General features: G+C 29.2%; 6 protein-coding genes across 6 annotated transcripts; all 6 read right to left on the bottom strand.

Annotated features, from left to right (window-relative positions):
• Positions 1-2010: 2010 nt before the first annotated feature.
• LOC127245307 (pyruvate dehydrogenase E1 component subunit beta-1, mitochondrial-like) lies at positions 2011-5643 on the bottom strand. Its single transcript, XM_051266120.1, has 14 exons — positions 5529-5643; positions 5374-5433; positions 5235-5291; positions 5061-5141; positions 4871-4960; positions 4683-4769; positions 4480-4605; positions 3967-4100; positions 3776-3848; positions 3639-3704; positions 3397-3435; positions 3175-3299; positions 2469-2583; positions 2011-2350 (listed from the first exon to the last, which is right to left on the bottom strand). Exons 2-14 carry the CDS (start codon positions 5413-5415, stop codon positions 2300-2302), a joined length of 1086 nt encoding a protein of 361 aa, XP_051122077.1. The 5' UTR covers positions 5416-5433; positions 5529-5643; the 3' UTR covers positions 2011-2299.
• A 12737-nt stretch (positions 5644-18380) lies between these two features.
• On the bottom strand, positions 18381-24690 carry LOC127245580 (uncharacterized). Its single transcript, XM_051266560.1, has 2 exons — positions 24321-24690; positions 18381-19046 (listed from the first exon to the last, which is right to left on the bottom strand). Exon 2 carries the CDS (start codon positions 19004-19006, stop codon positions 18584-18586), a length of 423 nt encoding a protein of 140 aa, XP_051122517.1. The 5' UTR covers positions 19007-19046; positions 24321-24690; the 3' UTR covers positions 18381-18583.
• Positions 24691-35844: 11154 nt separating this feature from the next.
• On the bottom strand, positions 35845-36808 carry LOC127245358 (NAC domain-containing protein 83-like). The gene is made up of 3 exons (XM_051266191.1): positions 36601-36808; positions 36244-36500; positions 35845-36165 (listed from the first exon to the last, which is right to left on the bottom strand). The coding sequence occupies exons 1-3, from the start codon at positions 36806-36808 to the stop codon at positions 35845-35847; spliced, it is 786 nt and encodes a 261-aa protein (XP_051122148.1).
• A 9382-nt stretch (positions 36809-46190) lies between these two features.
• On the bottom strand, positions 46191-47603 carry LOC127245357 (NAC domain-containing protein 41-like). The gene is made up of 4 exons (XM_051266190.1): positions 47396-47603; positions 47040-47296; positions 46902-46961; positions 46191-46250 (listed from the first exon to the last, which is right to left on the bottom strand). The coding sequence occupies exons 1-4, from the start codon at positions 47601-47603 to the stop codon at positions 46191-46193; spliced, it is 585 nt and encodes a 194-aa protein (XP_051122147.1).
• A 9980-nt stretch (positions 47604-57583) lies between these two features.
• On the bottom strand, positions 57584-61422 carry LOC127245356 (NAC domain-containing protein 83-like). Its single transcript, XM_051266189.1, has 4 exons — positions 61389-61422; positions 58334-58480; positions 57979-58235; positions 57584-57904 (listed from the first exon to the last, which is right to left on the bottom strand). Exons 1-4 carry the CDS (start codon positions 61420-61422, stop codon positions 57584-57586), a joined length of 759 nt encoding a protein of 252 aa, XP_051122146.1.
• Positions 61423-68236: 6814 nt separating this feature from the next.
• LOC127245355 (NAC domain-containing protein 41-like) lies at positions 68237-69708 on the bottom strand. The gene is made up of 4 exons (XM_051266188.1): positions 69501-69708; positions 69144-69403; positions 68970-69029; positions 68237-68299 (listed from the first exon to the last, which is right to left on the bottom strand). Exons 1-4 carry the CDS (start codon positions 69706-69708, stop codon positions 68237-68239), a joined length of 591 nt encoding a protein of 196 aa, XP_051122145.1.
• Between the last annotated feature and the right edge of the window lie 2381 nt (positions 69709-72089).

Raw genomic sequence — 72089 nt, 5'->3', positions numbered from 1 at the left:
GAAAATAATGTATTTTTTCAAAAGTTATGCGTGCCGAATAGTAGTAGTAATTTTTTTTTATTTGAAATAAGAAACAAACACAATTAAACAATTATAAATATAATTGAAGTTTGACACGAGATTTTAATAATAACGATATTATATTGAAAGTGAACGTAAAATAGATAGTAAAAAGCTAAACTCTCTTTATGAGTATATTTGTGTAAAAAAATATGATATTTATATAATAATAATAATGAAAAAGTATGAATAATTTTAAGGCGATATAATTATTTTTAGAAACAAAACTATTATTTTAGGATAGAATAATGCAAATATATAAAATAATTTTTATATTTTTTATCATTACAAGTACAAAAGAAAATGAATTTTTTTGTAAAAATTAATACTAGTATTTTTATATTTATATAAAAATTATTTTTAATATAATAAAAAAAAATATTTATTGAGCTAGACATGCAAAATGATAACAAAAAAATATTAAATTGGAACAAAGAAGGTATTGATAGACATTTTTTTAAAAAAACATTATATTGGAATAAAGAAGTGTTTGTTTTGTGTAATAGTTTGAGTGATATAAAAATAGTAAATATGTGTAATATATTAATTTTTCAGAAAAAATATATGTATATATATATATATTTAAAAAAATAAAACATAATCAACACTTAATGGGAATCTTTCACAACATAATAGTTGATCAAATTTACAGTCAAATGCAATAATTTAATACTTTAATACTTTCATAATAATAATAATTGTTATACTATTTAATACTTTAATAACAATAATAATATATTATATACTTCATCGCACCACAGTATATATTCTTTTGCTATTTAAAAGATACGGTAAACTGTTTTTTAGTCCACCCCTTATCATTTTAGTTTCGTAAGTGGAGCTTGTTGCAAACTAGTTTTATAAGTGAAAATTTTTCGTTAATTTAGTCCACCTACTTATCATTTTAGTCCCATAAGTGAAGCCACGCGGGCGTCTCCGGCGCCGGAGAACTAAAACAATGAAATTTTTTTACTTATAGGACTAGTTTGCGATATACTCCATTTACGGAACTAAAATGATAAGAGGTCAAGTCACGGGACTAAAAAAAATAATTTACCCTTAGAAGATCTATAATCAATAAATTTATTTTATAATTTAGTAATAAATATATGTATAACTCATACAAATAATAAATTTCACCTACTATTAATCTACATATACAACTATTTGTTTGGTTTTGATATGATATGAAATTGATGTAATGATGTGAATTTTAGTTTAGTATTTTCGTGTTATGTTATATAAAATAATATTTTTTTTTTTCGTCCACAAAGTATGTAATAATTATGATATTTAAAAATTATTATTATCATTATTGTTATTATTTTTATCTTTATGATATATAAAATTAATATAAAAGTTGATATACATATATATATATTTATAAAAGTGTAATGTTAAGAATATTTGTAATGTATAATAACTTCGTATATACTATAAAAAACTGAATACTTTATATTTAAAAATGACAAAATATAAAATGAATATATAGATTTGATATAAAATAAGGAAATAAACCCCTTTATTTTACGGTTTGTAGATTTAATTTTTAAATTTGAATGTTTTTATTAAACTATTTAATACTATGATATAAATATATATTAATATAATATTTTAATGTAAAATTAATTTTATAAAGTAATATAAAAAAATAATTTAATATATTTTAAGAATAATTTACGTATATAGTAAAAGTTAGATAAGAAATCCAAGAGGCCTAAATTACCATTCTATTGTGTTTAAGAAATCCAAGAGGCCTAAAATACCACTCTATTGTGTTTGGATTGAATTTTGAGTTGAACAGTAAAAATTTTGAATTTGAATAGTTGTATAATGTGATATAAATAAATGTTGATGTTATGTTTTAAATATAAAATTGATTTTTAGTATAATATAAAAAATAAAAAATAAATATTTTGATTTAATGTTTTTGAAGAAAAAAAATAGGATGAATAATGTATTTAAAATTCAATCCCCAAACAAACACACCCAGTAGTTGACTATTAGCTTCAAAGTCAAACCCAATAATAATGCTACTACTGTCGGAACTCTCCCAGCAAAAAAGATACACACACAGAGACATACTGCATTTGAAATTTTGAACCTTAACCTCATCAATTATTCATCTGCTAAAAATGTCACAAATCCTTTAAACAATCCCAAGTGTCGATCAGTTGCCCAATTGGGCCTCCCCGGGATAGCCCGGCCCGGGCAAGCCGGCTCCGGAAAACATTAAACCTTAACCGGACATGTAGCATGCCCGCTTGGCGGCGCGGACAATGTCTTCAACCTACACCGAGTTTCATTGCAAGAAGATCGAATTATGCACCGAATCAATCAATTCACCGGAACGATAAGACGGATGACTTTATAGTTTGACTCTAGCTAATGCGAAATCGAAAATTAACCTGCGGGAGCGCCATTCGCTCGAGGTTGGCCGCGTAAGGCATTGGGACATCCGCCCCGGTTATTCGCTCAACCGGAGAATCGAGATAGTCGAAGCTATCCTCGGCGATGGATGCGCTGTAATGACACAACGAAAAAAACCACCAAAAGATGAGCACTTGTCGGATGTATATTAGAGGCGGCAAAAATAAGCATGCCTCGAAAGCCCAGTCTGAACACGACACATAAAAATCGTGCTTGGTCCTCCAAAAATAGGCCCGAAAATTTTGGGGCTGGCCGGCATGCTAATGAATCGGGCCCTCATGAAGGTCAGATTGTGCCTGGCCCGACCAATTTTAAAAATTATATATATATACATTAATTTTTAAAATAAAGACAAAAATTACATTATGACCGCTAATAAGGTTCAATTATCTATTTCCACTATTAAAATATATTTTATTTTAAATTAATTAAAAGCTAAAAAAATAGATAAAATATTTTTTTTAAAAAAAGAAAGCGGGCTGCCACGGCACAGCCCGGTTTCAAACCGGGTCGTGCTCGGGCCAGCCTTTCCATGCCCAATTTGCAATCGGGTTGGGCTGACCCAGAAAAAGAAAAAACCGGGCCAGCCCGAATTGCTATCCCTAACTAATATTTAAGGTAAGATTAGTGAATGCACATGTGTAAGAATCCTATATATGTTGTGTCCTGAAATTTAAGGCCAACCAGATCTCGGCGCCGACACCGTGTTGGGGATACCCTTCTTCGACCGTCACAAGCCTATTGGTTTTTCTCACCGAGGCGTTGATTGTGGATCTATCCATCGGCCTTATGGACCGTAAATTTACAACCTGCTCAAAGAGGAAGATAGATTTGAAAAATACGAAATTCCATTCCTTAATTTTTCGATGTGGTAGTAGTAGAAGTCCAGCGCTTTGTAATACATACCTCGGCATCTATTCCTTCCTTTGCAAGTATATCGGCGGCCTGGACAAGTTATTAGACTATTAAATAAACACAAATTGGACAATCCAATTTATCACTACAAAAAAATAACACATTTAATGAATTTCGTACATAAACCATAATGTCATTAATAACGAAAAAAAAATGGATTTAAGGATTTTGTTACAAAAATATTATTTTCTTGTAGTATATATACATAGCCAAACTAGGGTTCCGAGTCGAACCTGCAGAGAAAAGCCAACCATTTTCGAGAAGGCCACAATGGACACATCCTTTCCGTCTCTCTCAATCTGCCGATCATAAAAACTTGAATTATTACCTCGTATTGGCAAACTGTTGTATGAGTTTATCGCAACCTTACCTTAGCTTTCCCAATCGGGACAGAGAAGCTCGAATCGAGAACTTCCGCGGATACCGGGAAAGATTCACCATACCTGATCGATAGATACATACGCAACATTACATTGTAAAATAACCGATCGAATGACTAAAAACATAGATGAATAATGAAACGAAAAATGATTAATTATCTCTGTAAAGCTATGCACTCACAAGAGTTCGTTTTCAAGGAATACCACAGGGTCGGGGTCCCGGATGGCGGCCTTGAGAAGTCCGCGTGCATCCTCGGATGAGTACGGGGAAAGCACTTTTAATCCCGGGACTGCACCGTACCATGGAGCATAACACTACACAATACTTAAGATTATTCGAGTCCACAAATTTTCATTGAAAAAATATTCATGATGATTGAAATAATTACTGATAATAAATAATATCAAAACTTTCAAAATTACTTATGTAAGCTGGGCCTTCTATATTTATGTAAAAACACTTAAAAACTTTGATACTCTTCATGAAGGTTAATTTAAATAATATCACATCAAATAACTGTGTACGATTACATCAGTCACTTTTAATTTTTTTTTTTTTTTTTTTACTATTTTCATAAATTTCTAAAAGCTTGAATTTCTCCGGATTTCTACTATTTATAATTTTTTTTCTAAAAATATTAACATCAACACCTATTTATATCACATTATACAACTATTCAAATTCCAGTTGTACCTGCGAATGCTGGGCGGCTACACCGGCAGCCGCGCCATTCGGCCCTCGGAAAACAATAGGCACACTTATGTTGCCGGCGGACATGTAATTTGTCTTAGCCGACGAGTTAATAATTTGATCAATTGCCTGCATCCACAAAAAATGATAACATATATAGCTAATTCGAAATTTGTATGGCTGGTCGGCAACCGATGATATTTAACCTGCATTGCGAAGTTAAATGTCATAAATTCGACGACGGGTCTAAGTCCATAGTACGCGGCGCCGGCGCCGAGTCCAGTGAAGCCGGCCTACATAACAACAAGAAACAACTAATGATCAATACAATGCAAGATTTCCTTAGAAATTATGACAGCAGTCATCAGCAGGTAATGTAAGAACTAAATTAAACCTCTGTTATAGGGGTATCGACCACTCTGTCCGGACCGTACTTCTGTAAGAGTCCCTTGGTGACCTTATAAGCACCTTGATACTCACCGATCTGATAATCAGAATGTTTAAATTAAGAAGAACAATTCTATGACAGAAAGTAAAAGAACATCAATCAGATCCTGTCCTAATTTAGCCCTAATTTTTATCACCTCTTCCCCCAACAGGAAGACGCTACGATCGGCGGACATTTCCTCGTCCAACGCCGAATTCAACGCATCTCTTACCGTCATCTGTAATAATCGATTTCAGTTTCTACGACAATTCTAGGAATTCTAGGAAACGAGGTTACTGCTCATTCGAGGAAATTGAGATTTGAGCGTTACCTGGTTAACTGAAGCTGCAGAGTAATTTCTAGATGGTAATACAGTAGACCTCAAAAACTAGGAAAAATTAACGTCAATTCAATCGCTGGAACAATTACAACAGATCTAAATTTAACTTTGAAATGAAAATTAAAGCTACCTGTGCAAGAGCGGCATCTTGCCTCCTTAAAAACCTCAACATCTTCTTCTGCTGCTTAAACTGCACCGAAAACCGTGAGGCAATAATAGATTGAAAATCACTTGTTATAACGCTAAAGGATCAATCAATCAAGTTATTGCAGAGATTGTAATTACCTAGTAAATTGGTGAGAATTTCGAGTGAGATTAACGTTAATTTTCCGATGGCGGTGGTGGTGAGAGTATCTCTTTCTTGAGGTGAAAGAAAAGCGAGAATGTGGGTAAAAGGAAAACGTTTGTAAGGACGCCACGAGGACTAAAGTGGGGCCCATTTTAGTTCCACGTGTTGGAATAATGATCGATAATTTTTGGTTTGTACGAGTATTAGGTTTATTTATTTATTTAATCGGTGCATTAGGTTTATTTTTATAGGACGATGGATGTTTCATTGCTGTATTATTATTTTATTTTATTTTATTGTTGTTTCATCCAAAGGGTGCTTTTGTCAGTGGAATTGGATTTTAAATACAATATTTATTTTGGGTTTATTCGTTTGAAGAATTTTATCAAAATTTTATTATTCATCCAAAATTTTCTTTTAAAAAATATCAAATCAAATACCTATTTTTTATTTTTAATATTATACTAAAAATTAATTTTACATTCAAAACATCACATTAACACCTATTTATATCACATCGTACAACTATTCAAATTCAAAATTTTTACTATTCAAATCTCAACTCAAAATCCAAACCCCCAAACAAACACACCCTTCATTTTTTTTTTCCTTAAAAACATCAAATCAAATATTTATTTTTATTTTTTATATTATACTAAAAATTAATTTTACATTCAAAATATCACATCAACACCTATTTATATCACATCGTACAACTATTCAAATTTAAAATTTTTACTATTCAAATCCCTACTCCAAATCCAAATCTTCAAACAAACACATCCTAAATGTGTTGAAATCATTATATACGTGGCTTTCTGTCTTTATTTTGGATTAGTTTCATTTTAATTATAAATTAAAATTATTTATTGTTTTTGTTCGACTAATTATCCCGTAATATTTAGTATAAAAATAACAAAAATAATAATATTTTAATATAAAACTAAAGTAAATAAAAAATAAATAATTAAAATTTATTAAAATATATTAAAAATTAATTGTAGAATATTAATGTAAATAAAAAATAGAAAAAATTAATTATTATTTATTTAAATAAAATAGTAAAATTATAAATAAATAAAATTATTCAGCATATATAAATTATGTATTAATTTAACGAAAAATTAAAATAAAAAACTATATAATTATTTCGAATAAAACAAATATTATTTGATTATATATATTATAATAATAATACACTTTCCCTGTTCACTTGACAATGTAACAATTATTTTTAGTAGACGAAGCAAATATTATATTTTAATTTATAAATATTATATCAAACTCCAATTAAAGTAAAATAAAACCTTTTTACTTATTTTCTAAACTTTTTACCTTACATGTCCTGGGTTTTTATATAAAATATAGTAATTATTTTTCATTATAAAGTTTGATATTGATTCATCATTTTATTTTAGTTTGAATATTATTTTAATTTATTAGTTTAAAATAAAATTAATATCTTTTTATTATTTAAATATAAATTTAAATATTTGGACACATATTCATTAAAAATAAATAATTATTATATTTAATTTTATTTAATAAAAAATAGATTATCTTTTGCAAAGAGAACAAAGACATTTTTTTTTTTTTTTCTATATATAACAATCTGAAAAGAAAATTGTGTAAATCAAAATAATAAAAATAATATATTTTTATTTAAAAATGTATAGAAGAAATAATAAAAAATTTATTTAAAACTCAAACAAAACAAACTCTCGATTTACAGCAAAAAGTTATATATTAATGTTTTTAGTTACACCAAAAAAATAAGTTTGATTTCGTTCTTTTATTGTGTATTAATATCAGTCAGTGTTTAAGATGATATAATTCTCCAAATAAATTATATGAAAAATATAATATACAATATACAATATATTGTAATATATATATACAATAATAAAATTGAGGGTGCGGTTTCTTTTGGTTGAGTTTGATAAATTTTGATTTGAGATTGATATTAAAATTAATGTTTGATATAATACTTTGTGAGAGAAAAAAAAATTTTTTTTTTTTAAAAACTCAAAATTTCAAATAGTAAAATTTAAAAATTTTGATTAAAAAACAATACCTAACAAGATGAAATATTATTTTTATAATACTTTTATAATTATCAATATATTACAATCAAAATATATACAATTATATACAGTAAACAAATAAATTCATATGTAGAATTTTCCGGAATTGTTGTTGCTAGTTAATAATAACGGGAAAAATATTTTTAAAATATTTATTTATTTATTTTTAAATATTTTATAAATGAATATTATATGTTTCTATTAAAATTGATATGTATTAATATAATAATTAAAAATGAATACTATTTTACTTTAAAACCAACCATATAAAGTACAGAGGAACAATGAGGCGTCGTGGAAGAAGACCAAGTGCGGGCTTGCGTCAGATCTCAGGGGAGCAGGTGTGCCGGAGCAGTCCAGAGGAAATTAGGGCTTTTGCGGAGGTCTCTCTATTCTGTCTTCATAGGTAATATTGTGATAGATTCGGATTTCAAGATGCTAGTGTCGACGGTCAATATTGTAGCTCTAGTTATTGATTGGTTTTCTCCAAAACACATACCCGAGCGTGTGAGGCCGAAATTCAGTTTTATTCGCTTAAAATGTCGCGGGGATGCGGTCAAAATCGTGCAGAGGTTCGATGGTTGGAGGTGGCATGGTAGAAATTTGAGGGTTGCTCCGGAGAAGAAGACCAATTTCTCAAATCTGTCTGTAGGGGTAAAGAATATTAGATCCACCAATTTTAGGGCCGGACGTAGCTTTGTTGAAGTTGTCTATGGAAAGGGTTTTGATGATGCTGGTCTCCAAAAGCTGAACAATGTGAGTTCGGCAGAAGTCGAACATAAGTGCTTAGATCTGAATTTGAATAAGGAAATGCAGGAGACACTCGGTAACGCTGCGGTGGTGGCAATTAGAGATTTATTGAAGTTGGATGTTCTTGTGCATATAGTGTTTGATCAATTCCCATCTTGCAACAAGTTCTCATATATGGGTGGCCGTCTAATGATCGCAGAGTTTGACTCGATCGAAGAGCGCAATATTTTTCTAGATGCTCCTATGTCTGCGCTTCAAGAGCTAGCTTTATGGAAATTGACTTGGAAACCTAGCATGAAAACCTCTTTGAGGTTAGTGTGGTTATTGACTAGGGGATTGCCGATCCAGGTATGGGGAGAGGATTCTTGGCGTAGGATTGCCTCTTAATGGGGCGAGCTGGTGGGTTGCGACGAAGAAACCAGAGAGGGGCATCGTTTCGACTCTGCTAGAATCCTTATTCTTATTGAACAACGAGGTAAGATCCCAACAAAATGTTGGATCCAAGCTGGTGGTTTTCGAAGCAAAATCTATCTGGTTGTCGCAGATGCAGAAAATGCAGTGAAGGTGGGGGAGAGGGAAAACCAAGCTTCGTCGGAACTACCTGCATCGATGTTGGGAGAATACCCGAAGAAGGCCAAAAATGCAAATCAAAAATAGATTCGATGTACTCCTTAGGCGTGGTCACGCCTAAGCAGTGTGTTCAAATTGTTCCACCAAAAATTTTGCCTTCAATCAATTATTTTTCTACCAAAAAGAAGATGAATAATAACCACCAATAAACAACTGAAATAACGATATGAGACTCCCAAACTTTTAACGTGGAAAACTTTTTCGAAGTGAAGGATAAAAACCACAAGGCCTATCACCCAACCCAAGGCAAAATCCACTATCTCAACAAAGGTTCGTACAATCAAAGATAACCACAACCAAAAGGGCTATCAAAGAATTGGACCTCAATCACAAGAGATCTCCCAATTGCTAACAACCCATTCCAATCATCAACCAATAAGATTCAAAATCGAATCCAAACAAATAAGAAGAAATCAACGATACCAAAAGGAACATCCGAAGATGACGAGACCGTTGATCGGAACCGAGTTGAAGAAATTCTCTCTTGCTTGTTGATTCTCTCACGTGCGTGGATAACGATTGTATCTCTCAATCTCTACACCCAATTGACCCCTCTCCCAACTAAGACGGCTAGGGCAACAATTGGCAAAAAAGTGGACTCTCAATTTTTTTTTTTTTTGGACTAACTTGAATTGTTGGGCCTCCACACATAGAAGGAACCCAAACCCAGTAATTTTCCCCCTTCCGACTATGTGAAGGAGGCAACCAACCTTGCAGCCATCCTGCAGAATTCGAACTTGTCTCTTGAAAGGCTTTTACTGCACATATCCGCACCATTTTCATCCGTGTGGATCTTATCAACTTCAATCAACTTAGAATCCAAAACTTCTCGAATCCAATGATACCTTGTATCAATATGTTTCGATCTCCCATGAAATGTTGGATTCTTGCTAAGATGAATTGTACTTTGATTGTCGCAATACAAAATATACTTTTGTTGAGTGAAACCAATTTCACTCACAAAAGTCTTCAACCATAATAACTCCTTGCAAGCTTCGGTAGCAGCAATAAACTCCACCTCGGTGGAAGAGAGTGCAACACATTTATGCAATCGGGATTGCCATGAAATAGCTCCCCCTGCATTAGTTATCAAGTATCCAGAAGTAGACTTCCTATTATCACTATCTCCGGCCATATCAGAATCTGTATAAGCAAAAAGCTCCGACTTATCAGTACCAAAGCACAACTTCATATTCGAAGTTCCCCGAAGATATTTTAGAATCCACTTCACTGTACTCCAATGCTCTTTGCCAGGATTCGATATGAATCGGCTAACAACACCAACTGCGTGAGCTATGTCTGACCGAGTACACACCATGGAGTACATCAAACTTCCAACTGCTGAGGCATAAGGAATCCGCTGCATATCTTCATTTTCTTTCTCAGTAGAAGGATACTGCTTCTCACTCAATTTAAACGAAGCAGCAAGCGATGTAGAAGTAGCTTTGGCCTTGTCCATGTTGAACCGCTGCAACACTTTTTCGATATATTTTTCTTGGGATAACCATAACTTTTTCTCTTCCCTATTCCAAGAAATATACATCCCAAGAATACTTCTAGCTGGCCCCAAATCCTTCATTGCAAAATACTTGCTCAACTCTTTTTTTCAAATTATTTATTTTTGAGGCTGAAGAGCCTACAATGAGCATATCATCTACATAAAGAAGTAAGATGATAACATCAGTACTTGAGAACCACTGCACGAAAACACAAGGGTCGGCATCAGTCTTCTTGTACCCTTGTTGAATCATAACAGATTCGAATTTCTTGTACCACTGCCTCGGAGCCTGTTTAAGTCCATACAAGCTCTTTTTCAATCGACATACATGGTTACCCTTCCCTTTCACCACAAAACCTCTAGGTTGCTCCATATAAATTTCTTCTTTGAGGTCACCATGAAAAAATGCCGTCTTGACATCCATTTGCTCCACTTCTAAGTCAAGACAAGTAGCCAAACCCAATATAACACGAATAGAAGTCATCTTGACAACCGGTGAAAAAATCTCCTCAAAATCAACACCATGTTTTTGACTAAAGCCCTTCACAACAAGTCTGGCTTTGTATCGAGGAGATGATGAGTGTTCTTCATGCTTTACTTTATAAATCCACCTATTTTTCAAGGCCTTTCTATCACTTGGAAGCTTAACTAACTCATACGTGTCATTAGCATGTAGGGATTGCATTTAATCTTTCATAGCAACAATCCACTTTTCTTTTTTAGGACTCTGAACGGCTTCTTCATAGTCCTCAGGCTCTTCATTCTCAGTCAAGAGCACATACTCCGTAGATGAATACCTAGTGGAGGGTTGTCTATCCCGGGTAGACCTTCTCAATGAAGATTCTGCCATATCCACCGAATCCGGACCAACATCAACATTATCAACAGCATCATCGCCGACAGACTGATTTTCATCACCACCCAATTTTGGTGCAAGAACTCGATCCAAATAAATCAAGTCTTTATTTTGAACATTTGGCTTATGGTTCGTCTCAATGTCCTCAATCGTTTGATCCTCCATGCATACAACATCACGACTTCTGACAAGATTTTTCTCAATAGGATCATAACACCTATAGCCAAATTCATCATCACCATAGCCAATAAAGATGCACTGTCGAGTCTTAGCATCCAACTTGGATCGCTCATCCTTAGGCACATGAACAAACACTCGCATCCGAAAACTTTGAGGTGATCATAAGATACTCTTTTTCCGTACCAAACTCTGTCAGGAACATCTGTCTGCAAAGCCACTATAGGAGTCAGGTTAATAATGCGAGTAACTACATATAAAGCCTCACCCCATAAATGTTGAGGCAATTTAGCATCCGAAAGCACGCAGATCTCTCTCCATTAACGTTCTATTCATTCTTTCCGCCAAGCCATTTAGTTGCGGAGTTTTAGGAGGCGTCTTCTGATGTCGAATACCATGCTTTCGACAATAAGCATCAAACGGCCCACGATATTCACCTCCATTACCGGTCCTGATGCACTTCAATTTCTTACCTGTTTCTCTCTCAACAGAAACATGAAACTCAACAAAAGCATCAAGAACCTAATCCTTCGATTTCAACACTCGAACCCATAATTTTCTTGAGTGATCATCAATGGAAGTAACAAAATAAACTGCACCTCCAAAAGACTTTACCTTCAAAGGACCGCACACATCCGAATGGATCAATTCAAGAATATCTTTTTTCCTCGTAGGAGGGTGATGAACAAAAGAAACCCGTCTTTGCTTTCCTTCAAGGCAATGTGAGCACTTACCAAGTTGAGCACGTGTAACACCAGGGAGTAGATTCTTTCTCTCCAAAGTATTGAGTCCTTTCTCACTAATGTGACTCAATCTCCTATGCCATAAGCTCGAAAAACTCCCATTATGAACTGCATTAACACAATTCGCAGAAATAATAGCATGAAACCAATATAAACTGAATTTTTTCTTACCCTGAGCAATTACCATAGAACCTTTGGTAATCTTCCATTTTCCATCACCGAAATGGCTAGAATATCCATCATCATCCAACCTACCAGTGGAGACTAGATTTAGTCGAACATCGGGAGCATGCCTCACATCCTTCAGCATTAGTGTGTATCCACTACTGGTATCCAAACACACTGTTCCTGTGCCTACTACTTTCGCCAAACCATCATTTCCCATCTTCAAGACTCCAAAGTCTCCCGGAGTATATGATGTGAAGAAATCCAATTGGCAGTCACATGGAATGCAACTCCACTTATCCACAACCCAACTAGTCTCATTTTGGGTAAGATGAACTCCCTTTTCCTCATACACAATGACGAGATCCTCCGACATTGTCGTATGCACACGATCATTGCTCATATTATCATCTTTTTGCTCATACTTGTTGTTCTTGCCTTTCTGCTCATTTTTCAACTTGAAACAATACCTTTTGATGTGTCCCCGTTTGCCACAATAATGACACTCAAGGTCATTGTATTTTGGCTTTGACTTACTTCTTCCTCGAGACTTTTCTCGATTCCCATGATCTCGGCCTATATTCCAACTTCTCCCCATATTATTCGTAACTAGGATCTCCGAATGAGAAGATGAAGTGCCAAGAGTCTTCCTCCTCACCTCTTCATTCAAAATAGCACTTTTGATAAACTCCAAAGTGACTATCCCATCGGGCGCAGAATTAGGCAAAGAGACTCTGAAACCTTCCCACGAATCTGGAAGAGTATTAAGTAGCCACAAACCAAGTACCTCATCATCAAACTTCATTCCCATGCCTGACAGCTGATCGAAACATCCTTGAAACTCATTTATGTGATCGGAGATGGACTTGCTCTCATGATAACTTAATCGCTTAGCCTGCTTGAGTAGAAACAACTTATTGTTGTCAGTCTTCGAAGTATATAAGCTTTCCAACTTGTCCCACAATGTTTTGGCATTGGTCTCATTAACAATGTGATTAAAAACATTGTCCTCTACCAATTGCCTTATGAAACCACATACTTGTCGATGCTCTAATTCCCAATCTGCATCACTAGTTTCAACATCAGGCTTTGCCGCAGAAAACACTGGCCCATGTAACTTCTTCACATATAGAAGATCAGTTATCTTCCCTTTCCAAATATGATAGTTTGTTCCATCTAAGCAAATCATTTTTCCCAAGTTCACATCCATCTTTCAATGGTAAGTAACACTCCCAAAAAACCTTGCTCATATACCACTTTATGTTGGGAGAATACCGGAAGAAGGCAAAAAATGCAAACCAAACTTAGATTCGATGTACTCCTTAGGCGTGGTCACGCCTAAACAGTGTGTTCAAACTGTTCCACCAAAACCTTTGCCTTCAATAAATTATTTTTCTACCAAAAAGAAGATGGATGATAACCACAAATAAACAACGGAAATAACAATATGAGACACCAAAAATTTTAACGTGAAAAACTCTTTCAAAGTGAAGGATAAAAACCACGAGGCCTATCACCCGACCCAAGGCAAAATCCACTATCTCAAAAAAGGTTCGTACAATCAAAGATAACTACAACTAAAAGGGCTATCAAACTCCACACCCAAATACAAGAATCGAACCTCAATCACAAGAGATCTCCCAATTACTAACAACCCATTCCAATCCTCAACCGATAAGATTCAAAATTGAATCCAAACAAATAAGAAAAAATCAACGATACCAAAAGGAACATCCGAAGATGACGAGACCGTTGATCGGAACCGAGCTGAAGAAATTCTCTCTTGCTTGTTGATTCTCTCGCATGCGTGGATAACGATTGTATCTCTCAATCTCTACACCCAATTGACCCTTCTCCCAACTAAGATGGCTAGGGCAACAATTGGCAAAAAAGTGGATTCTCAATTTATTTTTTTTTTGGGCTAACTTGAATTGTTGGGCCTCCACACATAGAAGGAACCCAAACCCAACAATCGATTACGAAATCTTCTTATGACATAAGGGATCTGGGTCTTGAAGGTGGCGAAGGAAAGAGCGGCGGAAGTGATGGGCAGGGTTATGGTTTGAGAAATTAAGTTCCCTAAATAGGGCACCTCTTAAAGCAGTTGGTTGTGAGGTAGAAACTGTTCACCCTAACCAGTCGCTGTCAACTCCAACGGCCTCAGAGTCGGCTAATAGAAATAATCCTCTTGGGGAGTCTCCGTTTTACATCTCCGAAGATGCATTAGGGTCGGTAGAAGAGACTCCCCTTGGGCATAAAGCTGGAGATTTTAGTTATGTTATCCATCGTAAGAAAAAGAAATTTAGTCGAAGGCATTGCTCCGGATGTGCCAATCATCAACATGGAAATGATGATCTATTTGGACTCCAAAAGTGGATAATGAGGTGGCAAAAATGTCAAGTGGTTCAGATACAATTAATTCTGCAAACATGGGCGTCAGAGTTGTCAATAAGGGAGGAGTTTCCAAAGAGATAGAAACATCGAATGCTTTTAGAGCTCCAATGGGTGGGAGCTCGTCGCATAGTGTTGTCAAAGAATTCAAGATATAAAAGACAATAAAACTCCATTTTCAAAGTTACATAAGTCTTCTTACTTCGGAATTTTCAAAACAGCCTCCTCCTCAGCCTCAATTCACCACGGAATGAATCTGAAAATTTCAGATTTTGCAACCACTAGTAGCTGTTGTATGCAGATTTTTATCGAATGCCCTCAATTATCGATCCTTAAATCAAATCAATCCAACACAGTCTGCAATCAGCCCTTGGAGGTTGTTCGTGTCTTGTCTAAATTATTGATTAATTCTAAAATTATCATAAGAAATAAACTCACAACTCATCTTACTCAAATCTCCTAGACAGTTCGCAATTCACCAATCATATATTAACTATGTATACAAATTCGACAACTAAGTCCAATCTAAACTAAATCCAAATTCCAACATAAATTTTAATCTAATCACAACTACAATAAACATCAACAGGATGACATAATCCAATAAGGAATTAAAGGCACAATCTAATCCCAAAATAGCCCTGCAAAATTTCAGATTATTAGTATTATGTTTGAAATTTAAAAATTCGATGAAAATAGGCAAGAGAATGTAATACAACCTTTTCTCGATGTTTACCATCTCTATGTGGAAGGAATAATGGAGGATTTAGAAGCTGTTGGAAATGGGGAAGGTGACGGGCGACTTCATCATCGCGGTGAGGGAGAAGAAATTACGTTACATGAATTGTGGGATTAAAGTAAAGGATTAGGGTTGGAATTACCGGTTGTTGATTTGAAATTTGAAGTCTCTCTCTCCCAGGACTATGATTTGGGAATTTTCTTTGTAGACGCCGTCGAATGAAATGAACTTTTGTCCAAAATAAAGAAGAATAAATTCATCATTTCGCTTGCAGGAGGGGCTGGTCTGCGCCACTTTACATACAGTCGTTTCGCTGCACTTGCCTGAAATTGGCTTCGCTTGCGGACCGCTCACCTTTCCTGCTTGTTTTCGCCGCTTGGCTGACGAAGGAATTTGGAGAATTGCGTAGGCGGCGACCCCAAGGCTTCAGTGGTGGTTTCCTACGGCTAGGAGAAGACATCATCCTTCACATCTCTAGTAGCAACGGTGTAGAGAGGTCTCGAGTCACCGCTTGCGTGGGGAGTTCACAAGAACGGACGTCCACTTCAATTTTTATCATACAAAAGGGACGAGCGGATTATCGGCTAAAGTCCTGAATGAACATAAAATTATTATTAATATTATTTATTATTACAGTTATTATTATTATTAGTAATATTATTTATTTATTTATTTATTATTATATATAGAAGAGAAATAACACAGAGCAGCGGCAAAGGCCGAGGCGCTGCTGCAGATTTTTATTTTTATTTTTTTGAATTTTTTTTTTATTTTCTCCGAAAAATACATTGCCGTGCAGGTTTGATTCTTGAAGGATATCGCACTCTCGAAACCTACAAAGTATACCTCTAAAAATTATATTATTAAACTAGATAGAAATATGAGAGAAAAGAAATGCAGAAAATGAAGTGTATGAAATGTATATTATTGTGTATATGAGTGTATATATGGTGTATATGGGTGTTTAGAGGGGATATTTATAGAGCGAAAAGCTTCTAGAAGCTTCGCGGTTGCAACCGCCCATAAATAACTACTAACTACTTTTAAAAATAGCTACTAACTACCTCTAAAAATAACTATAAATAACTACCTCTAAAAATAACCATAAATAACTACATTTAAAAATAACTACTAACTACCTCTAAAAATAACAACTAATATAACTACTAATAACTTACTAAAAACTACCTATTTTCTAGAAAGTTCTAGAATAAATATTACAAAAATAGCCAAAAATTGGCTAAGTGATGATGCAAGAATCAAATATGGAGGCTGAGAGAGTGCAAAATTAAATGTACGGTGATCTGAATAAATGTAGGAGCTGAGGGAGGTTGGACGGATTTATTGCAGCCGCCGCTTGTTTTCCCCATAGCCGCCATCGCTCACTTTCATACAGAGATTTCCGCTCCGCTCACATTTTCGTGCAGGAGTTGCTGACGAAGCCAGTTTTGAACTCCCAAACAAGTTTTTGAAGCGTCATCTCACCTATATAAATAATAAACACCTTATAAATATTTATTTAAATAAATAATAAATAAAATTAATTTAACAAAAATTAAATACTAAATAGCACATAAATAATGCTTAAAACCAAAATAATTATAAATTACACATAAGATGAAATAAATACAATTATTAGAGTAAATTAAGCGTAAATAATACAAAATTTGACATAAATAAATAAGTAATTAAATAAATATAAATTATAAAATATGAAAAAGTACGGGAGGTGACGGCTGAAATTGAGAAGATGAAGCGCGAGTTCTTCTGGGGTGACGAGGACGACAAACAAAAATTACGTTGGATCAGATGGGAGATTATTCAAGCACCTCTTCGGTCGGGGGATATTAATAAACTGAATTTGGCTCTCTTATATAAATGGAAATGGAGGGATCGGCATGGAAACAGGTTGTATCGAGTCTACAATGTAGAAAAGAGGTGTGGAATTCTCGCCATCTCAAATAAACAACTCGTCAAGTTCACTTTGGGGATGGATTAATAAAGGGTGGTCTTCTTCTGAAGCGATTGCAAACCCGGTTTGTCATCTAAAAATTCTACTCGGAGACGGTGGAAAAACTCGATTCTGGGAAGATGTCTGGGTGGGAGATGAGGCTTTGAAAAGTAGATTTCCAAGAATATTTAATCTTTCTGTAAATAAGGTAGGCTTGGTTAATACTTTTGGTGAATGGACAGATGTAGGGTGGATTTGGCAGGTGCAACTTAGGAGGATTTTATTTGACTGGGAAAAAGATGTGTGGGAAGAGTTTTTAATTTCAATCTTCCCAATGGATTTTTCTCCTTACGTATAAAAGTTTACATGAGGCGTGGATGCTGATCCCAATGGCTGCAATCTGGAGTATTTGGCCAACTCGTAACAAGATGATTTTCCAAGGAAAATCAAGTTCTTCAGAGGAGATCCTGGAAAGGATTAAATGGAACGTCTGGAAGTGGATTTAAGGTAAATATCCATCGGCAACAATTTTATTTGGAGATCTATCTTTGATCCAGACGAGGAAATCGAAAACAATAAATGTTCACAGGATTAATGCCTCGTGGCTGCCCCCAAAAAGTGTGTGTTGGAAGATAAATGTGGATGGATCAACGCATGGAAATCCTGGGAATGCTGGAATTGGAGCGGTCATCCGAGATGAGAGGGGCATTGTTTTATTTCTTTTTTCTAAATTTATAGGCCTTGCAGACGCATGCCGCACAGAATTGGAAGCCGTGAGACAGATATCGTTTATTTTGGTAGACGATATCCATTCCCAAATACGGTGATTGAATGTGATTTCTTTTCATTGGTGTCATGGTTAAACGGAAGTTCGACTCCTCCGTGGAAATTAAATCGGGAGTTCCAGGAGGTGATGGCTATCTTAGATCATGCTATGGCCTTTGAAATTTGTCATGTTGTGAGAGAAAAAAATTTCTTCGCCGATAGCTTACCAAAGCGAGGGGCTGTAGGGAATTTTGGCCGCTAGAAAAGATCCGGTGAAAGAAGATTGATGTTCGTCAGTTCGATCAGTTCCCGGAGCTGTTTGTCGGACTCCCGGAGAAGATGGGCGGAGACGCTGGACGGCCGGAGATGAAGGCCGGAGCGTCACTGCTGCCAGATACGGCTGTTTCGGTGCGGATCGACAGAATCCGAAGCTGTTTGTTGGGAGGAGCTGCCACTGGTCGCGCGCTGCCGGAGAAGATGACCGTAGGGAGCTGGTCGCCAGAGTTGCTGAAAGCATTGTCGCCGGACACTTGAGGAAGATGACTGGAGCTGCCAGTCGCCACTGCTACTGGTCGGAGGATATGACCGGAGCTGCTGGTTGAGGAAGTCCGTCGGAGAAGACGCCGCTGTCCCGCAGCAACTAGCCGCCGACTGCCGGAGTTGCTGGCCGAAGTTTCAATCGGGTCGCCAGTCGCCGGAAGTGAAAGGATTGACGAAGGTTTCATCGATTGTCGTCGGCGTCGATTTTGGTACTGAGTTTAGCAGCTGGAAGATATGATTCTCCCCAATTTCAGAGAGGACAACGAACAGGGAGTATTGAAATTCAATTCTCAATTTGTTAAGCCTGTTTGTTGGTTTTTCTTGCTTTGATTCCCAGAATGTCTTTCCTAGCCTAAATCTAAATCTGTGTTTGATTAGTTTATTTTTTATTTCGGTTTGGTATTGTTTTGATTCGAATTCGGTTCTGTTAATTCACTGTAATATTTTTATATACGAAGTTTTATTCGATAAATCCAAAAAAATTCGGGAATAAATTCATAAAATACAAGTAAACACCTAATATTTCGACTTTCAACTTTTAAATATAAAATAATTTTAGCAATTTATTATATAATTAATTTTTTTTTTAATTATTAGTTTGAATAATAATTTAAATGTAATATTCTATAAGAATCAATAATATATTTTTATAAGATATTGTAAAGATTGTTTATTTATTTTGTATTTTGGTTTGAAAAAATATTTTTTTTATTTGATGCACAGATAATTATGTAGATAATATAAAAAATAATGACTAAACTATAATAATATATTAATTTTTTGGAAAAAAAAAGATATAAATCTTTTCATAAAATAACACTCTCGGAATAATAGAAATTTTATATATAAAAAAATTCAAAAGAATATACAACTTGAGCTTGTTTAATTTGTAAAACAAACACATATATATATATACTATGCAACTCACATGTTCTTGATAAATAAAATATATATATATATATTTTTTATAACAAAATATTATATTAAATTACTAATTAAAGTTATAGTCAAATAAAAATTTTAAACTCAAATACAAAAGTGTATTAGTAGAATGAAATTTAAATTATAAAAAATAAAAAAAATAAAAGAACTCTACAGGTTGGTTTGATTTTAATTTCAATTTTTTTGGAAGGTGTGGTCATATCTTCATTAAACAAGTGGATCAAAGCTCCAACAATTAATTTGGAGCAGATTTTCATTAAGGAAAATCCATTTTCAATAGTGTTTTAATTCTATTTTAAGAAATAGTTATCCTATCCTCTATATATATACATATATATATAACTATAGTGGGGTAGCTTTTTTTTTTTTTTTTTTTTTTTTTTTTTTTTTTTAATTCAGTTTGTGTATCATACTTTGTAAAATACGGTAATATGAATGCGTATTCTCTCAACAATTTAGCAAAATTAAAATATCGGCGATTAGTCTTCGGCGTTGGATTTCAGAAAGGTGTGTTAAAAGTTCGACAAAAGCTCGACAATAATTTGGTGACTTTGTCTTTTACTTATACTATATTTATTTTTAAATGCATTCTTTCTGAGAAAATTGCTTTTATTTTTAGATTTGATTAATCAATTCTGGATAAAATTTATTTTTAATATATTTTGCAGATATTTTCTATATTATTTACTTTGGAAATAAATCACGTTTTTTATAGAAGAAGATAACACATAATATTCATTTATTTTTTGATATATTTTATCGGTATTTTTTATTCTATTTAATTTGCAAATAAATCACATTTTCTAGGTAAACTATAAAATATAAAGATATTAATATAACATTGTTCTACGTGTTTTTTAAATTTTTATTTTACTTTTTTATTTTTGGTATATTTTGATTTTTATTGATTTAAAAAATTATAATTAAAATTAATTAATTTATTTTATTTTTAGTATTAATTATGACTAATCTTTTTAATTTTTAAGATTGATAAACAACCATTTATATAAAAATACAAATATTTAACCACATTAAATAATATTAATTATTTTCTATATATTATTTTTTTTAAAAAAATATTTTTTTTCTTATTTAATATAAATTAATTTTTTATTTTAAAATAAGAATATAAAAAATAGATAAAAATTATTTTATTTTATTTATTTCTCTTATTTTTTTAATTATATCTTATATACTCTTATCATTCAAATATTTTATTTGATATTAATTAATTATATATTATTTTAAAATAAATTTATATATTTATTAATTGAATATAAATTTTAGTGATAGATTCAATTGAAATCAAATTTTTATTTTTATGTTGTTATTTTAGTTCTTTTATTTCATAGTTTGACATTATTCTATTTTATGTTACATTTTATAAAATGTAGTTTGTTATTTGTGAAATATATATAGAAAATACAAATATAAAATTCATAATAAATATAATTATTTGATATATTTTTGCAATTTTTACTGTTTGTTATTTGTGAAATATATATAGAAAATACAAATATAAAATTCATAATAAATATAATTATTTGATATATTTTTGCAATTTTTACTATTTTGAATCAATATTATATGATTATTTATTAATAATTTTATATATCTTAAATTGATAATTTACTTATTTAAATATCTTCAATATAAAATTGAAACAAATAATTATTTAATATTTTGGTAAACTAAAATTAAATGTAAAAAATAAGTTTTATTTTTATTACATATTTTGTATATATTATAATGTGTTATTTGTTATAATACATAAAAAAAAAAATGATAAGTAATTCTATTTTTCTTTTTTGCATTAATAACTTGATTTGCATATTTTACTTGGGCGGATTATACAATTTTATAATTTTGCATTAGTATTTTAATTATCTAATACTTCTTACGTCCCAGCCATTTTGTCTCTTTTAACTTAGACACAATAATTTTATTTGAAATATAGTATGCAAAAAGTACGTAGATAATAGTTTTATAAATTTATATTTACATTGAAATTGAAATTAAAAATAAAAATTTATTCATTCTTATTTTTAAGAGAAAATATAGTTAATTATTTTAATTTTTTTTGAAATAAAAACTAATATTTAAACATACATGTATGATACAACATTATTTTAAGATAGTAATTATTTATACATTATTTATTATTTTTTAAAATATTTTAATTATAGATACACCCGTGCATAGCACATGTGTAAATGCTAGTATTAAAAATTTTAGTTTTTATATTTCAAAATTTATACTTTCTCCATCCACTTACAATGTTTACATTTACTTCTGCCGCGGTGTTTAAAAATAATAATATTTTAATTATAGTGAGTAGTTAAAAGTAGATGAATGACATTTTTGCCCTTACTTTTTTTTTGTGAAAAAGTAACGATGTGATGTAAAGTAATGGTATTTGTAAAAAAAAATAGAATATTTAATGAAATGTTAATTTTATAATTGGACATTTCAAAATAAAAATATATAAACATTGTAAGTGGACAAAGAGAGAGTACTAGATATCTATTTTCACATCCTAAACTATTACTACGTCACTTATTCGTTATCGCATAAATTAGTCATTTCATGCGTCGGCCTAATATCAAAAGTTTTTTAAAAACTCTATGGTGTGATTCAGTTTTGTTTTGATTATTTATTATTGTGTTTTATTCTTATTTAAATTACTATATATATATATATATTTATTAAAGTACGTGTTGAAAGAACAGTAAAGATATATATTGAATAAAAATTTAAAAAATAAAGGGCAAATATGTTTTTTTTAGTCTCGTAACTGACCCTTATCATTTTAGTCTCGTAAGTAGAGCCTGTCGCAAACTAGTCCGATAAGTGAAAAATTTTCGCTGTTTTAGTCCTCCGGCGCCGGAGACGCCCACGTGGTTCGCTGGAGGTGACGTGTCCGCCAAGTCAGCGACACCTGGCGGACACGTAGATTTTTTTTATTTTTTATTTTTAAAAAATTTTTTTTATTTATTTTTAATTTTATTTGTATTTTTTAATTTTTTTAATTTGCTCCAATTAAATTATTTGTATTTTTTAATTTTTTTAATTTGCTCCAATTAAAAAATTTTAATTTTTTTTAAAAAAAAAATCTACGTGTCCGCCAAGTGTCGCTGACCTGACGGGGCACCTGGCCGACACATCACCTCCGACGAGCCATGCGGGCGTCTCCGGCGCTAGACGACTAAAACAACGAAAATTTTTCACTTATGAAACTAGTTTGCGACTGGTTCCACTTACGATACTAAACTGATAAGGGGTCCAGTTACGAAACTAAAAAAACAGTTTACCCAAAAATAAATAAATTGAACCCTATAATTTGTTAATTGTAATTTATCTCATATATAGACACACACAAATCCAATCTTTTAATATATATATATATATATATATATTTTTTTTTTTTTAACAATTGTTAAATATATCATAAATGTACGCCTTCGGATAGAGATCTTTATGCTTGTTTGGCTAGATATATAAACTAAATAATAATACTCCATCGTTCAGGCTAATTTATTCTATTTAGTTTAGGTACAGAGTTTTATATATTAAATTAAAAAATTATAAATTATGAATTTTAAAATATAATTAAAATATATAATTGCATTTTTTTTAAAAAAAAAAATTATGCAAAACGAACGAAAATAAAAATAGTGGACAAATTAAGTGGAATGAAGGGAGTAGTATTTTACTATAAATTTATGAGGTACTATGAAAAGTTTATTAAAAAATTAATACTCCTTCTGTCCTACGTAATTTGTCCATATTTTCTATTTTCGTCCGTACCACATAACTTGTCATTTTTATTTTTGAAAATATAATTATTCACTTTATTCTTATTTTAAATTTTAAATTTTATAATTTTTTTAATTTTAATTAAACTATTTACTTATTTTAATCTTAATTTATAATTATTTTTACTAAATAATAATTAATTTTACTAAATAATAATTAATTTTACTAATTTACTTCTTAATTACTTACTAATTATACTTTACATAAATTTCCGTATCTATAATAATAGTCCCATATTTTCTGGGGCGGAGGGAGTAAACAATAGTGAAAGAAATAGGAAAAATATTAACATATTGATTATTATTTGAAAAGTATGAGTAATTTGAGTTTGTTTTTTTAGCAAAATTTCTCGAATTTCACTATTTGAACTCTGCGTTTTTTGAAAAAATTACATTTTTTTTTTTCAAAATATCTCATCAAACATTATTTTCGTACCAAAATTAAACTAAATTTGTACCAAACTTAAACTAAATTTTTTCCAAACTTATCGAAAAAAACACACCCAAAGTTTTAGGTGAATAAAATTATCAACTATAAATAAAATATACATAAGTTTAAGGTATAACAAAAAAAAATATAATTATCATGAACAGGAGAATAAAAAAAAAAAAAAAAGAAAAAAAAAAAGAAGAGAGTAGAGAGAGAGAGAGAAGGCAGCATAACCATGAAAAAACAAATTAAAATGAAAAATAACTTACCTAAAATCTAATTTTCAGGTTATTAGATTGGGTGTAGACTTACCTAGAATGCACTTGTTGTGTAGCAGCGGAGGGAGCAGACACATAAAATAACACAACATAGAATTAAAGAGCAAATGAATTAAGGTAAGAATTGTAATAGTTGCGACAAGCAAAGAAAAGAGAAGAGAAGAGCATGTAATTGAGTCGCACACAGCGTGGCACCATCGAAATATATGGATGGTGAAACGCCATGTGCGACCAAATTAAACCTCTTCCTTCCTTCCATCATCATCATCTTCTTCTTCTTCTTCTCTCTCTCTCTCTCTCTCTCTCTCTCTCTCTCTCTCTCTCTCTCTCTCTCTCTCTCTCTCTCTCTCTCTCTCTCTCTCTTCATTGTTTCTCACACCTATCTTTCTATCTATCTATTTATCTATCATGCACACAAAAATAATCTCCTACGTATAAATATATATATATATATAGTAGAAAGGAGAAAACATAAATAAATAAATAAATAAATAAATATCCCCCATAACCAAAAGGAATGGATAAATACGTACTGCCTACCACATACATACATATCACACACCTCTACATTATTACTGCCTCCCTCCGCATAACTTGTCCATATTTTTTATTTTCGTTCGTCCCACATAATTTATCTTTTTCTTTTTTGGAAAATTAATTATACACTTTTATCATATTTTAAAATTTAAAATTTAATTTTTTTTAATCTTAATTAAACTATTTAGTTATTTTAATCTTAATCTATAATTATTTTTACTGAATAATAATTATTTTTACTAATTATACTTTACCTAAATTTCGGTGTCTACAGTAATACACCCATATTACATAGGACGGAGGAAATATTAATTAATTTCTATCTATCTATCTATCGTCTATACATATACATAGTCTTGTAAGTAATGATTTAGTGCTGTGGAGTAAACTCGTATATTATTAGATTTAACCAAAAATTTATTCAAAATGCACTCAAAAAGTAGCAATGTCATAAAAAAAAAAAAAAAGAAAAAGAAAAAAAAAGAAAAAAACCCACATATACATATACAAAGGTGGACCACGGACCACGTACATTATTACATTACGTAAGTAAATAAAATGCATTCCTTAATTTTCTTGTACAGCTAAAATCTTTAAAGCTAAACATATACACTATACATATATATATATATGTATATTCTAAAATAATCTTTGTAGGAACGTAAGAACCTTCAAGAAATTATGGGTAGTGTTCTTTGAATCTTTTTCCACATTTTAAATAAATATTATTTAATTTTAAGTATTGTACTCCCTCCGTCCCATAACAAAGTATCAATTTTTCTATTTTAGTCCGTCACATAACAAAGTATCAATTTCCTTTTTAGTAACTGTACTATCTACCTAACATGACAAATACCCTTACAACTTACAATATATTACACAAATACCATTACCTTTGTATCACACATACTAATAAGGTTATTTTAGTCATTTCTACTTTATTCCTACTATATCCCAATATAATACTAATATTTTTAAAATTACGTGCAAAAAGCAAATGGATACTTAGTTCCGGGACGAAGGGAGTATTTTTTATTGAAATTTATGAAAGTCAAATAGTAAAATAAAAACATAAAAAAATGTAAATAAAATAAAAATCTAACAATTTTCAAAATACGCAAAAATACCTAATTAAATATATAATATATTTATTGAAATATATTACAATCATATACTCCTTCCGTCCCACATAATTTATCCCTATTTTCTATTTTCGTCCGTCCTACATAATTTGTCCATTTATTTTTTGGAAATATAATTATACACTTTAATCTCATTTTAAATTTTAAATTTTATAATTTTTTTAATTTTAATTAAACTATTTACTTATCTTAATCTTAATCCACAATTATTTTTATTATACGATAATTATTTTTACTAATATACTTCTTAATTACTTACTAATCACATTTAAAGTGAGGAGGTCGGATATGTCATATATATATATATAGGTGTGCGAATATATAGTTAAAATTTGAATTGAATAAATTTAATATGATGTAAATAAATATTTATCATACATTTTATATGGAATTTTTTTTACAATATAGTAATTAAAAATTAATTATTTAATTTAATAGCTTTAAAATAAATATTTTAATAAACAATACTCCCCCTCCGTCGTAGGTAAGATCCCATTTGGTTAGTAGTTTAGTACACAATACTTTAATAAATAAATAGTATAATTTAATATGTTAATTATAGTAATTATAATATTATTTTATAATTTTTATATAAGTTATGTTGTTATTATTTTTTTCAAATAAAAATTAATATATGATTAAAAAAATTTAAATATTTTAAGTACTATATCTCAATAATATAGATATAATTTTATAAAAAATAAATTTTTTATAATATAAATAAATAGAAAAATATATTTATTTATTATTTATAATTCATATAAATTAATTTTATAAAAAATTAATAATTTTAAATATAAATAAAAATATTCGATCTTCAAAATTTAATTTAATTAATTTATATTTATTAAGTAGATAATATTTATACGGCGAAACCGACATAATACATAAGTAATTAAAACAAAACTTAACAGGACAATTCTGTCCAAAGATAAGAGCAAGAGCAGAAAGACCAAACACAGCAACAGTGCATTGGGATGCTGCTTGCACATGCATATCTACGTGTAATCAAATCGTACGCATACTCCATACTATATTTATTAGACTTATATAAAAATAAAATATTATATATATTTTTTTTCAAATATTATTCAAATTATTATTCCAATTCAAATTAAAATTAAATAAACTTTTTTAATTACAAGCTTTCCAAGAGTAAAAAAGTAAAAAATTCAATAAAAAGAATATTATTTCAGGTACTTACATTAATATTTTTTAATTATACATAAATTTATACATAATTTAATAATTTTATTACCAACACCACCAAATCATTCCTTATAAAATAAAGTTTAATATTGTTATTAGTAGTGTCGTCAGTGCATGTGAAATCACGAGAATGCATGCAGACGTAGTGACCTTCAGACAAAGCCAAGTAACACTAACCAGCAGCCCCGTCACCATTTTCTATGTCCAACTGGATAACTCGCGTCCACAATGTCATAATAATAATAATAATAATAATAATAATAATACTCGTTCGGTTCACCTACTATGTTCATATTGCCGTTTCTGTCCGTTTTACATCCCATGTCATTTTCATTTTTTGAAAAATGATTACACACTTTAATTTTATTTTAAATTTTTAAATTTATTTTTTTAAAATTTTAAATTAAACTAATTAGTTATCTTAATTTAAATTTATAATTGTTTTTATTATAAGATAATTATTTTTACTAATACATTCTTAATTATCTACAAATTATACTTAACCTAAATTCTCATATCTACGGTGACTCAAATATCCAACGTGACACGGAGGAAGTAATATAATTCCTTCATTTCAATATAGTTAATACATTTTATTATTAATAGTAATACTAATAATATAATTCCTTCATTTCAATATTGTTAATACATGTTACTAGGAAATAATATTTAATTAGTTAATAATAGTGGATTATGATATTATTTTATTATATAATTAATAATATTAATAATTTTAAAATAAATTTAATGGCTTTGTTCTTTTAATATTTTTTTACATATTTTTTTAAAAAAAATTAATACACTACATACATTCATTATTTTTATATTCTCTATACAATTCCTTATACCTCACATAATTTTTTTTTTCCAAAAATCTCTCAAAACAAACACACTTATATATGATTAGAAAAATAAAATATATATTTAAATATTTTAAAAATTATATCACAATAAAAAATACATATAATATAAATACTCCCTCCGTTCCATTGAAAGGTTACCATTTTCTATTTTCGTCCGTCCCAAAACAGGGTTACTATTTCCTAATTTAGTAATTGTACTATCTACTTAACATAATAAATACCATTTCAACTTACAATATATAACACAAATGTCATTATTTTTATATTACACCATATTAATAGATGTATTTTTGTCTTTTTACTATAATCCAATATAATACTAATATTAAAAAATCTACATACAAAAAGCAAACGCCATCCTTCCAATGGAACGGAGAGAGTATTATTTTGTAGATAAGAAAATTTTTTAGATGCAAATAAATAAAAAATATATAATTAACCTAAACTAATTTTATAAAAGAAATAATATTTGAAATACAGATACAAATATTTATTTTTTTAAAAAAATAAAAATAATGAGATTTTTTAGGAGATCTTAATGGATAAAGATTGGTCTTATTTTTGGTTTTTCGATATAAAATATTCTCTTTGTTTCAATATCGTCCCAAAATAATAGTGTCATTTTCATAAATAACCATATAACTATAAAATTATCCCTACTTTTTCATTATTATTATACAATTGATACTATTTTTTACATTAATATACTCAAAAGGGGCAAAAAAGTCATTTATATATACTTTTAACTTACTACAAATATAATATCAATATTTATTAAATCACGCAATAAAATTATACTTTTGGGATGGAACTGAGTATAATATATAAATATAAATATAAATATTGATATTACAGTATCAGTATATGCGGCAGGTTTGTCGACTACTCTACGTGTAAACCTCTCAGCCTCCCATATTTTACGTCAACATTTGTGAAACCAGGTCAACAATTTCTTTCTAAATTCGGAAAGTTTTGCATTCCCAAATTTAGAAACTAGCAGCAACACAGGAGTACAATAAATAATACAACCCCTCTAATAATACAATCTCTCTTTCCATTACAGTTCTCAAAAAAAAAAAAAAAACTATAAAAATTGATTATTTTATTTAAAAAATATTTAAAATATTTTACGTTTTTTATTAATTAAATATTTTTTATTTTTATTTTTATTAAAATACAAGAGACTACTATATAATTATCGATTATTTTCATTTGCGTTTGTTTGAAGACAATTAACATTTTTTATTTTTGATAAAATTTTCTAAATTAAAATATATTTAATAAATATAAATCGATTTAATTAACTATATAATATATAATATTATACACCATGTAGGATCCCCTCAAAATTCTATTATTTTTATTTCTCTTTTTAAAAAAATAAATACTACTTTTATCTACATTTAAAACACCACATATTTTATAAATTTATTGAAATTATAGATAAAAAAGTACTTTTTTATTTACTTATATCATAGACAATTTATTCTCTATAAAATAATATTTATATTGCATATTTTTTTTATTGCGATATAATTTTTAAAATATTTAAATATATATTATAATATATTAAATATATTTAAAATTATCAATATTATTAATTATATAGAAGATAATAAAATAATATCATAACTCACTATTATTAACTCATTAAATATTATTACCTCAAGTAACATGTCTGCTAATGAAAAATGTCGAATATGCAGGGACACGGAGAAAGTATTTTTCAAAATTTTGGTTTTTTTTTTTTTTATTAATTTTATAATAATGCTATATTTTGAAAAAAAATAAAACAATCCCAATCTTCAAAATTTGTACTTAAAAGTTTTTAATATATAGAGTTTTAATTAATACTTTTGAACTTTCCAACCACATTAAAAAAATAAAAAATAAAATAAAAATAAAAAATAATAAATAAAAATAAAAATTATGCTGGAACAGGTATAAAAAACCACCAAACACTAAGAAAAAAGAAAAAGAAAAGCCAAACAGGCGACTGCAGTGATATATTTAATCACATAAGCCAAACAAATTCATAATTGAACAACAAATACACAACATTAAAGTTGACGTGGTGTAGGGATCAACTCGTGACTAAGATAATTATTTTTGTTTATTTTTATATTTTAATAATATAAATATTATTGATTATAAATTTATTTATGAACAATATATACATACTTATTTAATATATCAATCATAAATTTTTAACCAAAATTTGATCTTGTCTATTTAATGTAAAAAATTATTAAATTTATTCAACATACTTTTTAAATATTGCACATGATTTCTTGAATTTCGTAATTATCCATCAATTATTCTAATTTTTATTTTTAAAACATAATTATTTTTTCAAAACAAATATATTGCATAAAAATTTCAAAGTTAACAAAATGTTTAAATTTATTATCGAGATATTAACTATAAATAGTTAAATATTCGTTTACATTAATACATGCAATAAATTAAATCATACTCCATCTGTCCTACATATCATGTCATACTTTGCATTTTGTTCGTCCCACATATTATGCTATTTTTTTTTTTATTGAAAAATATTTTACATTTTAATTATATTTTAAATTTTATAATTTATAATTTTTTTAAATTTTTAATTAGATAATTAGTTATGTTAATCTATAACTATATATTATATTATAATTAATTTTATTAATATATTCTTAATTATTTACTAATCATACATCTCCTAAATTTTCGTATCTATAGTAACACTGACGACATATTTGAGACGGAGGGAGTATATATTAATTATTTATGAAAAAAATTAAATAAAATAATTGATAATGTATCGTAACACTACAAAAAAAAAATATATTTGTAACGGAATTCCGTCCCTAAAGTTCACGTAGTTAACGTAATTTTATTACTAATTCCGTCTCTAATGTCATTAGTAACGGAAAAAGTAAATTTAGAGACAAAAAAAGTTTTTTTACAAAAATAATTTTTTCTTCTAGTGTAAATAATTAGATTTTGTTTTATAAATATAAATTAAACTTTTGCGAAATTTTGATATTTATATCGTGACTTTAAATAGTTATAAAAACTTACAAAAATTATTTACTTACAATACAAGTAAAAAATAAAAATATTGAGGATGATCTTGTTATTTTGTTGTTACTTTAGATAGATATGAACGATAATAAAAAAATTATGGTTGTTTTCATTAGTTATACCGTGACTTTTGAAAATTTAGCATGACAATATTTGTAATAATTTAAAATATTGTAAATATTTTTGTTATTTGTGACAATATGTGTGATAATTTAAAATGTTGCAAATATTTTTGTTATTTGTGACAATATTTGTAATGAAATAATCAAAAGAAACGGAATATATTTATCTTGGACATTTTTGTTAAATAAACCTCTACTTTAAACACTCACATAAAGTTACTTGTAATTTTTTCTGCAAATACTATCTATGAAACAGTCAAAATAAGAAATTGTGACATAAATTTATCACGAAATTGCTCTCTGTAATTTTTAATTATCGCGAATTAAAATTTACGATAATTTTTCACAATTATAATTTTTTTTTCCCACTATATATATATTTCACCACATCAAGATATGGACTGTCTCTAGCGTATGGAAAGCAAATAAGATGAAAATAAATAATGAAGAGCTCATTATCTTTAAGAAAACAATATAATGTGGGCATAGTGACAGAACTATGTTTGATCCTTTTAAATTTAAAAGCATCCATTTGAAAAAAAGATAAGTATAAAACAAAAATTGAAGTTAGGAGAAAACTAATAGAGACATGGGTGAGAAAGGCAAATATTAGACCATGTACTAAGGTCATACGCCCTGAGCTAACACTTAAGCAATATAATTTTTATGGTTGATTTTTTTTTTTTAGATGGTTGTTCAATATAGATGAAATGAACTTCTCATTTAAGCCTATGAAAAATATTGTCTATATTGATTAGAAGTGATTTTACATAACAAAAGAGAGTGAGAAATACTATTTCATCATTGATAAACCCTAACCGTATAGATCATGCAAAAATAAGAGGTTTATCACTAAGTTAATGTTCTTGCGTGCCGGGAGTAGATGACAAGCAAAGTTTAAGCGATAAGTGGAATTAAGGAAAGGTTTTATATTCTTTGTATACTGTTAGCGATAGATATTGAATCAACAAAAATGTAATAAAATTAGTCTAAGAAAGCCGTCGAAGAGGAATCTAAATGGATGAGTGGTGTGATAGTTTCTTGCGAGTAAAATAACATACATGAGATGTGAGTGAGCAAAGTTTTGCTACACAGTAAATGTAGTGAAAGACTAAGATTTGCGAAAATTGATATATATATATATATATCTATATTAGGGATTGTCGTCGAAAAGTGGATAAGGGTGGTAGTGTGATTGTGAGGGAAGATATATATACTAATGGAGTGAAATAAAGTGTTATATGTGAAAAACATTGTGTATGATATCTTCAGAGTTGGGTTGGTGCTAGACCAACTCTATGGATAAGTCAATGCTAGGTTATTTGAGATTAAGTAGATATTAAATTGATTGAATATACTATTTTTATTAACAATTTGCATATTCTTTTTTAGGAGCTATACTGAAAAAACTATAGAATTAAACATATTTTCCTTAGAGTAATATAAGGGTAAGTGACCACCTGGAAAGTCTCGTAGGGTGCGTGAGAGTGAAGACAAAAGCGCATTCGAATGATTTCTGTTGCCCTATGGGGCCAACCTAATCTTGACATGCCCAGTCCGCGTGACTTGCGAGCCAGGATGTTATATTTGGTATCAGAGTCGACATGCGACATCTCATAATTGTTGACCAAAGTGTTGAGGGACCTAACAGTTGATGAATCTTTCGGGTGCAACATGCACGTTGAATTCTTAAGTGTGAGAGGATGTGATATCTTTGGAATTGGGCCGGTGCTACGCCAACTCCCATGTATGGATGAGTTGGCGCTAGGCCATTCGAGATTAAATAGATTGGATTGACTACTTATGTCAACAATGTGCACATTCTTTTTTGAAAACCCTACTAAAAGAATTCTAGAATTAAACGTCATTGCCATAGAATAATTTGAAGATAGGTGATCCATTGGGAAGTGTCTTAGAGTGCGCGTGAGTGAGGACAAAAACGCATTGTAGTGACTTGTATTGCCTGTGGGGCCAACCTTCCGACACGTTTGGCCTGTGTGACTTGTGGGCTGGAGTGTTATATTGTGTTCCTTAACAACTAGGTTACTTCAGATGAAATGAGCGAGATGATGATAGTACAATAGCAAAATATTATACATATAAGAGCGAAGGCTGAGTGATAGAATGCCTGTGATCACATTTGTTAATTTAAATTGAATTCTTGACTCGATTGATATTTAACCTTAGGAGTTACAATGAGATCTCCAGTTTAAAATATTATTTAAAAAAAAAACGTTACTGTCACTAGAAATTTCTGAAAATACTATCATTAGAAATTTTTGAAACCCGATAAGCAAACACATATGTTTAATTAATAATTACTTACAATTTTTTAACTAGTGACTCTATTTCTCTCATGCCTGTATTTAATCATAATTAAATTCAAATCACATACTTATTAGGACAAACTCAAATGCATTTTAATATATAAATATTTTTTGTAAATTGTATGTAACAAAAAAGAAGATTTTAAAAGACAAAGAAAACCAATCGACACACTTAATTTCTTTTCAAGTAGCTTGTGTGTCGTCAATATTATCGTGTTCTGCACTATTTGAAAATAACAACAAGTTGAATTAAATATATATATAAATATATATAAAATATGTGGTGTGTTTGGTTTCGATTTCAAACTCAAATTATTAATACAAATATATTATCATTTTATAAAAATATCACATCAAAATACATTTACACAAAAACTTAAATAAAAAATAATTATAAATTTTAAATGAAAATCAAACAAACTCGTGATATTTTTTTTAAAAAATCATATATTATATTTAAATAAAATATGTGTTCTTAATGAGATATTTTTAATAAAAATAAATATTTAATGCAAAATATTTTATGATGAAACACTATTTTATTAGTATAATATTAATAATTGGAAGAAAAATAAGAAATGAAAGGTATAATTTATTTTTCATTATTATTTGTATTATTACAATTTCCTTAAAAACCATCATATTCAACTAGTTACATTTTTCACATTAAATAACTATTACAATTTGAAAAAAAAAAAATTATTATTATTATTATAATAAAAAAGAAAACATACTTATAATTTTTTTTGCTTTTTAATATAAAAGGTATCTAAAAAGTGCATTCATCTAAAATGATTGCAACAAAAAACAAATGACCTCAAATTTAAGGTAATAAAGATCTCTTTATTTGTTGTCGTATACAATTGAAGATCACTTACCTAACGCACGAGGATACCATATGTTTACTGGACTATCAAATTCGAACAAAGAAAAAATAGACATGCAATATATTGTCGCAGTAAATACAACATATGTTATATTAACTGAAATTATGTATTGAGTTCATAGTTTATAATGTGTATTGTATGAACATACGTCGAGTTCAAACAATAATATATAATGTATGGGTCATTATTATATGTTGTAAATCAACCACACTCATTCATGTCCAAATAGCTCATCACAAATTAATTGCGACGATAGATACTTTTATTTCAACACATTCACACTTGTCAAAATACTTTTATTCAAGTGTTGAAAATTTAAATAAAACTTTCTCTTGTCTTTATATAAGTGTAGTATCTTATGTGCAACATGCAAAATCTGTGCAGCTCGTTGACCCATATTTGTTATACATCTCGATTTTTATAACAATTTATATAGAAATATGCACTATTCACCGCATAACTTGCACTATAGTTTGTGACGAAACATTTTGATTTTTAAGTAATTTACAATTACTCAAAATAATTTGACAACAGTTAAATCATCAATACATATATAATTATATATATCGATACATATTATTTGTTTATTTTATTTATTGTTTTTCAAACAAAATAAGAACTACCAAAATACTTTCGAAAACATGAATAAACATGCTTCAAAATTCTTTATCCCAAATTTTGTTACAGAAATTTAAACTCATTCCTATCACAAGTGAAAGAGATTCATTCTGTAAACCAAATCTCCATAAGATATATAACATGATCACAAGATGTATATATATATATTTATATATATGTCCGTGTAGTATATGTTTCTTGTTTGGTTTGAAAAGATTTAGTTTAAATTTTATATTAAAATAATATTTGGTGACATATTTTGTTAGAGAAAAATAAATTTTTTCTTTAAGAGAGAAAGACATAGTTTAAATAGTGTTATTAAACATATATACTTTAGTCCCAATACACTCTTCTTCTTCTTTCTTCTGATTGACTCACTAATTGTCATACCTACCTACATCTCTGCTTCTTGCAGCTGTTTGCAGTGTTTCCAGTGCTACTCCATATTCGTTTCTGAGTTCTCACTCATTGCTGCTTCAATCAAGTTTCATTTCATACACAATTTGTTAACGATAAAAATAAAAAAAATAAAAATGGAGAGACACACAAGATTTGCATGAAGTAATTATTTGTTTATGCCCTTCACTGCAATTTACATATATGAACAATGAATAACTGCTACATATATATATATATATATATCTCAGCTTTCATTTTATCTATAATTTTTATAATATTATTATTCTTCTTCTTCTTATTATTACATCTGCCTCCGATAGATCCATCTTCTCCGACGTCCTCCTCCTCCATCCTCCATCCACCTCCTTCCTCCTCCTCCATCTCACTGCCCGCCTTCTTCCTCGCCCTTGCAGGTGCCACTGTCGGCACAATCCTCCGTCTCAGCCTCCTCGGTCATGTCGCTCCACTCTAACGCGGACTCCACCGGCGCCGCCACATTCAGATCAAGCCTCCTCGGCCTCAGGAACTCGGAAAATACCGGCGATGGGACCCGGGCCGGTGGCGGTGGCTCCACGGCCACTTCCGTCGCCGGCGGTGGCGGTGGCGCATCCGCGCCGCCATCCACCACGACCCCCCCTGGGGCCTCGGTCTGTCGGTTCCCATTGCGCTTCAGAAAAATTCTGCATAGCACCCAGTTCCTCGCCTGCAACGCAATTAAGCAGAAAATCACAAATCTATCGATAAAATGAAGTAATCAAGTAGATCCATGATCGATCCCTACCTGTGCAGAAATGTGGGCAGGGATAACGAGGCTGTACTCGTGCATTATCCAGTCAGTCCTCTCCCCCGCCGGCGCCTTCCCCCGGTAGAAGACCAGCGTCTTCTTCATCCCTACCAGCACGAGCCCCTGGTAGTAGATCCGCCGGTCTACCCCGGTCGCCTTCCAGTACCCGGACACGGTCGCCCGGTTCGACCGGCTCCCGTTCGGATACTTGACCCGCTTCTGGCTGAAGAAGTATCTTTCTTCCTCAGCATCGCCTGAACCCAAAAAAAAACAATTAAACCCTGATTTCAACATAAAATCTAAATCCACACACACACAGATCTCATCCTGTCAATTTTTAGGAATTAACGTAACCTGGCAGATTCCATGGATCGACGCGGCAGACATCGGCCTCGGCTATGACGGAGACAGGCATCGGGTGGTTGATAACCTTCCGGCGAAGGTACTGCAGCACAAGCTCTTCGTCTGTCGGCTGGAAGCGGAACCCCGGCGGAAGCCCCACGGCGGCGCCGTCGTTCCCCCCCTGATTGACGCTCCTCGCCAAAGCAAGCCCGTTCGCCATTTCAGAAACGAAAACTGAATCTCAGAATTGATATTGACTCAAGGAGAGGAAACCTAGAGCGAGAAACTGCAGCCGTGGGGAAGAAAGGGTGAGAGTGAGGGCCTTTTATAGGGGTTTCGGGGCACCTTTCCGATTCCATAATCACATAATCATCTGGCGTAAGAAATACTCAATCAATCTGCTTGCTTGTTTGACGCAATTTCAAAAATCACCATTTTTATTTATTTGAATTTCTCTCTCTAACTTGCCTCTGCTTTTTTTTTTTTTACCCATTTTTTACAAAATCTAAAATATAATGTGAATTTTGTGACATATTGTAACCATGTTAAATTATTTGGTTCTACTTTTATATATAATTTATTAAATTAGATGTCTCCTTCTTTTTTACCCTATTGTTACAAAATATAAAATATAATGTGAATTTTGTGACATTATAGCTATGTTAATTATTTGATTATATTTTTATATATAATTTATTAAATTAGAAGTTTTATTGCATATACATGTAGCACGTATATAGGATATTGTTTATTTTTTTTATATAGATATTTTTGTACGTTTTTAATTTTGGTGTTTGGATAAAAATATTTCTGACACTACGTAAATAAGTTAAAATAAAAGTATTTGTAATGAGCTTTCGGAGGTCAGTATATGTGAGTTTCGAGTGCATTTTTATACAATTATCGGGTATATATATGCGACAAACAATGAAAAAAATATTAATTGAAGTTACATATCATTTTATCTTTGCAGCGATCATTTAATTTGGACGTACATTGCTTTTAGATATATGTACACGCATATTATTTAAGTGAATTTTACATTAATAAGAATTTGTCGGTTATTTTGGACGTACATTGTCCTTATGATCGATATATATTTACACGTGTATCATTTAACATATTTCTCGTTCAAATAAAATTCCAACAGTCATTTGGATGTACATTGCTTTTACATATTATACACGTGTATTATTTAAGTGGTTTTCGTGTTTAAATACATTTCTTAACTTCCGTCCAATGTCATTATATTTTGTCTCAATAAATTGGATCGGTTTTTAATTCAAGTTACATACATGGCCCTATTGAAAACGCTTGGGCCGTAAATTTGATATTTCTTCGATAAAGAATAAATCATTAGTTAAATTATAATTTACACATGTTGATCCAATTATATATGTTTTAACAATACATTTATAATATTTTTTCACAAAATATTATATCAAAATACTAGCTATTTAAATAAAAACTTAAATTGATTTTCAAACTACAACCAAATACATCCAAACATTTCACTAGATAAGTATAAATTAAAATAAAATAAAGCAACCATAAAATAAATAAATAAATTATAGTGTACACGCCAACATGCTACATTTTTTTACAAAAACAACAAAATAAACATGAATATATATATATATAAGTTATTAAAAGTATGGATTGAGTGGGTGACGGTTGAAATAAAGAGTAAATATTGTAAATGTCCCAATAAATGACAAATGTGTATATATATATTATATTTTTTTTATTTGGTGATCTGATGAAATAATGTATAATTAATTATTCCATCCATCCATCCCACTCCAAATGGATCTTTTGGAGTTTTGTAGTAAAATAAGAAATAATAGTATTTTATTGATTAGTGAAATTGTGTAAAAAATTTTGATATTTTTTACTTTTGACTTTACGTATAAAGTAATTATATATGTAAAGATATATTGTAATTTAGATATTTTACTATTAGTATATATTATTTTTATTAAAATAGAAAAGAGATGTTTTAAAATAAGTTCGTTATAAAATTAGCCACAACAATAAGTTTGATATACTATTTGACAACTTATTTGACACACTATTTGTCACAACAATAGATTTGATATATATTTTGCCACATCTAAATAATAATTAGTTTACAAAAATTTTCCGCATAAATTTCCACGATTTATTTGAAAATTTTTTTTCATGAATAATTAATATTTAAACAATGAAAATAAAATATTTTATTTTTTCATGTGCATAGAAATACAAATTTGATTCAAAATTTAAATTTTAGGATTCAATATTATAAATATTAGCAATAAAAAAAATATTAATACAACATTATATTTTCTAAACACTAAAAAAATTAATATTTTTAAATACATATAGTAACATCACACTACAAGAAAAAATTATTTTTGTAACAAAACTTTTTTGTCTCTAAATCTATTTTTTCCGTTGCTAATGACATTAGACACGGAATTAGTAATGGAATTACGTTAACTACGTGAACTTTAGGGACGGAATTCCGTTACAAATATATTATTTTTTTGTAGTGTCAATACAATATTTAATAAGATACATTTACATAATTCTACTAAAAAATACACATGAAACTAAATTAATATTTTGAGATATATGCTGCTCTTGGCATTGATATATGCTTCATTTGTCTTCGATTTCAACATTCTTTTTTTTTCTTGATGTCCAATAGCTTTTTTTTTTTTTTTTTTTTTTTTTTTTTTTTTTGGCATCCCATAGCTTTTCCATTTTTTAAGTTCTAAAAAATAATAATGAAAAAATTTAAAAAATAAATCATTAGTGACATATTGAAAAAAAAAATAATATAAATAGAAAAATATTAGTAATTTGAATGCAAAAATAAAATAGTGAAAGTAAATAAAAAAAAATAAAAAAAGAAACATATGAATTTTTTTTTAAACGGAAAAAAGGAAAAAAATGAAAAAAAAAAGAAGAAAACTTAATATGAGTATTAAAAATAGAAAAAGAGCAAGAAAAATAAAAAAAAAATCACAAAATATTAGTTAAAAAATATTATATATAAAAAAAACCAACAATTCAATATACACGATGATTCAACGAAAACTCAAACAACATATAATACATAAAACTAAAATTGTTCCATGAATGAGTATTCTTTCAAATTAGATAAACTAAATATTATTATATCAACAAAATAAAAATTACTAAATATTCAATTAATTTCTAGCAATATCAAAATTATACCATAAAAAGAATATAAACGTTTAGATATTACCTTTAAATATTGAGAATGATTCAAAGTAGGTAACCAGAAATAGTTGAGGAGTCAATAACAAAGTCAGAAGCTGCTAGCTTTATCTCTATTTCTCTGCATTTTGTTTAATTTTTTTAATCTACTTGCGCATGTTCTGAATTATCAATCAAACAGAGACGTTTGTTTAATATGTTATGAGTGTGTTCTTGTGATCTGTTACCACCAACATTTCTGTTATCAAAGCCGGGTTTTGCAAACTTAGGCTCCTCAATTAGCCTACTGAAAATGGCGTCAAGCAGTATGAATGCTTCCCAACCTCAAATCCCCATATTCAAAGGTGATGCATATGAGTTTTGGAGTATCAAAATGAAGACCTTGTTCAGGTCACAAGATATGTGGGAATTTGTTGAAAATGAAATCTCTGCAACAAATAAAGATGATAAGGAAGCAATCAAGAGAGATGCAAAAGTCTTATTTCTCATTCAGCAAGCCATCGATAAAACAATTTTCTTACGGATCGCAATTGCAACTTCAGCATGGGATATCCTCAAAACTGAATATGAAGGATCTGCAAAGGCAATTACAGTAAAACTGCGATACCTCAGAAGAGATTTTGAAATAGCAGTCATGAAATCTAATGAGGCGATACAAGACTATCTTGCTAGGATTTCGGCAATTGTCAGTCAAATGAGAGCATATGGTGAGAATGTGGAAAATGTTATTGTTGTGTCCAAGATCTTAAGGAGCTTACCCCCTAAGTTTGATCATGTAATTACAACAGTAGACGAGTCTAAAGATTTATCCACTTACACAGTGGATGAACTTTTGGGCTCTTTACAAACAAATAAAGTCAGAATTAACAGAAGTACACAAGAAGAAAAAGAACAAGCCTTCCAAATGCAAGGGGAGCAAGCATGTGTTGCATCAAACCGGGGCAGAGGTAGTGCTACATCTCGAGGAAGGGGACGTGGACGGATGATCTTTCCCTGTAGGACAATCAAAAAGAGCTGGAGAAAAACTAGCATTAGTCCATGCTGATATTTGTAGTCCAATGAAAACAAAATCACATGCTGGTAACAAGTATTTTCTACTTTTTATTGATGAATTATCAAGAATGTGTTGGGTATACTTTCTCACTTCCAAGTCTGAAGCCTTTGAATGCTTTAAGAAGTTCAAAGCATTAACAGAAAACCAGAGCAGTCAAAAGATTAAGGTTTTGAGGACTGACAGATGAGGAGAATTTTGTTCAACGCAATTCAAAAAATTCTATGAAGCATATGGAATTAACAGGGACCTCACTGCTCCTTATACTCCAGAGAAAAATGGCATAGCAGAGCGCAAAAATAGAACCATAGTGGAAATGGCTCGTTCTATGATTACTGCGAAAAACCTGGCAAATGACTTCTGGGCTGAAGCAGTCGCTACTGCTGTTTACTTAATCAGCATATGTCCTACGAAAGTAGTATAGAACAAGAAACCTTTCGAAGCCTGGTATGAGTTTAAACCATCAATTAATCATTTTCGCATTTTTGGCTTTTTATGTTATGCTATGGTGACTACTATTCGTCACAAACTTGAGCCAAAAACAAAGAAATATATCTTTGTTGGTTACAACTCAAATTCAAAGGCATACAGACCGTTTGATCCAGAAAAAAAAAAGATAGTAATTAGTCGAGATGTTCAATTTGATGAGAACTTGTCGTTTGAAGAAGATGGTGCAGCACAAACTTCCATGCATAAAATGATTCCCTTTGAAGAGCAGGAAGAAGATCATGACCTAAGCAAGAACCCTCCAGTAGAAGGTAGCAGCAACACCACACTAACATCCTGAAAAGAAGGTCAAATGGTTGAAAAGACTCCTCAACAGCAGCTGCGCAGAAGTGCTCGTGGTTTAATTCCTAAACGTAGGTTTCAGATTGAAGTGGTAATGATGATGAAAGCGGTGATAAGGCATCCGATCAATGTGATAAGGTTGATAATGTTGAGACCTGTACATTCGCACTGGTTACCGAAGAACCAAAATGCATTGAATCTACAATGCAAAGTGATGTATGGAAGCAAACAATGAATGAAGAATTGCTAGCCATAGAGAAAAATGGAACATGGGAATTATTGGATCTACTAGAAGGAAAGAAACCCATCAGTCTGAAATAGATATTCAAGATTAAATACCATTCAGATGGAAGTATCCAGTGGCATAAAGCAAGGTTAGTGGTGCGTCGTTATGTACAGGAATACGGAGTCGACTATTGTGAGACATTTTCTCTGGTGGCCTGCATTGAAATTGTAAGACTAATTCTTGCTGTTGCGGCTATATGTATGTGGACAATTTTCCAATTTGATGTCAAATCCGCATTCTTGAATGGGGACTTGCAAGAGGAAGTTTACGTGCAGCAACCAGAAGGGTTTGTGATTCCTGATCATGAAGACAAAGTGTACAAGTTGAGAAAAGTTTTATTCGTCTTGAAACAAGCTCCACGAGCTTGGTATAGTAAAATTGATGGATTCTTTTATAAAAATGGATTTCAAAGAAGCCCAAATGAACCAACTCTATATATCAAGCAAGAAGGTATGTCTGATGTGGTACTGATTAGCCTATATGTTGATGACATTATCTATACCGGTTCATCTATGCAGCTTATTAATGACTTCAAGAATGAGATGATGCATGTGTTTGAGATGACATACTTGGGGAGGCTCAGTTACTTTCTTGGTTTATAAATTACTCAAACCAATAATGGCATATTTCTTTCCTAACAAAAATATGCCAATGATCTTCTGCAGGAATTTGGTATGAAGAAGTGTAATGCTGTAGAGACTCCAATGAATGTAAATGAAAATTGACACCCAACGATGGAATTGGATTGGCGGAAGCAAGAACATTAAGGAGCTTAGCGGGAAAAACTTATCTATTTAACTCACAGCCGACCAGATCTTGCTTTTCGAGTGGGTTTAATCTCAAGATTCATGCATAAATCTCGAGTGGGTTTAATCTCAAGATTCATGCATAAAAGAGTTCTTCGATATGTCGCTGGAACAAAAAATCTAGGAGTATGGTATGTGGTGAAGGAAGGAAAATTGGAGCGAACATATTACACAGACAGTGATTGGGCGGGAGCTCAGGATGATAGAAAAAGTACGACAGACAATTGTTTCACTCTTGGTTCAGGTCCAATTTCATGGACGTCAAAGAAACAACCCACGGTGGCACTATTATCTACCAAAGCAGAGTACATAGCGATCACAGGAGCGGGGTGTCAAGCAGTGTGGTTGAGAAAATTACTCAGCGATTTATATCAGGAACAAAAAGAAGCTACAATCATGTTTTGTGACAGTGTATCTGCCTTAGCCATAGCTAAGAACCTGGTCATGCATGGAATGACAAAACACATAGAGATTAAGCATCACTACATTCGAGAGCTAATTGCAAATGAAAAAATAATGGTAGCTTCTTGCAAATCTGATGATCAGTTAGCTGATCTATTCACAGAAGCACTTCCAAAAGCATAGCTTGAAGATCTTAAAGCGCGCTTGTACGTTACCTCATTTGAATCAAGGGGGAATGTTGAGAATGATTCAAAGAGTCAAGTAGGTAACCACTAAAATAGGAAATAGTTGAGGAGTCAATCAAGCGACCACCATCTAGTCTCTTCAATCGGCTGAACAAATATTCGTCCAGACGATTCAATGGTCGCCCAATCAAGCGACCAACTGACCGCCCTTTCAAGCGACTGAACTACTGTCTGACCAAGTGACCGACCTCTGTGTCGTCCTGTTGATTGATTTTTTCAACAATAAAAAGTAAAATCCGAAAATAGAATTTATCTTCGAATTTGATAAAATAAATGCCTGATATTAAGAATCTCTAGACACCGTACGATACATAAGTAAATTAGAAAAATAAATACTACAGACTGTAAAAGTAAATGGTGATCCCTAAAAGAAATTTACTAACTTTGATGTCAATTGAAGATGATTGAAGATGCCTTCCCAGCTGTTGACCCAAATCCTTAAATATTCCCTAAAGAAACATTTTGAACCGTCGTCTGTTCGGTTACAGCAACCGACGTCAACCGCCCACTAAATCCTCCTCTATTGACACGTGTCTTTAACCGTCTCGCCAACCGTATAACCCAACGATTGACCAACCAACCAATCCAGATACTAACTGGTCGTTAGAACAAACGACTCATTGGTCGCCCCATCAAGCGACCATCATCTAGTCTCTTCAATCGGCTGAACAACCATTCGTCCAGACGATTCAATGGTCGCCCAATCAAGCGACCAACTGACCGCCCTTTCAGTTGTCTGACCTCCGGGTCGGCTGTCTCATCCTTCTTCGCCCGACCTCCTTTTGACCGACCTTTATGTCTGCCATCTCATCTTTCCTCGCCCGACCTAATTTTGTCCGACCTCCGTGTCGTCCCTCATCTTTCTTCGCCCGTCTTCCTTTTGTCCAACCTCCGTGTCGTCCGTCTCATCCTTCTTCGTCTGACCTCCTTTTGACCGACCTCCGTGTCTTCCATCTCAGCTTTCTTCGCCCGACCTTATTTTGTCCGACCTCCGTGTCGTCCCTCATCTTTCTTCGTCCGTCTTCCTTTTGTCCGACCTCCGTGTCGTCCGTCTCATCCTTCTTCGCCCGACTTCCTCTTTTGACCATCCTCCGTATCGGCCGTCTCATCCTTTTTCGCCCGACCTTATCTTCTCCGATCTCCTTTAAGACCCTGCTACTACTACTATTATTATTATTATTATTATTATTATTATTATTATTATTATTATTATTATTATTATTATTATTATTATTTGTAGTCAACAATAATATTTAGATAGTTTAAATGAAACTTATATTAATTTCAACTATACATATAAAAAATTTAACGCTACCAATACTACGCGCAGCGTAGCGCGCCAACAAACACTAGTATATTTATATATATATATATATATATGAGATGTAGTGTGTGTTTGGTTTTGATTTTAAACTAAAATTACTAATTCAAATATATTGTTTTTTTTATAAAAATATTACATCACAATACATCTACACCAAAAACTCAATAAAAAGTTCAATTTTAAATAAAAATCAAACAAAGTCGTGATATTTTGAAATAAAAAAATTCATTATATTTAAATGAAATGTGTTCCTTATGAGATATTTTTAAATAATAATAAATATTTAATACAAAAAAATTTATGATAAAATACTATTATATTCGTATAATATTAATAATTCAAAGAAAAATAAGAAATGAAATGTATGATTTCTTTTTTATTATTATTTGCATTCTTTCAATTTCTTTAAAAAACCATCGTATTCAACTAGTTACAATTTTCACATTAGATAACTATTATACTTTGAAATTTTAAAAATAAACAAATAAATAATAATAATAATAACAATAATAATAATAATAAAGAAAACATACTTATGATTTTAATTGCTTTTTAATAATAATAACAATAAATAAAACTTTTCATAAATATTGTCTTTATACGTTTAATACGTATATGCAACATGAAAAATCAGTGCAACTCGTTGACTCATATTTATTATATATTTTGATATTATACCGATTTATATACAAATATGCACTATTCACCGTTTAACTTGCACTATAGTTTGTGACGAATCATTTTGATTTTTAAAGAATTTACAAGTACTTAAAATAATTTGACAAAAGTTAAGTCATCAGTACATATATAATCATACTTTTTATTGTTTAAACAAAATAAAAATCACAAAAATACTTTTGAAAATATGAATAAACATGCTTCAAAATTCTTTACCCCAAATTTTGTTACACAAATTTAAACTCATTCATATCACAAGTAGAAGAGATTCATACTCTAAAACAAATCGCCTGACATGACTGCAAAATGTATATATATATATATATGTCTGTGTAGTATATGTTTCTTGTTTCTTCCAAAAAAATTTAGTTTAAATTTTATATTAAAATAGAGTTTGGTTGAATATTTGCGAGAAAAAAGAGAAAACACATAGTCCCATCAATTACTTGTTTTTACTATATCTATAAAATATATAAGTATGTTTCTTTTGTCAAATACAGAGTAAAATATATCACACTAGAAAAATCACATATGATTGACAAAATCTAAGAACCCCAAAAGTTGAAATCCATGAACTCAAGAACACAAGTTCACAATCATTTCTTAGGCACAATACAATCCATATATATGCAGCACAGATTAATTAAAGATTGGATTAATTTGAAGATGGTTCAAAGCTTTAGATTACGATCAAAACAGTTACGGGTCAAACTCCGGTGGCTAGAGATACATATACACATACATACATACAGTTGTGTTTTATTATTGTTATTATTTTGTTTACCTGTTCGATTTAGGGAATATTTCCTGTAAATCGAGCTTCCGCGACTTCTTCTTCTTCTTCTTCTTCTTGCTTGTTGTAATCATTTGCAGTGTTTCCAGTGCTACTCCATCCATGTTCGTTTCCGAGTTCTCACCCACTGCTGCTTCAATCAAGTTTCATTCCAATTTGTTAACAATAAAAAATAAAAATGGAGAGAGAAACAAGAATTGCAGGGAGTAATTATTTGTTTGTATATCCCATCCCCATCCCCTTCACTGCAATTTACAATATATCAACAAGGAATAGCTGCTACATATTTATATATATATATATATCGCAGCTACCATTTTATCTATAGTTTTTATAATATTATTAATAATTACTATTATTATTATTCTTGTTCTTACATCTGCCTCCGGCAGATCCATCTTCTCCAACGTCCTCCTCCTCCATCCTCCATCCACCTCCTTCATCCTCCTCCATCTCACTGACCACCTTCCTCCTCGCCCTTGCAGGTGCCACTGTCGGCACAATCCTCCGTCTCAGCCTCCTCGGTCATGTCGCTCCACACACGGACTCCGCCGGCGCCGCCACATTCAGATCAAGCCTCCTCGGCCCCAGGAACTCGGAAAATACCAGCAATGGGACCCGGGCCGGTGGCGGTGGCTCCACGGCCACTTCCGTCGCCGGCGGTGGCGGTGGCGCATCCGCGCCGCCATCCACCACGACCCCCCCTGGGGCCTCGCTTTGTCGGTTCCCATTGCGCTTCAGGAAAATCCTGCATAGCACCCAGTTCCTCGCCTGCAACGCAATTAAGCAGAAAATCACAAATCTATCGATAAAATGAAGTAATCAAGTAGATCCATGATCGATCCATACCTGTGCACAAATGTGGGCAGGGATAACGAGGCTGTACTCGTGCATTATCCAGTCAGTCCTCTCCCCCGCCGGCGCCTTCCCCCGGTAGAAGACCAGCGTCTTCTTCATCCCTACCAGCACCCGCCCCTGGTAGTAGATCCGCCGGTCCACCCCGGTCGCCTTCCAGTACCCGGACACGGTCGCTCGGTTCGACCGGCTACCGTTCGGATACTTGACCCGCTTCTGGCTGAAGAAGTATCTTTCTTCCTCAGCATCGCCTGCACCCAAAAAACACATCAAAACCCTAATTTCAACATAAAATCTAAATCCACACACACACAGATCTCATCCTGTCAACTTTTACGAATTAACGTAACCTGGCAGATTCCATGGATCGACGCGGCAGACATCGGCCTCGGCTATGACGGAGACAGGCATGGGGTGGTTGAAAACCTTCCGGCGAAGGTACTGCAGCACAAGCTCTTCGTCCGTCGGCTGGAAGCGGAACCCCGGCGGCAGCCCCACGGCGGCGCCGTCGTTCCCCCCCTGATTGACGCTCCTCGCCAAAGCAAGCCCGTTCGCCATTTCAGAAACGAAAACTGAATCTCGGAATTGATAGTGACTCAAGGAGAGGAAACCTAGAGCGAAAAACTGCTGCGGTGGGGAAGAAAGGTTGAGAGTGAAGGCCTTTTATAGGGGATTCGGGGCACCTTTCGGATGCCATAATCACATAATCATCTAGCGTAAGAAACACTCAATTTGCTTGTTTGACGCAATTTTAAAAATCACCATTTTTATTTATTTGGATTTCTCTCTCTAACTTTAAAGGTATCTTTTATATTGTGACATATTATAGCCATATTAAATTATTTGATTCTATTTTTATATATAATTTATTAAATTAGAAGTTTTATTGCATATACATGTAGCAAGTATATGCCTATAATGATATTGTTTATTTATTTATTTATTTATTATTATTATAGATATTTTTGTAAGTTTTTAATTTTGATGTTTGGATAAAAATATTTCCGATGCTACGTAAATAAGTTAAAATAAAAGTATTTGTAATGAGCTTTCAGAGGTCAGTATATGTAAGTTTCGAGTGCATTTTTATACGATTATCAGGTATATATATGCGACAAACAATTAAAAAAATATTAATTGAAGTTACATGTTATTTTATCTTTGCAGCGATCATTTAATTTGGACGTATATTACTTTTAGATATATATACACTTATATTATTTAAGTGAATTTTACATTAAATAAAAATTTGTCAGTTATTTTGGACGTACATTGTTCTTATGATCGATATATATTTACACTTGTATTATTTAACAGATTTCTCGTTGAATAAAATTCCAGCGGTCATTTTGGACGTACATTGCTTTTTATATATTATACACGTGTATTATATAAGTGATTTTCGTGTTTAAATAAATTTCTTAAATACCGTTCAATGCCATTTTATTTTGTCTCAATAAATTGGGTCGGTTTTTACTTCAAGTTACGTACATTGCCCTATTTGAAAATGCTTGGGCCGTAAATTTAATATTTCATCGATAAAGAATAAACTATTAGTTAAAAAAATATTATATCAAAATATTATTTAAATAAAAACTTATATTGATTTTCAAACTACAATGAAACACATCCAACATGCTACATTTTTTTACAAAAATAACAAGTAAATTATAGTGCACACGCTAACATGCTATATTTTTTTACAAAAATAACAAAATAAACATGAAGATTATATATATATATATATATATATAAGTAATTCCTTGCTAGGGGTACAAAAGTTATTACAAGTATGGATTGGGTGAGTGATGGTTGAAATAAAGAGTAAATGTCCTAAATGCTCCAAAAACGACAAATGTATATATATATTATATATATTTTTTATTGTGTTATTTTATGAAATAATGTATAATTAATTACTCCATCCATCCGTCCCATTCCAAAATGGATCTTCGGAAGTTATGTTGTAACATAAAAAATAATAGTGTTTTATTAATAAGTGGAATTGTACAAGAGATTTTAATATTTTTTTGTTTTGACTTTATGTATAAAGTAATTATATATGTAATGATATATTTGTAATTTAGATATTTTGGTATTAGTATATGATTATTTTTACTAAAATAGAAGATAGATAATTTAGAATGAGAATGGTAAAATAGATATTTTGAGTTGTACGGAAGAAATAATTTTTTTATTTCAAGAATGAAACAAATCAAAATAAAAAATAATATATTTATATCCGCCTCTGATGGTCAGATTTATCTTTTGCGTCATTGTTTTTAACATTTAAAATATTTTTATATTTATATAATATTTTGTACAGATGTCATTCTATTAGTATTATAGGATACTAATTGAAGTATTTTTATATATATATATATTTTTTATTAATTTATACTTATATTTTGATATAAAAATTAATATTCAAATATTAATATACAAAAAATAAATGAGACATTTAGAGCGGATAATAATATTGTATATAGGTAGGGCGGAAGGGTAATTATTACATCCCATTTCTAAAAATAGACAAACTAATTTATTAAGATGTCTATTTCAAGATATTCGAAAAAAATCTTGTCAATCTCACCATGAACATACTAAAGTTTTTGACCTGACAATTTGAAAAGACATTTGTGCCCCTCTTTGTATAATTATCCACTAATCATTCTAATTATGAATAAAAAAGGTTTTGATAAGCTTTTCAAATAGAGGTTGAGTGAAGGAATGTACATATAATCTGGTTAATAAATTTACTTGCACTTTCAAAATATAAATAAAGTAAATTAAATTTATATAATTTTATACCAAATTAAAAAATTTAAATGAGAAAGTCTTAATTGTGATGGTTGTTAGTTTAATTAGTAACTTCAATTGCAATAAATTTAAATATTCCCTTTGGTTAGTTAAAAATTTAAATTTTATAATAATTATGATGAGATATAAGTATGTGTTGTTTCTTTTGGTTAAGTTTGAAAAAATTTAAATTAAATTTGATATTGAAATAATGTTTGATGAGATATTTTGTAAGAGAAAAAATTGAATTACCTCCGTTTGATTTTAAGGGTTTCATTTACTTTTTGTGTGTTGATATTGAATATTAATTATTATATGAAAACGTAGTACAAATTAAGGAAAAATGACAAAATATTTATATTAGTATCTTATAATATTATTGTAATAATATTTGTACAAAAAATTATACAAATATAAAAATATTTTTAATGTTAAGTACAATAACGCGAAAGATAAATTGGACCCTTTGAGTCAGACGGAAAAAGTATTATTTTCGAAAAATACATAATCCAAATAATAAAATTTGGGGAAACTTTGATAAAATAAACACACGTTACACCATTTATTACTAATTATTATTATTATTAAGGTGGGTATGTGACAGAAGTATTAATATAAAATACCTATTGCCATTAATATAATTATTTAATTTTTTGGTATTGTATTTTTACAATTATTTATTTTTTCCCTCTTTCATAGTTGTATTGTTGTAAAAGTTATAGTATTCATTCAATATTATTATTTGCATTGAAAAGTAAAAAAATAATTATATTTTACATTATATAAATAGTAAATGTTTTATTTCTTGTGTCACGTTAGGTGTTTAAAATTATATATGTATCGGGTGTGTTTGTTTGAGGGTTTGAATTTTGAGTTGGGATTTGAATAGTAAAAATTTTGAATTTGAATAGTTGTACGATGTGATATAAATAGGTGTTGATGTGATGTTTTGAATGTAAAATTGATTTTTAATATAATATAAAAAATGAAAAATAAGTATTTGATTTGATTTTTTTGGGGAAAAAATAGAATGAATAGTGAAAATCCAAACAAATCCCTCAAACAAACACACCCGAAATCCACAAATAAATATTAATTATCCATTGTAATTTTATTCTTGCATAACCATAATTAATTTTAAAATGTTATATAATCACCTACTAATGATTAAAATACAATTAAATATATATTGTATAAAGATTGTGAGCATTTTCTTTTCTTTTATTTTTATTTAGCATGTGGAAAGTTACAAATATTAAAAAAAATATGCCCTCAATGTTAGTTGAAATTTTATATATTATAATACATATTACAATTTGATTTTATAATGAATATGATAATTTTAGATATATTAAATTGATTGATTAAACTTTAAACTAATTGTTTTAAAAATAATTGTAAAAAACTCTCCAAAAACACTCAATAAACAAATAATGAGAAGTAATAATTATTTTTTTACTCAGCTTATTAAAAGATAATAATTAAGGTCCCGTTTAGATTGACTTCTGAAAAGTGATTTTTTACTCTTGCTTATAAAAAAATATTTATATTTGTTTGTATTGGTTTCTCTTCAAAAGCAGAAACAATTTTTAGGCTAAAAAGTGCTTTTTTGAAAAGCACGTCAAGGAGTACTTTTGAAAAAGGCAGAAATAGTTTTACTATTTAAATTACAATTTTAACAAAAAATATATATTATTTACATTAATATGTCTTATTTGGCTATTTTAACAATTTTAAAGCACTTTTAACTTTATATCCAAACAGTTTTTTTTTTTAATTTAATTTTATAAAAATCTACTTTTATAATTATTCATCCAAACATAAAATCGAATCGTCTTCTACTTGTGGCTTCTACTTCTACTTCTGCTTTTGGCTTCTGCTTATTTTTTAAAATCAACTGAAACAGTGCCTAAGTCAGTTTGATTTTATTTTAATTGTGATTAAATTTTCTTTAATGGCCTTACTTATTCAATCATATACTCAATTTGAAATCATAATTAAGTTAAACTATATAACTGTCGATTTTCGATTAAGCCAGTCAACATTCAATTTGTTACAACTATTTATATTCACTGTTTGACTTTTATACAATATAAAATATTTACATTAAAATATTGTACTAAAAATATAGATAATATTCAACATATATTTTGATTTTATGTATCCTTGATTAATATTATTTAACAATCAATTTTAAACATACAATGCAAAATTTTATAACCAATTAATATTTCATACATGAAAATATGCAACAATATTTTAAGATAGTAATTAAATTAGATATCATATGTATATCAATTAATAATTAAAATAAAAAAATCCCTCGAGCATGTTTAGTGTGTATAATTAAATTAATCTTTCTCGATATATATATATGTATATATTTATTTAATATTATATATATATATTAAATATTAGATTACATTGTTATTCACTATTAACCTTAAGCAAAAAATGATATTTTGGGACTTTATATATAAAGTAATGTAAATATAAAAATATATTTGTAATTTATGTCAAAATTAAAAGTATTTTGGTATTACTTTATAATTATTTTTAGTAAAATAAAAAAATACTTTAAAATAAAATATACGAAGTAATGAAAATAATAAGTTGAAAAATGAAGTATTATTTAAGGTAACAAGCATATTAGCATTTTAATATACATTTCAAGCATATATTTCATTATTTACTCATCGATATAATATAATGTAAATAGACAATGTGCATAGAATATTTATTATTTATTTAAAATATTTTTCATTTGAAATAATTATATTTATTATTATTTATTTTTTTATTTGACAAACATGTCAAAATTATTTCAAAATATGTCTAAATAAAACAACATGTCATAACATAAAAAACTTAAATCATATTATTGGTATATAGTGTCTTTGTTTAGTAGTATATCCTATTTTAAATATTTTTGTTGTAAAGTATGAGAAATTATGAATATACTATATAGAGTTATAGAGTAATGTGTTTTTATTTAGCGTAAACAGTTTTTTAGTGCTGTAATTGACTCTTTATCATTTTAGTATTGTAATTGAAGATTATCTTAAAATAGTTTTGTAAGTGAATTTTTTTTTTTTTAAATTTAGTCCTCAATGCTTATGTAGCATCTGCGTGGCAGATTGGCGGACACGTGTCAGCTAGATCTGCAACGCGTGGCTGACACGTTGATAATTATTAGTTTTTTAATTTTTTTCTAATAAAAAATAAAAAATAAAATTAAGTATATAAAAAATAAAAATATAAAAAAATTATAAAATATATATATAAATTATCCACGTCTCTGTCAAATCAGCGCCACATGGCCGCTATGTAGATAATGTATAGATTTTTATATTAAAAAATAAAATAAAATGTATAAATATAATTAAAAATATAAATTACTAAAGTATTTGTCTTTTACATAAGAGAAAAATAGAGGTATTTTGTCATTTTTTCTTAATTTCTACTAAGTATTGATATAATAATTAATATTAAAAAATCTACCCGCAAAAAATTCATGGTATTTTCTTATGGGATGAAGGCAGTATAAAAAATATATGATTGTAGGAGACATACCGTGGTATTTTAAAAAAAATAAAAATTATTATTGCTATATGATTAAACATCTTCGTATTACATTACTTAACTTCGATTTTTTTCCCAGTGCTAAAAACTAAAAGATCATCTATCGTTTAAAAATATTATTATTAATTATTTAGTTCTTGATGAATTTATTTTAAGTTAACAAAAGTATTGCAAATTTATTTGTAGTTTTTCTAAATATTTTTTTAATGTATTTGGTAAGTTAAGCTTTATGGCTATTAGATTGGGCTTTAAAAAAAATCTGATGAAATTATGAATCGACCCAAAAAATAATAAAGCACAGTAAACTAATATAACACATATTAGTCCATTGCAAACTCTGGTTAACACATAGATATACAAATAAAAATTTAATTTTTTTTAACCTCTAAATTTATAGTAACAACTTTTTATCTTTAAAAAAAAACTAATATAAATATCATCATAATATATATATATATATATATATTTTCTCTATGGGATTAAATATCTTCGTATTAGCACAATTCTTGTATTACATTGCTTGTCTTCGATTTTTTTTTCCTATGCAAAAAACTAAAAGATCATCTATCGTTTAAAAATATTAGTATTAATTAAAAATAAGTGTTGGATATTCGATGTAATATCTTGAAGTTTGTTGGTTTTGATTTCAAATAAGAATTTTTTATTTAATTAATATTTTGATATTATATAATATAAAATAAAATAGCATATTTTTATTAGGTATTTTTTCAGAAATATTGTATGATTGTTTGGGGCCAAAACCAAACAAATATCTTAGGAGGAAAAAAAAATATTTTATTGTAAAATTTATACTACTAAGATAAAATAATGGTGTTCCTTGCGTGTAGGGTGTATGTTCTCATGTTTTTATTTTTTATTTTTTATTGTTTATTGTTTATTTTTTATTTTATATTGTTTAATTTTTTATTTTTCATTAAATAAAAATTATACTATCCAATACTATGTTCATTTTGTACCTATATACCAAATAATAAAATACAAAACAAAAACTTTAAAGTGATAAAAAATAACTCAAAGCTCTAGTTTATGAATGTTTGTACTTTGAGAATGTTTTTAATTTAGTAAAGGATTGAATTGAAACTAAATATAAGGTGTGATACATTAAATAAAAATATATATTTAATATTATATTTAAAATGAAATATAAAATTACCTTTTGATTAATTTTTTTGTATAATATTTAATGTATTTTATTATATAAACTTTTTATTGTAAATTGATGTATGTAACAAAAAGAAGATTTTAAAAGACAAAGAAAACCAATCAGCAAATATATGAAATTACAAATAGTTAAATTAGAAATATATATAAGATGTAGTGTGTGTTTGGTTTTGATTTCAAACTAAAATTACTAATACAAATATATTATTTGTTTTATAAAAATATTACATCAAAATACATCTACACCAAAAACTCAAATAAAAAAATAAATTTAAAATAAAAATCAAACAAACACGTGATATTTTGAAATAAAAAAATTCATTATGTTTAAATGAAACATGTGTTCCTAATGAGATATTTTTAATAAAAATAAATATTCAATGCAAAAAAATTTATGATAAAATAATATTTTATTCGTATAATATTAATAATTGAAAGAAAAATAAGAAATGAAAGATATGATTTCTTTTTTATTATTATTTGCATTCTTACAATTTTCTTAAAAACTATCATATTCAATTAGTTACAATTTTCACATTGAATAACTATTATACTTTCAAACTTAAAAAATAAACAAATAAATTATTATAACAATTATTACTATTATTATTATTATTATTAATAAAAGTGAACATACTTATGGTTTTTATTGATTTTAAGTATAAAAATATATTTAAAAGGCGTATTATTCTAAAATGATAGCAACAAAAAAATAAATGACGTCAAATTTAAGTTAATAAAGATCTCTTTATTTGTTGTCGTACATAATTGAAGATCGCTTATCTAACCCACGAGAATACCATTTGTATGTTGACTTGACTATCAAATTCAAGCAAATTTTATAATATGTATTGTATGGATATATCTAATATCGAGTTCAAATGATAATATATATTGTATGAATCATTATTATATATTGTCAATTAATATATTTTATTTGTATTATGTGTTGAGTTTAAATTTTATATTAAAATAGTGTTTGGTAGAATGTTTTGCGAGAAAAAAATACATTTTTTTTGGTAAAATTGCTTATAACTCCCCTGTAGTTTCGAAATTCAGCGTAAAATCTCCCTGTACTTTAAAAATTGCATGATACCCCCTTATACTTTAAAAAACGTTGCATAAAATCTCACAACCATGAAACTTTCCTCGTGTAATAAGAAGATGATTTCTTATCTATATGTTTTGCATGGTATGGGGGTTTTATGCAATATTTTTTAAAGTATAAACGAGCTTCATGCAATTTTTTAAAGTAAAATGGGGATTTATGCTGAGTTTCGAAACCACAATGTGGTTTCATGCAACATTTTTTTAAGTATAAGGGGACGCCATGCAATTTTTAAAGTAGAAGGGGAATTTACGACTGACTTTCGAAACCACAAGGGAGCTATGGACAATTTTGTTTTTTTTTTTAAATAGTAAAATTTGAAAATTTTATGTTAAAAGAACATTTTAGTCCCATCAATTAGTTGTTTTGCTATATCTATAAAATATATAAGTGTGTTTGTTTTGTGTTAAGTTTGAAGAAAAAAAAAATTATATGAAGTATAGGAAATTGTATAGGTAATATAAAAATGTGTTTAGTATATTAATTTTTTTAAAAAAATGTGTGGTTTATTTTGAATAAAAGAACACATATTTCTTAGATTTTTATATTAGTATTAGTAGTAAAATTTTTAAGATATTGCATAATATTGTTTCTATTTATAATTTTTTTCTAAATTTCAAAATTTTATCATGCTAGAATCTAATCTGTTGGCAAAACAAAATTGTAAGAAAATTACACTTTGCGATGTTATTTGTAAGAAAATCATTGGTGTATTTATTTTTATTTGAAATCAAAATTGTCATTACTCAACCTATATAAATTTTCATAAAAATATTATATTTTCTTACAAAATATTAAATTATTGAAAATATTACTCATTATATTTCAATTCAAAGTATCTTTTTACCATTTTTGGTCTATCTTAGTCAAAAACATTTTTTTTTTATATTTTAATAAAAGAGATTATATAATAATACCAAAATATATTTAATTTTTATTTAAATTATAAGCTTATCATTACATATACAATTAAAGCCGAATGACAAAAAAATCAAAATATCTTAATACTTTTATTAGCTAATAAAATATTATTATTTTTTAATCTATTGCAAAACCCCAAAAAGAACTACTTTCAAAAGGGACGGAGAGAATATTTAAACAAAAATTCAGACTCTATTCACTTAGCATTTTTAGATTAATTGATTTATTTATTTATAGTACGGAAAATTATGTAAAAGTATACAATATATTATTTTAAATTAAATATGTAACTTTTTTACTTTTGTAAAAAATATTTTAATTGAATATATTATTTTTTGGGGATCGAATTGAAAAATAGTGTTAAAAGAACATATCATTTTAAACCAAAACAAAACAAACCCTATGTTTTTTCATGATGTAATATTCTGCGATCACTACTTTTGGAATGTCCGCTAGATAAATTTTGATGGAACGTTTAATTTGTAAAATAGACGAGTAAAATATGTCACACTAGAAAAATTATGTGTAATTGACAAAATCTAAAAATGCCAAAAGTTGAAATCCATGGCCTTAAGAACACAAGATCACACTCACTTATTAGGCACAATATAATCCATATATATATATATGCTTTAAATTAGTTTGAAGATGGTTCAAAGCTTTGAATTACGATCAAAACTGTAACAGGTCAAACCCCGATGGATAGAAATACATATATACATACAGTTGTGTTTTATTATTGTCTTTATTTTATTTCCAATATATATAAAGAATGAATAGCTGCTACATTTATATCGCACCTTTCATTTTTATCTATAATTTTTATAATATAATTAATATAACATAATTAATATTATTATTACATCTGCCTCCGGCAGATCCATCTTCTCCGACCTCTCCTCCTCCTCCATCCTCCATCCTCCATCCTCCATCCGCCTCCAACATCTCACTGGCAGCCTTCCTCGTCGCTCTTGCAGGTGCCACTGTCGGCACAATCCTCCGTCTCAGCCTCCTCGGTCATGTCGCTCCACTCCGACATGGACTCCGCCGGCGCCGCCACATTCAGATCGAGCCTCCTCGGCCCCAGGAACTCGTAAAATACAGGCGATGGGACCCGGGCCGGCGGCGGTGGCTCCACGGCCACTTCTGTCGCCGGCAGTGGTGGTGGCGCATCCGCACCGCCGTCCACCACGACCCCCCCTGGGGCCTCGCTCTGTCGGTTCCCATTGCGCTTCAGGAAAATCCTGCATAGCACCCAGTTCCTCGCCTGCAACGCAATTAAGCAGAAAATAAAAAATCATCAATCCATCGACAAAATAAAGTAATCAAGTAGATCCATACCTGTGCAGCAATGTGGGCAGGGATAACGAGGCTGTACTCGTGCATTATCCAGTCAGTCCTCTCCCCCGCCGGCGCCTTCCCCCGGTAGAAGACCAGCGTCTTCTTCATCCCTACCAGCACCCGCCCCTGGTAGTAGATCCGCCGGTCCACCCCGGTAGCCTTCCAGTACCCGGACACGGTCGCCCGGTTCGACCGGCTCCCGTTCGGATACTTGACCCGCTTCTGGCTGAAGAAGTATCTTTCTTCCTCAGCATCGCCTGCACCCAAAAAAAACATCAAAACCCTAATTTCAACATAAAATCTAAATCCACACACACACAGATCTATCCTGTCAATTTTTAGGAATTAACGTAACCTGGCAGATTCCATGGATCGACGCGGCAGACATCGGCCTCGGCTATGACGGAGACAGGCATCGGGTGGTTGAAAACCTTCCGGCGAAGGTACTGCAGCACAAGCTCTTCGTCCGTCGGCTGGAAGCGGAACCCCGGCGGCAGCCCCACGGCGGCGCCGTCGTTCCCCCCCTGATTGACGCTCCTCACCAAAGCAAGCCCGTTCGGCATTTCAGAAACGAAAACTGAATCTCAAAATTGATAGTGACTCAAGGAGAGGAAACCTAGAGCGAGAAACTGCTGCGGTGGGGAAGAAAGGGTGAGAGTGAGGGCTTTTATAGTAATGGAAATCATCTGGCGTAAGAAATACTCAATCTTGTTTGACGTAATTTCAAAAACCCACAATTTCTATTTATTTGGATTTCCCTCTTTAATTTTTCGGCTATCTTTTTTGCATACAGTGCCCTCTGCTTCTTTTTCACTCTCTTTTTACAAAATATAAAATATAAAATGAATTTTGTGGCATATTATAATCAAGTTAAATTATTTGATTCTATTTTTATATATAATTTATTAAATTAGAATTTTTATTGCATAATACATGTAGCACATGTATGACTATAATGATATTGTTTATTTTGTTTATATAAATATTTCTAGAAGTTTTTAATATTTTGTGTTCGAATAAAAATATTTCGATACTACGTAAATGAGTTAAAATAAAGTATTTGTAACGAGCTTTCGGAGGTCAATATATGTGAGTTTCTAGTGCATTTTTATGCAATTTTCGGGTTTATATATGAGACAAACAGTGAAAACATTATTAATTGAAGTTCCACGTCACTTCACCTTTGCGGCGATCATTTAATTTGGATGTGCATTGCTTTTAGATATATGTACACGTGTATTATTTAAGTGAATTTTACGTTAAATAAGAATCTAACTTCTGACAATGATTTTAGGTGTATCATTTAACAGATTTTTCGTTCAAATAAAATTCCAACGGTCATTTTGTACATACATTGCTTTTACATATTTTACACGTGTATTATTTAAGTGATTTTCGTATTTAAATGAATTTCTTAACTACCGTTCAATATCATTTTATTTTGTTTCAATAAATTGGGTCATTTTTTAATTCAAGTTACGTACATGCGGTCCTGTTTAAAAATGCTTGGACTGTAAATTTGATATTTCTTCAATAGACAATAAATTATTAGTTAAATTATAATTTACACAAATTGATCCAATTATATATATATATTAATAATACATTTATAATATTTTTTCACAAAATATTATATCAAAATACTATTTAAATAAAAACTTGAATTAATTTTCAAACTACAACCAAATACATCCAAAGATTTCACTAGATAAGTAAAAATTAAAATAAAATAAAAGCAACCATAAAATTAACTAGTAAATTATAGTGTACACGCTAACAGGCTATATTTTTTTTTACAAAAATAACAAAAAAAACATGAAGATTATATATCTATATATAAGTTATTTCTTGCTAGGGTTACAAAAATCATTACATGTATGAGTTGGGTAGGTGATGGTTGAAATATAGAATAAATGTCCTAAATGTTCCCAAAACACAAATGTATATATATATAATTAATTACTCCATTAATCTTTTGGAATTTGTAGTAAAATAAGAAATAATAGTGTTTTTATTGATTAGTAGAATTGTGTAAGAGATTTTGATATTTTTTACTTTTGAATTTACGTATAAAATAATTATGTATGTAATGATATAATTATAATTTAGATATCTTGCTATTAGTATATGATTATTTTTATTAAAATAGAAAATAGATGTTTTAGAATAAGAATACTAAAATAGATATTTTGAGTTGTATGGAAGAAAGAATTTTTTATTTTCAAAATGAAACAAATCAAAATAAAAATAATACTCTCTCTATTCACGGTCACATTTATTTTTGTATTATTATACTTAATATTAAAAATATTTTTATATTTGTATAGTTTTTTGTACAGATGTCTTTCTATTAGTATTATAAGACACTAATTGAAGTATTTTTATAATTATTTTCTTAATTTGTATTAAATTTTAATATAATAATTAATATTCAATATTAATTTGCAAAATATAAATGAGAGTAGTAATAATATTGCAGCTACCGGAAGGGTAATTATTAGATCCCATTTCTAAAAATGAACAAACTAATTTATTAACATGTCCCATATCAACATGTCCCCTAGTGTGTTTGTTTGCGGGATTGGATTTAATTTCCACTGTTCATCTTATTTTTTCTTAAAAAAAAATATATTAAATCAAGCACCTATTTTTTATTTTTTATATTATACTAAAAATCAATTTTACATTCAAAATATTACATCAACACCTATTTATATCGCATCATACAACTATTCAAATTCAAAATTTTTACTATTCAAATTCCAACTCAAAATCCAAAACCCAGACAAACACACCCTTAGGGAAAAGTTTTTGAAACTGACAATTTGAAAAGATATTTTTGTCCCTCTATGTATAATTATCCACTAATAATTCTAATTACCAAGAAAAAAGGTTTTGATAAGCTTTTTCATTTGAGGTTGAGTGAAAGAATGTACATATAATCTGATTAATTAATTTACTTGCACTTTCAAAAAACAAAAATAAAGTAAATTAAATTTATATAATTTTATACGAAATTAAAAAATCAAATGAGAAAGTCTTAATTGTGATGGTTGTTAGTTTAATTAGTAACTACATTGCAATAAATTTAAATATTCCCTTGGTTAGTTAAAAATTTAAATTTTATAATAATTATGATGAGATATAAGTATGTGTTTCTTTCCGTTAAGTTTGGAAAATATCATATTGAATTTTATATTAAAATAATGTTTGATAAGATATTTTATAAGAGAAAAAATTGTATTATATTCAGAAAATACATAGTCAAAATAATAAAATTTGGGAAAACTTTGACAAAATAAACACAGGCATTACACTATTTATTATTATTATTATTATTAAGGTGGGTACGTGACGAAACCATTAATATAATATATCTATTGCCATTAATGTAATTATTTAACTTTTTGGTATTGTATTTTGACAATTATTTATTTTTTCCATCTTTAATATTTGTACTATTGTAAAAGCTACAGTATTAATTCAATATTATTATTTGCATTTGACAATTAAAAGAATAATTACATTTTACATCATATAGATAGTAAGTGTTTTATCTCTTGTGTCACGTTACATGTTTAATATTATATATGTATATACGAAATACACAAATAAATATTAATAATCCATTGTAATTTTATTCCTGCATAACCATAATTCATTTTAAAATTTTATATAATCACCTACTAATGATTAAAATAAAATTAAATATATATTATAGAACGATTGTGAGCATTTTTTTTCATTTATTTTTATTTAGTATGTGAAAAGTTACAAATATTAAGGACATATGCACTTAATATAAGTTGAATTTTTATATATTATAATACATATTAAAATTTGATTTTATGTTATTATTATGAATATGATTTTAGATATATTAAATCAATTGATTATAATTTAAACTAATTATTTTAAGAATAATTGTAAAAACTCTCCAAAACTACTCAATAAACAAATAATGAGAAAGTAATAATTATTATTTTACTCCACTTATTAAAAACAAATAATTTAGTCAGTTTGATTTAATTTTAATTGTGATTAAATTTTCTTTAATGTACTTACTAATTCAATCATATACTCAATTTGAAATATTAGATGACATTGTTATTCACTATTATCCTTAAGCACAAAATTAGTAATAATAAAATTCAGTGGGCATTTACGGAATTACATTGAGTCCAAAAGCTTTATTTTCAAAACAGTAAAAATTATATATAGATTTAAAATAATAGTAATCTTAAAAGAAAAAGAAAAAAGGAAAAAGAAAAAAAAAAAAAAAAAAGATCGATATATCCCACAAGCAAGAGAAAAAATCCAACATACATATTTTATATTATAAATTTATAACGATGCAATATTACAATATTACAACATATTCCCTGTAATAATACTATTTTATATGCATATTACATGTTATATATTATACTATATTATACTCCCTCCATCCCAAATATCATATCTACGTTGCCGTTTTTGTCCGTCCCACATATCATCACTACAAGAAAAAATTATTTTTGTAACAAAACTTTTTTGTCTCTAAATCTACTTTTTCCGTTACTAATGATATTAGAGACGAAATTAGGAATGAAATTACGTTAACTACGTGAACTTTAGGGACGGAATTCCGTTACAAATAGATTATTTTTTTGTAGTGCATGTCACTTTCCTTTTTTGGAAAATGATTACACACTTTAATCTCATTTTAAATTTTTTAATTTTTTTTTAATTTTAATTAAACTAATTATTTATCATAATTTTAATTTATAATTATTTATATTATAAAATAATTATTTTCACTAATACATTTTTAATTATCTACTAATTATACTTCTCTCACTATCATCATTGTATATATATATTATACATATAATATTTTACAATATATTATGAATATATATGTAAAATATGTGTGACAGATTGAAGTGAAGGTTCAAAACGTTCGTGTAGGTTTTAGAGTGAAAGGATTAAATGATAAATACATATTTGCATGTATAATTTTGGAATTTCGTTATTTTAGTGTAATATTGAAATTTTATTTTAGTGTAACAATTTATTGTAAACATTTATATTTCTTTTTTGACATAACAAATGTAATATTGCAATTTAATTTTAATCTAATATTTTATTATAAAAATTTATATTTCTTTCGTGACATAACAAATGATATTTTTAATTCAGAATAAGGTAAATAAAGTGATAGTGTTTAATTACTTAATAATAAAAAGTTATTATTATATTATTTTTTTATGTAAGGAATATTATTAGTAATTTTAAAATAGGAATTAATATATATGATAAAAGAAATTTATAATATGTAACTAAATACTTTAAAAAAATTTATCCCAATAAAAATATATACAACATGAACATTATTTTGTAAATAATAAAATTTTATATAATATAAAGAAATAAAAAATATACTTATTTATGATTAATATAAACTAATTTAATAAAAGATTGAAAGTTTTAAACCTAAATAAAAATATTTATTTGTTAAAGACGAAGATGGAAAAGATAGGCAAAAAAAAAAAAAAAAAGAATTGTATTGATCTATATGATGTATGATATTATATGCTACTTCTTCTATCCCATTAAATTTTTCTATACTATCGTAAATACATAAATTTAGCAAAAATATATAATTAGTAAATAATTAAAAAATATATTAGTAAAAATAATTATTGTATAATATAAATAATTACTCTCTCCGTCCCACATAATTTGTCTCTATTTTCTATTTTCGTCCCACATAACTTGTCGTTTCTTTTTTTGAAAATATGATTATCTACATTAATCACATTTTAAATTTTATAATTTTCTTAATCTTAATTAAACTTTTTACTTATGTTAATCTTAATTTATAATTATTTTCACTAAATAATAATTATTTTCACTGATACACTTCTTAATTACTTACTAATTATAATTTACATAAATTCTTGTATCTACAATAATTGACTCAAAGTATATGGGACGGATACATATTAAGATAATTAAATAATTTAAATATCATTTTTCTCATTTCGTATATTTTATCATAAAGTATTTTTTCACTGTCACATATTATTATCTTTTCACTCAGGTATATATTAGACAATATATATAAGTAATAGTTTCAATTTATTTCATTTATTAAGAAATATTACTATGATATAACAGTATTTCATATAACATTATGATTTTGTTCACTCAATATTTTTTTGTAACATAATTTTTCTAAATATTATTAAAAAAATATATAATATATATTCATTAACACAATATATATAATATATATTTTATTTAATCATAAAAAATCAATAATTCAACGGTAAATACGAAAATTTAGGTAAAATATAATTAATAAATAATTAAGAAGTATATTAATAAAAATTATTATTATATACTAAAAATAATTATAGATTAAGATTAATATAATTAATTTTTTTTAATTAAGATCCAAAAATTATAAATTATAAAATTCAAAATGTGATTATAGTGTGTAATTATATTTTCAAAAAAATAATAATAATAAATTATATGAGATAAACCAAAATATAAAATACAGACATTTTATGTGGGTAAAAGAGAATTTTTTTTTTTTTATTAGTGACATAATTTTTTATATCTAACATAAAAATAAATTCATTCAAAAATACTATATGAACAAATCCTATATATTTTGTTACATTGCTCTCTCTTTCCCACTCCAAACTATATTTTTGGATTTTGCAAAAAAGTAAGAAATAATAGCATTTTATTGATTAGTGAGAATATGTAAGATATTTTGATATTTTTGTCAATGAACTTTATATATAAAGTAATTGTAAATATAATTATATATGAATACATATTTTTTAAATATTTTTGTTGTAAAGTATGAGAAATTATGAATATACTATATAGAATTATATGTTTTTATTTACGGTAAACTGTTTTTTTTTTTAGTTTCGTAACTGAACTCATTTATCATTTTAGTTTCGTAAGTAAAATTTTTTTTCAATTTAGTCTTCAATGCTGATGTGGCATCTGCGTGAAAGACTGACGGACACGTGTCAGATAGATCAGCGCCACGTGGCTAACATGTGCCGCCATGTGATAATTATTTTAAAAAATAATAGAAAAATATAAATTATCCACATGTCCGTCACGTCAGCACCACGTAACCGTTGTGTGAATAATTTATATTTTTATATTAAAAATAAAATATAAAAATATAATTAAAAATTTAAAAAATTATAAATTATTAAAGATCAGGTACTTGACGGACATATGCATTGAAATTTAAAAAATTTATACTACTGCCGTTCCATAAGAAGGGCAGTATTTGTCTTTTACGGCATTATACTGAACGTTAAAGATATTCTTATATTTGTATAATTTAATCCACAAATATCATTGTATTTGTTTGGTGAGAGAAAAATAGAGTATTTTTGTCATTTTTTTTTATTTGTACCACGCAAAAACCTTATAGTACTCTTCTTATGGGATGGAGGTAGTATAAAAACATAGTGAATGACACATACCCATGTATTTAAAAAAATAAATAAATTATTGCATGTATCTAATTAAAAAAATATGATAGAGATTTTTCTTGATAACACTATATTTAAACAATATCTCGAATATTTTACTTTGTCCCTACATTTTTTGTTTCTTATTTGTAAAATAAATTGAAGAACACGTTTGTCAAATATGAATCCTTGACTATTAAGATTGAGTTTGGCTTATTACTTATTATAAATAATGTTTACAAAAAAAAAAAGTACTAGTTTGTTTGTTTGAAAAAATTGAGTTTTTTTAAAATACTTTATTTTATATTATAAGAAAAATTAATTTTACATTCAAAATTATTACATCAATATTTATTTATATCATATTAACAATTATTGAAAATCCAAACCCTCTAACAAACGCACAATGTTAATATATTTGTTAATTTTCTTTTAGTCGAGTAGGATCGATTCCATAAAATTCGACAAGATAATTATATACAACTTAATATGCATTAGTTAAATTTCATACTTAAGTTTAAACCAAAATAAAATGTGTGGATAGTAATTACAATTTGAGACAACATTTAATTAGTCAGATTGTGTGTTTTGGGATTTTGATTTTGATTGGGATCTTGATCTTTTTTTTTTTTTTTTTTTTTGTGAATTAGTAAAATTTTTTGAAGCCATTCCCCAATTTTCTTTTTGGGATTTTGATTTTTCTTGAGTGGAAAGAAGTGCTTTTAAGAATACATACCATTTTTCGATCTAATTGCAGCATAAACACGTCCAATGAAAGAATTTTTATCTTAGAGTAGCTGTATACATATATTTATATATAAATATATTTGTAATAACCTCAAAAAATCAGTAAAGAACACCGATTGCGAGGAGCATAATTATGACTCGCAGCCAGAGACATTATTGACAAATTCGAATCAATACACTTACTAAGACTCTTTGCAATCATAAGACCATGTTGGGTGTATTAATAATCTGTAATTTGTACTTATCGTTGGAAGTTAAGAATTTTTACAAACAATATGAACATTTTATTATAGATCAATGATAAAGAAATTTTATATTCTATAAGAATGCCATTTAACATCTATGTCATATCATTATACTAATTGACTTATAGTTCATTGAATCATTGCCATTTCTGAACCTAACCTTTGAAAACTCAGATTGCTTTGAGCCAGTGCATCTCACATTGTACTTGGTCATTGTCAAATATTAATGACAAAGATCAGAAGCCGGATCAAAGTTGACTCAAAACTGAGCTATTAAATTAGACGAAAAATTTATAAGGAAATTGTGGAAAATTCATAATATTGATTCAACATTGCCTGGAGTTGGTTAAGTTAAACAATTAGTTGGTTGGTTACCAATTGTTTTCAGGTATGTTCACTCAACTCTTAATTTAGGATTTATAATGATAATACTGGAACTCTTGTGAAAATTAATGATAATATTGGGACTCTTGTGAGAATTATAGAGTTAGAGAGAAAGTGTTATAAAACATATGTTTAGAGGGATTTTCTAGTTGTTTTTTATTTTAAAACATGATGTTGAATTGAATGAGACAGGAGATCTAATTCAAAACTTTTATATTGCAAATCAAATTACACGATGGAGATAAAGATTCAAATGTTACAATATTAATGAGTTGTCTTGCGAGGAACAAATCTGAACAATCATTAGTGATTTAAATTGAGATTGTAGATTAATTATTAAGTTCATTCGAAACAAATTACTATGCAAGTGCAAGAACTAAGCCTCCATTCGATTATTAATTTTCAGTTGCTTTGGATAATAGGGATACTCCATGGATAAATAATCATTTGTATAAGTTTGGCATCATTTTGGTCGAAGTCTTAATAGCGTGTAATTTTCTTATTCATTTCAATTGTTGTTTTAATTATTCAATTTGTATCTCCTTAATTTCTGAGTTTGAAGGTTCCAAGAATCCATTAATAACCTTTGAATTGAAAAGAACATACTTTTGATGTTCAAATATTAGACGAAAGAGAACAAAAGCTAAACATTGGATGAAATTAAGATGTTTGATAGGCTTTGGCAATAAACCCTAAAATGATGAAATTCAATCTGATTAGGTTTGCTATTAGACAACCCTAAAGCTTAGACTATGATGAAAGAAATAGTGTATATATATATATACATGCTTTTCAATCCAAAACAATATTTTCATAATTCTAGTATGTTTTAATTTGTCAACCGAATTATCTAATCTTCCCAAGTAAGAAAGCAAACCTTTAAACTCGATCATATGCATCTTCTTATATTACATTGCATGTAATAAATAAGAAACCAGCTAGTTTCCTAGAATGTTCAATATATCAAATTTATCGGCGCACCTAAGTTGACAAAAACGAATATTTAAGACTTAATATGGTTAAGAGTTGCTATAATAAGCAAACAACCACACAAAATACAGTTGTGCTGCAATGATTATATTTCTTATTCGGCAATTGAAAATATTTTTAGGTTCTTTTTTAAGATTTTATTTTCTCTGGCCCTATTTATAAACAAATTTTCTTAGGCACAAGTTCACACTGATTTCTTAGGCACAATAGAATCCATATATATTCAGCACTGATTAATTAAAGATTGGATTAGTTTGAAGATGGTTCAAAGCCTTGGATTACGAACAAAACAGTTACAGGTCAAACCCCGATAGATAGAGATACACATATACATACATGCATAAATACTTACAGTTGTGGTTTACTATTGTTATTATTTTTGTTTCTCTGTCCGATTCAGGCAATATTTCTTGTAAATCTTGCTTCTGCAACAACTTCTTCTTCTTCATCTTCCTTTCTCTTTCAGTCAGTAATAGTCATACATACCTATATCTCTGCAGTGTTTCCAATGTTAGTCCATGCTCGTTTCTCAGCTCTCACTCACCGCTGCTTCAATCAAGTTTCATTTCATTCACAATTTGTTAACGACGATAAAAAATAAAAAATAAAAATGGAGAGAGAAACAAGATTTGCAGGAAGTAATTATTTGTTCACATATGTCCTTCACTGCAATTTACAATATATATCAAGAATGAATAGGTGCTCCATATATATATCGCGCGTTTCATTTTATCTATAATTTTTATAATTTTATTAATAATTAATATTATTTTTACATCTGCCTCCGGCAGATCCATCTTCTCCGACCTCCCCTCCGACCTCCTCCTCCTCCTCCTCCATCCTCCATTCTCCATCCGCCTCCGACATCTCACTGCCCGCCTTCATCGTCGCTCTTGCAGGGGCCACTGTCGGCACAATCCTCCGTCTCAGCCTCCTCGGTCACGTCGCTCCACTCCGACACGGACTCCGCCGGCGCCGCCACATTCAGATCGAGCCTCCTTGGCCCCAGGAACTTGTAAAATACCGGCGATGGGACCCGGGCCTGCGGCGGTGGCTCCATGGCCACTTCTGTCGCCGGCGGTGGTGGTGGCTCATCCGCGCCGCCATCCACCACGACCCCCCCTGGGGCCTCGCTCTGTCGGTTCCCATTGCGCTTCAGAAAAATCCTGCATAGCACCCAGTTCCTCGCCTGCAACGCAATTAAGCAAAAAATCAAAAATCCATCGATAAAATGCAGAAAATCGAAAATCATCAATCCATCGACAAAATGAAGTAATCAAGTAGATCCATGATCGATCCATACCTGTGCAGCAATAATGTGGGCAGGGATAACGAGGCTGTACTCGTGCATTCTCCAGTCAGTCCTCTCCCCTGCCGGCGCCTTCCCCCGGTAGAAGACCAGCGTCTTCTTCATCCCTACCAGCACCCGCCCCTGGTAGTAGATCCGCCCGTCCACCCCGGTCGCCTTCCAGTACCCGGACACGGTCGCCCGGTTCGACCGGCTCCCGTTCTGATACTTGACCCGCTTCTGGCTGAAGAAGTATCTTTCTTCCTCAGCATCGCCTGCACCCAGAAAAAACATCAAAACCCTAATTTCAACATAAAATCTAAATCCACACACACAGATCTCATCCTGTCAATTTTTACGAATTAACGTAACCTGGCAGATTCCATGGATCGACGCGGCAGACATCGGCCTCGGCTATGACGGAGACAGGCATGGGGTGGTTGAAAACCTTCCGGCGAAGGTACTGCAGCACAAGCTCTTCGTCCGTCGGCTGGAAGCGGAACCCCGGCGGCAGCCCCACAGCGGCGCCGTCGTTCCCCCCCTGATTGACGCTCCCCACCAAAGCAAGCCCGTTCGCCATTTCAGAAACGAAGACTGAATCTCGAAATTGATAGTGACTACAGGAGAGGAAACCTAGAGCGAGAAACTGTTGCGGTGGGAAAGAAAGGGTGAGAGCGAGGGCCTTTTATAGTAATGAAAATCATCTGGCGTAAGAAACACTCAATCTGCTTGTGTGACGCAATTTAAAAAATCACTATTTTTATTTATTTGGATTTCTCTATCTAACTTTTGGACTATCTTTATAGCAAACAGTGGCATCTGCTTCTTTTTCACCCTCTTTTTACAAAATATAAAATATAATGTGAATTTTGTGGCATATTGTAGCCATATTAAATTATTTGGTTCTATTTTATATATAATTTATTAAATTAGAAGTTTTATTGCATAATACATGTAACAGGTATATGACTATAATGATATTGTTTATTTTGTTTATACGAGTATTTTTGGAAATTTTTAATATTTGGTGTTTGGATATAAAAATATTTAGATACTAAGCAAATGAGTTAAATAAAAGTATTTGTAACGAGCTTCCGAAGGTCAATATATGTGAATTTCGAGTGCATTTTTATGCGATTTTCGGGTTTATATATGCGACAAACAATGAAAAAATATATTAATTGAAGTTCCACGTCATTTCATCTTTGCGGCGATCATTTAATTTGGGCATACATTGCTTTTTAGATATATGTACATGTGTATTATTTAAGTGAATTTTAAGTTAAATAAGAATCTAACAATTATTCCACGTGTATCGTTTAACAGATTTCTCGTTTAAATAAAATTCTAACGGTCATTTTGGACATACATTGTTTTTACATATTATACACGTGTATTATTTAAGTGATTTTTGTGTTTAAATAAATCTCTTAACCACCGTTCAATGCCATTTTATTTTGTCTCGATAAATTGGATCGGTTTTTAATTCAAGTACGTACATGGGCCGTAAATTTGATATTTCTTCGATAGAGAATAAATTGTTAGTTAAATTATACTCTCTCCGTCCGCCTCTAAGGGTCACATTTATCTTTTGCGTCGTTGTACTTAACATAAAAAATATATTTATATTTGTGTGATTTTTTTTTACAAATGTCTTCTATTAGTATTATGACACAATAATGAAAATGTCTTTGCAATTTTTTTTTTAAAATTTGTATACGTTTTGATATAATAATTCATATTTAAATATCAACAAGCAAAAAGTAAATGAGACCTTTAGAACCGGACAGAAGTATTAATTTACACAAATTGATCCAATTATATATGTTTTAATAATAAATTTATAATATTTTTTCATAAAATATTAAATCAAAATACTATTTAAATACTCAATTTGATTTCAAACTACAACCAAATGCATAACATTTCACTGGATGACTAAAAATTAAACTAAAATAAAGCAACCACAAAATAAACAAGTAAATTATATATAGTATAGACACCAACATGCTACATTTTTTATAAAACTAATAAAATAAACATGAAGATGTATATATATATATATATATATAAGTTATTTCTTACTAGGGGTATAAAAGGGTTGGGTGGGTGATGGTTGAAATGAAGAGTAAATGTCCTAAGTGCCCCCAAAACTACAAATGTAATTATATTTTTTTATTTGATGATACGATGAAATGATGTATAATTAATTAATAATAGTGTTTTATTCATTAGTAAAATTGTACAAGAGATTTTGACATTTTTGCACTTTGACTTTATGTATAAAATAATTATATATTTAATGATATGTTTATAATTTAGATATTTTGGTATTAATATATAATTAATTTTACTAAAATAGAGAATACATACTTTAAAATCAAACTAACAAAAATGATAAAATAGATATATTGATTTAAACGGAAGAAATATTCGAAAAAATCTTGTCAGTCTCACCATGAACAAACTATTTAGTGAAAAGTTTTTGACCTGACAATTTGAAAAGATATTTTTGTCCCTCTTTGTATAATTATCCACTAATCAAATGAGAAAGTCTTAATTGTGATGGTTTTTAGTTTAATTAGTAACTACATTGCAATAAATTTAAATATTCCCTTGGTAGTTAAAATTTTAAATTTCATAATAATTACGATGAGATAAGCATGTGTTTCTTTTGGTTAAGTTTGGAAAAATTTAGATTGAATTTGATATTAAAATAATGTTTAATGAGATATTTTGGAGGAGAAAAAATTGTAGTATTATTTTTGAAAAACACGTAGTCCAAATAATAAAATTTGAAAAAACTTTGACAAAATAAACACAGGCGTTACCCCATTTATTTATTTATTTATTATTATTATTATTAAGATGGGTAGGTGACGAAACCATTAATATAAAACACCTATTAACATTAATGTAATTATTTAATTTTTTAGTATTGTATTTTGACAATTATTTATT

This window comes from Andrographis paniculata, unplaced genomic scaffold (genome assembly GCF_009805555.1).
Source record: "Andrographis paniculata isolate CXL003 unplaced genomic scaffold, ASM980555v1 Contig22END, whole genome shotgun sequence".
NCBI lineage: Eukaryota > Viridiplantae > Streptophyta > Magnoliopsida > Lamiales > Acanthaceae > Andrographis > Andrographis paniculata.
The sequence above is the reverse complement of the archived record's forward strand: the minus strand, read 5'-3'. Positions and strand labels throughout refer to the sequence as shown.

Excerpts from the sequence above, each read along its gene's own strand:
- LOC127245356 (XM_051266189.1), bottom strand. The coding sequence starts at position 61,422 with ATGGAAAAAATAAATAATTGTCAAAATACAATAC. Across the intron at positions 58,481-61,388 it reads TAATTGTCAAAATACAATAC|TGGGGCTGCCGCCGGGGTTC; the intron begins CAAAAAGTTAAA and ends ACGGCGCCGCCG. Across the intron at positions 58,236-58,333 it reads CGATCCATGGAATCTGCCAG|GCGATGCTGAGGAAGAAAGA; the intron begins GTTACGTTAATT and ends TTTTGGGTGCAG.
- LOC127245357 (XM_051266190.1), bottom strand. The coding sequence starts at position 47,603 with ATGGCGAACGGGCTTGCTTTGGCGAGGAGCGTCAATCAGGGGGGGAAC. Across the intron at positions 47,297-47,395 it reads CGATCCATGGAATCTGCCAG|GCGATGCTGAGGAAGAAAGA; the intron begins GTTACGTTAATT and ends TTTTGGGTGCAG. Across the intron at positions 46,251-46,901 it reads ATGGGAACCGACAAAGCGAG|CAAGAAGAAGAAGAAGAAGA; the intron begins GCCCCAGGGGGG and ends GATTACAACAAG.
- LOC127245358 (XM_051266191.1), bottom strand. The coding sequence starts at position 36,808 with ATGGCGAACGGGCTTGCTTTGGCGAGGAGCGTCAATCAGGGGGGGAAC. Across the intron at positions 36,501-36,600 it reads CGATCCATGGAATCTGCCAG|GCGATGCTGAGGAAGAAAGA; the intron begins GTTACGTTAATT and ends TTTTGGGTTCAG. Across the intron at positions 36,166-36,243 it reads CTGCCCACATTTCTGCACAG|GCGAGGAACTGGGTGCTATG; the intron begins GTAGGGATCGAT and ends ATTGCGTTGCAG.
- LOC127245580 (XM_051266560.1), bottom strand. The coding sequence starts at position 19,006 with ATGAAACCTTCGTCAATCCTTTCACTTCCGGCGACTGGCGACCCGATT.
- LOC127245355 (XM_051266188.1), bottom strand. The coding sequence starts at position 69,708 with ATGGCGAACGGGCTTGCTTTGGTGGGGAGCGTCAATCAGGGGGGGAAC. Across the intron at positions 69,030-69,143 it reads CCCACATTATTGCTGCACAG|GCGAGGAACTGGGTGCTATG; the intron begins GTATGGATCGAT and ends ATTGCGTTGCAG. Across the intron at positions 68,300-68,969 it reads ATGGGAACCGACAGAGCGAG|AGAAAGGAAGATGAAGAAGA; the intron begins GCCCCAGGGGGG and ends ACTGACTGAAAG.
- LOC127245307 (XM_051266120.1), bottom strand. The coding sequence starts at position 5,415 with ATGTTGAGGTTTTTAAGGAGGCAAGATGCCGCTCTTGCACAG. Across the intron at positions 5,292-5,373 it reads AAGATGCCGCTCTTGCACAG|TTTTTGAGGTCTACTGTATT; the intron begins GTAGCTTTAATT and ends AATTTTTCCTAG. Across the intron at positions 4,961-5,060 it reads TCTTCCTGTTGGGGGAAGAG|ATCGGTGAGTATCAAGGTGC; the intron begins GTGATAAAAATT and ends TCTGATTATCAG.